The sequence below is a fragment of the Acomys russatus genome, chromosome 12 (assembly GCF_903995435.1).
Source record: "Acomys russatus chromosome 12, mAcoRus1.1, whole genome shotgun sequence".
In the NCBI taxonomy this organism is placed as follows: Eukaryota; Metazoa; Chordata; class Mammalia; order Rodentia; family Muridae; genus Acomys; species Acomys russatus.
In genome coordinates this window covers 61,262,874-61,334,311 of record NC_067148.1, presented here as the reverse complement: position 1 = coordinate 61,334,311, position 71,438 = coordinate 61,262,874, and the positions used below count along the sequence as shown (strand labels likewise).

Sequence of the window (71,438 nt, the reverse complement as noted above, 5' to 3'; positions counted from 1 at the left end):
TTCTGAGAAGTGTATTTGGACCCCCAACTTGGTTAGCAAGTCTCTTCCTAACAGGGGATAGGGGCATTCAGGAACTACTAGGAAGGAGTGGGTCATGGTACCTGTGCCAAGGTCAACAGTCCGTTTATTAGTCCATCCGTGTAGCTTGCCCCCAGTTGCTCCTTGGACCCAGGAAGTTTTTGATGACATCGGTCCAGCCAGCTGGGTCAGGACTGAGTGTTGGGCACCGGTGTCTACCAAGAAGGTAGTACGTTGCCCCCCCCCCCCCCCGACTGTAAGAGTTAGCCTGGGCTGGGGGGGGGGGGGGGCTTCAGAGCCCTGACACCTTCAGTCACTATCTTCGCCTAGGGCCAAAACTGAAACCCTTTTCCGGTCTCTGGGTCTCTTAGGGCAGTCTCGGATCCAATGGCCTCTCTCCTTAGAATAAGCACATTGGTCCTTTTCTACCCTGGGCCGCCTCCGATCTCCCCCTCTCTATCCTGGCCCTTAGACCTAGAATTATCGGCCACCACTGCGGCCAAGATCCAAGTTAATTCTTTGCCTCTGTGTCTTTCTCGACGGTCTTCTCGTTTTTCTTGCTCCTTTGCCATTCTGGCTTCCCTTTCTTCCTGTGTTTCTCTTTTATTATACACCCTCTCTGCCTCCTTTACAAGGTCCTGGGTGCTGAGAGACTGAATGCCCACCAGTCTCTGTAATTTCCTTTTACTATCAGGAGCTGCCTGATCTATGAAGGACATGACTACTGTTGCCTTGTGTTCAGCTGCCACGGGGTCAAACGGGGTATACATTCGGAACCCCTCCAATAACCTCTCCAAAAAGGCTGCAGGGCTCTCATCCTTTCCCTGAATTATGGTTCTTACCTTGGCCAAATTGGTTGGGTGTCTGCCCGCCGCTTTGAGGCCTGCCAGCAGTCTGGTGATAGACACAGAGGCTCTCCCTACCTGCTGGGGTTTCATAGTCCCAGTCTGGACGGGTGAGGGGGAACCCTGCGTCAATCTCATTGGGCAGGAGTGTGGGTGTGCCCCCAGGGCCAGGAACATTTTTTCTGGCTTCTAGGAGGACCCGCTGTCGTTCATCGGTCATCAGGAGCACTTGCAGCAGCTGCTGACAATCATCCCAGGTGGGTTGGTGTGTCAATAGAATAGATTCTATCAGAGATGTCAGTGCCTGAGGGTCTTGGGAGAAAGGGGGGTTATGGTTTTTCCAATTATAAAGGTCTGAGGCTGAAAAAGGCCAGTAAGTGATTTCTCCGTTGGTTGTACGGAGAGGAAAGAGGGAAGATTGCCATTGGTCTTCAGTGGGGCCCCGGCGGAGGCGGAGGCGGGGAGGAGAAGGAGCGGGTGCTGGGGTAAAAGGAGGAGGGTCGGGGGAAGGAGGGGCTGTGGGTGAGACAGTGGAGGGGGTAGATACGGAGGAGGTAGAGGGTAGAGACGAAGTTGGTGGGGTTAGAGGTTGGGGGTACGGAGGGGGTCCAGGAGGAGAAGGTCCTGGGTTGGATCCCGGGGGAAGGACTGGCTTAGGGAGTTGCCGAGAAACTGAATCGCGGAGAGTTGAAGTCTGGTCCTGGTTTCGAGTGGCTGATGATGTCACCGGCAGGATGGTGGAGTCAGGTTTCAGCTGAGGCTTGAGTGTCAGGAATGGGCGGATCCAAGGGGGAGGGTCTGAAACCAAGCTTTCCCACATTAAGATATAGGGTACCTGGTCAGGGTGGCCATGCGACCCTGGATTAAAGATAATGGACTTTACCCTTGAGATAGTCAGGGAGTCAAAGGTCCCTTCGGGTGGCCAGCCTACATTGAAGGCGGGCCACTCCGAAGAGCAAAAAAGTCTGCCAGCGTCCCTTGCAGACACTTAAAGAGAGGTTGTGTGCGCAGGCACGTATATCTTTGAAATGGTCAAGAGTTAGGGTCAAGGGGGTGGTCACAGTCTGTCCCATGTCAGCGTTGGTCGCTTCAGTCAACACAAATACAAAGAGGGCGATAACACACATGAACCAAATTAACAGACAAGAAAACACAAGCCACGTGGCATACAGAAAATACAGATTCTGATGGCAGCGTGGATACACGCCCACCTACAGATTTTAGGAGACAGACTGTATTGTCAGATCCCCCCAGATCACCACTGGAGCATCCTCCAGGGTGAAACATCCACCTAGAGCGTCCTCTAGGGTGAGAGAGAGAAGGTGCCTGGACACGTCTGCCCTTTCTTCTCGTCTCGCTACTGACTTGCGCGCTACGGAGAGACAGAAATACAGACAAATACACAACAAAAGTAACTCACGTCTTTGTCGTTCGGCGGCGGCCCGGGCCAGTGGGGGGGAACCTCCAGTGGGTGAGTCGGGGGTTTCGGGGCGAGCCCAGCTTCCCGGCCCGTGCACCAAATGTTGGACCCTAGAGTCCAATTCAGGAAGGGGGTCGCCGCAAGAGACCACTCAAGTCACACAGGCTGGATATATAGGTAAAATTTATTACTGACACATCAGAAGTCCCAATTGTTGATATGTCAGGGTCCCTCAGCACTCGGGAAGTGAAGGACCCCAGTAGCTGTTACAGGCTAGTTTTTAAAGGCTAAAACCACAAAGCGGGGGGGGGGGGGGGGTGGTTGCTTATCAAGTTAGACCATATGGACATTGGCGTTGGGAGACCTCTTGTGGGGACTTGGGTGTGAGTCCCTAGGGTGGTTACTAGAAACCGTATGAGACCTTTGATAGTGGGGAGCTCGCATGTAGCTATTCTGGGAACTAGGGTGGAACTCCTGAGGCTAGCAGTAACAAGAACTGGGAGAAGCCTCAGGTCTTACATTTTATAATTTTACAATTTTACAGTTTCTCACCTGGACTCACTTCGTAGACCAGGCTGCCCTTGCACTCACAGCGATCCACCTGCCTCTGCCTCGGGAGTGAATGCTGGGATTAAAGGTGTGCACCACCACCACCACGCCTGGCTTTCAGTTATTTCTTTGAGTCAAGATCAATCTCTCTCTCTCTCCCCACAGTGCTGAGTATAGATTCATACTGTTTTTTGTGGACTGGTTAAAGAGTCACTGCTGCATTACTAATAAATAGAATCAGTACTAATTACTAATAAACATTAGTAACTAGCCGGAAGTACCTAGACCAGGCTGCCTGACTCTGCTGTGATCAAATGAGGGAACTATGAGGATTGGTCTCCATTTGTCTGTATGTCTATTATCTATCTATCTATCTATCTATCATCTATGTATTTACTTGCTTACTTACTTATCTACTTACATACTACTTACGTTATTTTGGAGACAGAGTCTCTCTATGTATCCTGGCTGTCTTGGAGATCACTGTGTATACTTGACCTAGTTTGGAACTAGAACTTGTCTTTGTTAATGATTCATTAAATTAAAAAAAAATGATTCATTAAATTTTATGTGCATTGTTTTTGTTTGTTTGTTTTATTGTCTTTTTTTTCTTGTTTTGTTTTTGCACGTAAGCATGTCTGTGAGAGGGTGTCAGATTTCCCCGGAACTGGAGTTACAGGAAGTTGTGAGCTGCCATGTGGATGCAAGGAACTGGACCCACCTCTTTTGGAAGAGCTGCCAGTGCTCTTAACTAACTGCTGAGTAATCTCTCCAGACCTTCATTTCTTGGTCTTAAAAAAATAATCCATGTCATTATTTTTATCTAAAACACTTTTTTCTTTTTTCTTTTTAAAGATAGGAAAGTAATTGTAATAATTTAAACTATTTTATTAATTAGTGTAATTCAAAATTTCAATTATAAAAATATTTTAATATCTTATCATATGTATTTCTGTGATATTTATATTTTCTTTTTCTTTATATTATTTATTTATTTATTTTTGGTTTTTCGAGACAGGGTTCCTCTGTGTAGCCTTGGCCATCCTGGACTCACTTTGTAGACCAGGCTGGCCTCGAACTCACAGCGATCCTCCTGCCTCTGCCTCCCAAGTGCTGGGATTAAAGGCGTGTGCTACCACGCCCGGCGATATTTATATTTTCCTTCCCTCTTTTCACCCTACATGTTCTTTGTCTATATTTCACAGTTTCCTCTTTAGTATTTTTTTACAGGATGCCTGTTGTGTGATGATGGGCAGTGTCTAGCTCCCGTGCCTTCTCTTGGGCCCTTCTCCTCCTGTCTGTTTGTTTTGTCCAATTCTGGTTTCTGTCTTAGCACAAATTCCGTTATATTAAATAACATTACATTATATTACATTACATTAAACTATATTATTTTAGATTACATTATATAACATTCTATTATATTATTATATTACATTATATAACACATTATATTACATTACGTTACTTTATATGAATTATATCATATTATTATATTATTACATGACTTTATCTTACATTATTTTATATTGCATTGTATTGTATTATAATAAACTGTTTTATATTACATTACATTATATTCCCAAGAAGCCTATTTAATAATAAATTACATTAAATTAAATAATTAAGAGATTAACTAAATTGAATTAAAATAATAATTTAATATGATAATATAATATACTAACAATAATTAAATAGTTCAATATTTTACTTATTTAAAATACTTAATATTATATAAGATGGATATACATATATTAATTATTCAATATATTAAGTAGAAGATACATTATTTAATTTTAATTAGTTACATATTTTAAATTAATTAAAATAATTAAAAAGTTTTTTAAATGGAAGAGATCAAAGATGACATTATGGATGAGGGACCCTCCCACGTTTACACTGAGATGATTTCCGGTTGGGCATTTGCACCCTGAACGGCCTGGGGAGGGTGACCACGGCCCTCGGGGATGAGCCACGTCCCTTTCTGTAAATGCTGACCTTGGAGGATGCGCTGCCTCATCTCTCCTGTGGGGTGACATGTATGATTCTTCTGTTTTATTTTATTATTTTACTCTTGTTTTTATATTTTGCTTTTGTCGTTTTACAACGGTATATTTTTATTTTTTATTATATTTTATTTTTGTGATTTTATGGTTTCATTTTATTTGTTATTGCTATAAATTAAATTTATCCTTTTGGTTTGTTTTGTTTTGGTTTTTATTTATTTATTTATTTATTTTTTGGTTTGGTTTTTAAAGACAGGATTTATCTGTGTAGACCAGGCTGGCCTTGAACTCACAGAGATCCACCTGCCTCTGCCTCCCAAGTGCTGGGATTACAGGCGTGGGCCACCACGCCTGGCAAATTCATCCTTTTCTTTTTTCTTTTCTTTTTCTTTTTCTTTTTTTTTTTCATCCTTTTCTAAGAATAAACAAACAGACGTGACAGGAGAGTTCCCAAATGGGTAGCCATGCTGTTTCCCGTATAGAGGGTGCTGTCCCGTAGCAGCGGCTTCCAGCCTGGAGGTCGCTGTTTTCGGTCAGGGAGGCTGTTTCCGGTCCCACACAGACCTAGGTGGACACCAGGTACCGCAGTTGCGTGGGTTCCTAGACGTGAGAGCGGAAGTGAGTGCACGCAACCCTCCCGGTGGTGACGTCACACCGCCCGGCGGAGCGCGAGAGCCCCGCCCTCCTCCGCCTCTTGGGCGCCCGGACTGGAGGGGCGGGGCTAACGTCGGGCGTACGGTGGTGTCATCCAGCGAGCGCTACGGCGTCGGGATGATGTAGTATTGTTCTCATAAATTATCCTCTTCTGCGTGACAGCGCCTCAGCATTTAAACCAAAAAGAGCATTACGAAAAATGAAATGGGCCTGGCGGTGGTGGCGCACGCCTGTAATCCCAGCACTTGGGAGGCAGAGGCAGGAGGATCTCTGTGAGTTCCAGAACAGCCAGAGAGCTGTTAGACAGAGAAACCCTGTCTCGAAAAACCATGACAATTAGTTAATGAAAAGGAAACATGCCTCAGGGGTTAAGCGCACTGGCTGCTCTTCCAAAGGTCTTGGGTTCAATTCCCAGCAGCGACGTGGTGGCTCACAACCATCTGTAAAGAGACCTGGCGCTCTCTCCTGGCCTGCAGGTGGAGATGCAGGCAGAGCACTGCACACTTAATCCAGAAACCAATCTAAATCAGAAAGAGAAAAACAAAAATAAATGACCCAGCTGAGTGGGGGGGTCTGGTGTTGCTCCTGTGGTCGCATTTTTACGAGAGCGAGATGAAGCTGATGATCACAGAGCTCAGTGGAAATCTGGCGTGTGACATGGGTAGACCTCGAGGATCTAAACTAGAAATGGTTGCTTAGAGTTTAGATGTGTGATTCTTTTAATACTTATACGACCCCGCGTGCGTGCGCACACACACATCTTTAAATAACAAATAATAACAAAACAATCGATTCTGTCTTTGAGACTGCGCTCATTGGAGCTTTTCTTGTTTCATTCAATAAGTGTTTGTGTGTGTGTGTGTTTGTGTGTATGTGAGAGAGAGAGAGCGATCCATTCCTTCTTTTTTGTCCTTTCCTGGCTACAAGCAGTTTTGGCCCAGAGAATCAAGCTTTGTACCCACCCTCAGAAAAATAAAATAAAATAAAAAATTGAACCTCAGCTGAGTGATCAGTCACCAGCTCTATCTATGACCACCACCTCAGTCTACCCTGACCTGCTGAGGCTGGTTTTTGACCCCCTTCTTCCTTCTTTCCTTCCTACTTACCTCACTCCCAGCACCCCTTTCTTTCCTCTTCCAGAAATGGACTGCTTCCTGATGTCAGCTTAAGTCACTTCTAGGTCATAGTACAGGGGACTAGGAAGGACCCCAACCCATTTCACTTAAATAGTACCCTGATCGGCCGCTCTGCCTTTTGGTCTCTGTGGTCTCCTGTTTATGTTTGGGCCTGTATGTGAACCCACACATTTCTTTCCCCGGTAAATTGTATTCCAAAACAAGTGAGTGCTTGTAGTGATTTTTTCTTTTTATTTAAAGGGTACTTTCTAGATCAGGGGAGAGAGCCTACTCACAATTCCCCTCCCCCCGCACCCCCTCATATGAGTTGGATTTATGTCCCTGCCATCTAGAGGGATGGTAAACAGAGAGAACAGGGAAGACATGGGCAAGATCACTTTCGAAGAATTTCTTTTCTGTGTGGTTGGGCCTCAGAATTCAAATGAAAGAGAGCATGAAGACAAAGCAAATGGGGCTAGAGAGATGGATCGGTGGTGAAGAGCACTGTCTGCTCTTCCAAAGGACCTGGGTTCGATTCCCAAAACCAACATGGCAGCTCACACCTGTCTGTAACTCCACTACCAAGGGATCTGACACATTCATACTAAAACAAAAAACAAAAAAACAAAACAAAACAAAAAAAAGAATAAAATGAAATAAAGGCAAATAAAATGAAAGGAAACATCTCAGAGGTCTGGTGTTGCTCCTTAGTCTAATTTTTTTGTTTGGTTTGGTTTTGGTTTTGGTTTTGGTTTTAGGTTTTGGAGACAGGGTTTCTCTATGTAGCCTTGGCTGTCCCGCACTCACTGTGTAGACCAGGCTGGTCTCAAACTCACAATAGACCCTGAGGTCTATTTGAGTGGTTGTGGTCTTGGCATAGTGTACCTGGAGATCTATGCTGACACGCTGTCCTTTGGTTAAAGACCTTAAAAGGACGATGGCCTCTTAAGGCTCCTGCTTCTGTTCGTGATGCAATGCAGGACCCGACTCTGTGGCTCGGCCTGTTGGCTTTCCCGTGCTGCTGCGTGCGTGCTGTGCCCTTGGTTGGGCAACTTTTTTCGATAACCAGCTTCTTCCTCTTGGTTTGTTGTGTTTGCGAGTCAGGCGTTTCCCGATCTTGTGGTTATCATTGCCCCTCCTACCGGTTTGGAAAAGGAGCAGGGCCGTCTCATGGGCCAGGAGACGCTGGGACTTGAACCCGGGTCCTTTGGAATAGCAGTCAGAATGCCAAGCAGTCTCTCTAGCCCTTTCTCTTGTTGTTTTAAACAGATGTTATAACCCTGGAAGTCATTTTGTTAAAGCAGGTGGAGCCAAAAAACAAGCGAAAGACTTATAGACATAAATAAGAGCTAGAGAAAGAGAAGGAAAGGGTGGGACTAATGGGATACAGGTCCAAGTTTCAATCACATTACAAAAAGAATGCCTTGTGGGGGTGATAAAAAATAAACTTTAAAAAAAAAAAAAAAAAAGGAAAGGTTGGAGAGATGGCTCAGAAGTTAAGATCACTGGCTATTCTTACAAAGGTCCTGAGTTCAATTACCAGCAACCACATGTTGGTTCATTACACGCTATAATGAGATCTGGTGCCCTCTTCTGGCCTGCTAGCAGAATGCAGACAGAAAACTGTATAAAGTGTACATACAACTGGTCACTAGAGAAGGAATCCTAGGCTCCCTCTCCTCTTTCTTCTTTCAGTACTATGAGCTGCCTGAGCCACTAGCTTGGTGACCCAAGACATAAAGTGAAGGGGGATTTGGCATCCAGTTCCAGATTCTATCCTGGACCTTGCCAGAGCAAAGACAGATATTGACAGGGATGGGATGGAGGAAGCTGAGGGTGCTCACAGGATGGAAGGAAGCAGGTGTTTCACCAGGGTTTGCTTCTTTAGTACCCTAGGAATATAGGTGAGGGGGAGTTACGATGACAGCAGGAGGCCACAGAAGAAGGTCTGATAGAGAGCTAGGGATGAGACTGAGGGATTGAACTTTGTGGGAAAGATGAAGATCTGCCATTGGCCTACTTATTTCCCGAATCTGAGTGGTCTGTGCGTTCCCACAGAGTGCCTGATAGGATTGGGACCTGGGAGAAAGCAACGGGTGGGAGGAAGGAAGTTCACAGACTGTGTGATCCATTGGAGATGGAGAGAGAGGGGAAAAGAGGCTGCAGTGGGCATTGTGCTGCCGCCCTGGGGTTAGACTAGTGAACTTCTGTCTTCTGTCCCTGAACTGGGATCTATACATCCCAGAATTTGGTCCAGGTTAGTAAGAGCAATTCATGGAGAACTGGATCAAAAGGAGCAGAGAAAATTCCTAGTGAAGGTTTTCAGCTTTGGAAGAAATTAAAGAATTAATAGTGATAGATAAAGGTAGGAGATTCAACTATATTCCTTTTTTAGTGGATAGCCCCTTGTCTCAATTACCTTTTTATCTGAACACCAAAGAAATTATATATTATTTTAATATTCTGTAATATTAATAAGGTATGACCAGAGCAAAACATGACTTGTTAAAGAATTTTCCTGAGAGATAAAGTAGAAACATAGACCTTTAAGTGTGTTTTAAGGAGACTCTGAGAATGGCTTGTTTCTAAGGAATCGTCTTTTCTGATGTGCCCTCCACCTCAGGCCCTTTATCTGGAATCTTGTTTGATAACAGATGGTCTTAGTCACATCTTCTGTGATGAGAAGATGTACAATCTGAAATAAATGATGAAGTACAGCTTTATGGCAAAAATTAAAAAGAATTACAGGGATGAGAATTTTCCAGGTGATACTATTTAATCCAAAGACATTCTCTTGTGGAAATTAGGAAGGCCCACACCAATGCCTGTCTAGTGTTTAGTGGAATACAGGAAGTAGTCCAAGTACAGTCTTTTTGTTTATTTATTTATTTATCTATCTATCTATTTATTTATTTATTTATTTTTGAGACATGGATTCTCTGTGTAACAACCTTGGCTGTTTTGGAACTTGATATGTAGACCAGGATAACTTAAAACTCACAGAGGTCTGCCTGTCTCTGCATCCTGAGTGCTAGGATTGAAAGACCCCCGAAGGGAGACCCTCACTCAAGCCTCGGGATGGTGTGCACCCAAAGACACACAAAGGACCGTCTTGCTGTAAACACACGAGGTAGTTTATTGGCAGAGCTTCGGGTCGACACGTATCTCACGCAGGAGACAGAGGGGTCGACCCAGAAGCCCAGGAGCTTAGGGTTTATATGGACAAAGGTCGGGGGGAGCGGGAAGTTTTGGGGCGGCCACACACGATTGGTTGTTTCAAACATTTGAACATCAGCAAATTGCGTAGGCAGATCTGGGGTAAGGTCAGACTTAATCACACGGGAACAGTCCTTGGTCCCTGTTTTTCTCGGAACCCGAGGGTAGATGTTTATCTGAGCTAACAACACATCTGGTTAAACGCAAACCTGGAACATTGTGTGTGGGCCTCAAGGGGGGATTAAGCAAACACCATAAGATCAGATGAGGGGTCTTGGCTCATTACTCACTCGACCATGCCCGGTACCTGTTTCTCTCAGGAATTTGTCCTTGTGTACCCTCCCTATCTTTTATGGCCAGCCGGTCCCTGGAACGCTCAATAGGTCTTTGTCTCCTAGCTCTGCATTCTTTGTGACTTATCATCTGGGACCTTGAGCTAGCAAACCTGCCGACCTGCACTTATGAGTTAGAGAGCTGAGAGCTCTGCTGTTCTGGTTGCTTTAATGCTAATTAAAAATTTTTCCCTTTCAGGATCAAAGGCATGTACCACCACACCCAGCCAGTCAACAGCTCTGGGGAAGCATCACTCATATGTCATGATGAACCTGTTTATATTCACCATTTGGGTCAATAAGAAACGATGCCATTCTTGTCTTACCAGTGGTTCTGCCCAGTACTTCCATTCCAGCATCTATGACCCACTTATTCATCTGTCCCAATGTGGTCTTTCTATGTTTTTCTGTCTGTTGTCATTTAGAAATTGTGTTGAAATTAGAAACTTTATTAATCACTAAGTAAATTGCAAAAGCTAAAACATGTACATGAATGATGATAATTTATACTTCACAGTTATCAATATATTTTATAAATTAAAAAAATAGGAATAGCTAGCACATTGTGTTAGGATACTGTCCCCGGTCTGCCTAGCAAGCAATGATGTCATTACCTGCCTGCCACTAGGTATGCCCCTGGCCAGGGTTATATAAAAGGACAGACCCATCTGTGTCTCTATCTTACGTCTCCCCTCTCTTGCAGTCTATTCCTCTATCTCTCTTTCTCTCTGGGGTACCCCTCCCCTACGATAAACTTCTCCATGCCATATCTGTTGTGTGGCTTATAGTCCATATTTAAAACATTGAGGTAACATAACAGTTCTGAACTCTGATCTCTTCAGTTCTCTACTGTAATAGCAACTAAAGTTGAGTGCACAATTAGGAAATCTGTATACTCACTGTTTTCTAAAGTCTCACTGCTTTTCTGACATACACCAGGTCAAAGGAAATCATGGGTTAGAGAAAAGGGAATCTTTTTTCTGAGTCATTTTCTCATGTGCAGTTGCCTGGAGGGATTTTTCCCTCAGTTCTGAGATGCCTGCAACACAGTAAAGGTAAGAGGCTGCATAAAACAATGTGTTCCTCAGAATTGCTCCGAATCTCTCCAGCAAAGGCAAAACAACAAAGCTGCATGGAGAGGCTAAGCCCCTGTGAAAACCTTGACCTGGGTGAGACCCTCACTCTCAGGAAAGGAATGCTAACTGAAAAGTGTAGCTGATTAAAGGAGTAGAGGCCAGCAGGTGAGAAAGGCTGGAGACAAGGCTCCATGACCACCCACTGTATTTGTATCATGTAATTCCTAGGTACCCAGCCGGTTTTGGAAGCGTTGTGGCTTTGACATTCTCTGGTGGAAGATCTCAGTCTAAATTAGTGCTCAGAAGTACAGTTACTAACAATAAATGGCATTGAAATTAGGAAGCTTAACTTCAGTTGAAGTTAAGATGCCTAACTTCATCTACCTTTTCTCTGGAATATATGTGTGTGTTTGCACACACCAGCAGGTTGGGCTGGAACAGGAGGGGACTCGGGCTCACTGTTTCCTCTCCCTGGGGGCTAAGCAGGATGGTGAGTGTCAATGACCCAGCCTTCTCCCATGATGCCCGTAGGAAAAATACACCGAGTCAGGAGTCATGTCAGAGGAAGATCTAAATTTTATTATGGTGGGTTTTTCTTATATAGAGCATAGGGAGTGGGCAAGGTATAAGGTGTCAGGAGATATGACATCTCCAGGGCATAAAGTGGCCTGATACCGTGGGACCAATTGATTTGTGTTATGTGGCTGTTGGTAGGCAGGGCTCGCACCAGGATTTGCCCAGATGAACCATGCTGAGTCATTTTTATGCAGAAGTATCCACCAGAAACTGTTGCTAAAACTCGAGCCAGGCTCGGTTTTGTCCTCAAGGCCTCAGAGGGAGTCCAACGTGTTTTAGTGGTTTATTTTCTATCTCTCTTCTGTTTCTTTTCTTTTCTTCTCTTTTCTCTTGTGTTTCTTATTTCCCTGTAGAATCACAAATAAGTTAACAGACTAAGAGTTTTATCATCAGCCTTCTAGGGCTAACAGCTAACAGGCCTAAGTTTACATTAGCTTGCTGGAGGTCTCTGCAAAGAGGCCTACCTACAAACCCCTCTGCCATTTCTAGCTAGAAGCCATTTTTACAACCTCGGCTATAGGAAAATTGTAGTTAGTTTAATTTTTCCTCCTTGGCCGCAGTGCAGCCAGTCTCTAAAGAAACCCTGACCCCTGCCTGGGCTCCCTTTCCTCTTTCTTCTTTCAATCCTGATCAGTTAGTTGCCTGAGACATCCACTCTAGCAACCCAAGAGACGAAGCGAACTGGAAGTGAATTCACATCCACCCCACAGACCCTAGACCTTACCAAAGCTACAGCCCGGCATTAACACTGAGACTCAGGGAATTATAACACCAAGAAAGCAAAACAGAAAAAGGCAGGAAGACTCATTTGCATTGTTTGTGTCATTTACAGTCAATGCAGATTACTAGTGACTTAAAGGAAACTTCTATAAATTAATTGTAAATTACATATGTAGTATCACTGACAAATTCTACTTTAAGAAATAACCTTTTTTAGAAACTTGGTCAAATCATGAATGGGCTTTAGCAGCCACACCTGAAAGAGATCAAGCACTCACTATTCCTTGTTGTACGTGCCAATGATACTGCCCCCTTCGAGTTTTCGTCCAAGTCATAGATTAAGAGGGGGGTGTGAAGACCACAAGGGCAAGAAGCAGAGCAAGGAATGCTGCAAAACAGCAGAAATAAACTCCTCGGGACAGGCATTCCTCCAGGCTCTGCAGATCAGAGACACACCCTTTGTTGCTGTGCTAGCCAGTGGGGTGGGGCTGCAGGGGCCTCCACCGAGAGACAATTCTCCTCTCCTCCCCCTCCCCCCCTGCACAGGGCATCTCTGTGTAAAGTCCTTGGCTGTAGACCAGGCAGACCTCAAAATCACAGAGAGCCCACCTCACCCCCCCCCAAAAAAAAAAACCCTAATCACCCACCTGCCTCTGCCTCCCTGAGTGCTGGGATTATAGGCATGCACAGCTGTAAGGGACAATTCTTTATTGCAATATCGTCCTCTCAAACTTTAATTGAATCGCCCACCCCAACCCCACTTTGTAGATCAGGTTAGCCTTTCTGTTCTGCTTGACTCTGCCAATACTGCTGTGAATTTCCCTACGTTGGAAAACTTTTATCTTACCTGTGAGATCACTCGGCTCACGATAAAAACCAACAAGCAAACAAAGAACAACCAAAAAAAAAAATCCAAAAATAAACAAACAAAAAAACTCACAAAAATAAAAAAAAATGAAACAAAACAAAAAAACAACAACAACAGAAAAGTGTTTTCTCTGTACGTAAGCAATCCTAATTTGTTATACCATTCCTTCTGCGTACTTTGCGTTAAACTTTGTGTTCCTAAGGAAAGTACACAGTACTGTCTTCAAAGATTAGCCAAATGTCTGTTTGTGTGCCTGATTTTTAAAAATTTCAAAAAGCAGGGCCTATGGGCCGGGTGTGGGGGCACACGTCTTAAATCCCACCACTCCGGAGGTAGAGGCAGGCAGATCACTGTGAGTTCAAGGCCAGCCAGCCTCTTCTTTTTCTTTTTTCTCTTTTCTTTTTTTTTTTAAAGATTCATTTATTTATCATGTATACAGTATTCTGTCTGCATGTACGCCTGCATGACAGGAGAGAGCACCAGATCTCATTATAGATGGTTGTGAGCCACCATGTGGTTGCTGGGAATTGAACTCAGGACCTCTGGAGGAACAGCCAGTGCCCTTAACCTTTGAGCCATCTCTCCAGCCCACAGCCTCTTCTTCTAGATCGGCCTCCTCTTCAGAAGTCAATTCATCATCATTGTTGTTTACCTCAGAATGAAAGATTTTTAGAGAGGGATAAAGTCTTTTGGGGGGATCAGGTTTCTTGGTAAGTGGATCATTTTTATTAGGCTTTGGGGGGATTTTAGGGTCCTGGTTATTTTTGAAATCAATTAAGTCCACCTTTTCCCCATCACAGGGGATTACTATGGACACAGAGTCCCTATCCTCAGGCAAGGGGGTCCCTCCTTCTTTTTTAGAGGTTTAGGGGCTTACAGGATGGGAGTTGAGGGACTTTTTCTAAGTTCTTCTTTAAGAAAATTTTCACCTTCATCTAATACATTTTAAATATCTTCATGAAAGTATCTAACACACAAGAGATCATTAATCAGATTCCAATAAGAGAAGGCAGCGACAGGAACCTTTTCAGGGCTAAAGGTCCGATAGTAATCATTTAAGGCATCACCCACTCTCCTCCATCTTTTTTCATCTATGGTCCCTTCTTATGGGAGCCAAGGACAAACGTCTTTAAGGAAGAGGAAAAAATGAGATAAATCTTTTTTCTTAACCCTAGTTCCTTGTGCCTTGAATCTTTAAGTCCACCTATGACTTTTCATGTACACTAATTTCCTGTCCCATACTATCACCATCTGCTTACCTTTTGTACCTTCTCTCACGGAGCAGGCTACTTCCACGGAGATCTCTGTGTGGATCTTCTCTCACGGAGTGAGTTCTCTCTGCGGAGACCTAAAGGGATGGCACTCCTCACAGGTTCCCACCCACTCATCCACCCTGTGCCTCGAGCCCCAACATCTGGACACCAATCTGCCCGTGAGGTTTTCAAAAGGAGACCTTAGGAGCGGGTAAAAAAGGACAGGAGACACAAAGAAATGAGGGCAAGACAGGATTTCTGATCAAGCCCCATTTATTGAAAAATTTTACAGGGTTTATATAGGCAATCTCGGCGGCAAGGGCACTTGGGGTAGGCAGGGTTGCTATGAGAACGTAATGGAAGATGTCCTGCTATCCATCCTTGGTAGCAAAAATTCCAAGATAAGGGAGTGAGATAAGCAAGCGGCCTCCCAGGATGGGGCAGAGTGGCCTGGGCTGACCCAGCCTGCCACGTGCCAGGCAGAGGTGTAGAAAATGGAGTTTACAGACAAAGTGGAATTACCCAATGTTTTAAGCCAAGAACCACTAAGGGCAACTCCCCACAGTTCTTGCCTCCCCTACACCTGTCTACATCCTCAGTAAGCTGCGATCCACTCTGGTGTAAGCCTCCCGGGAGGACAATGCCTCCCAGAGCACTTGAAACAAAAGATAGGGGAGTCTGAAAAGCCTGGAAAACAAGGCCAAGCTCAGGGCCATTTGACCCCTGCCCTAGTTCCAAGAAACTAGCAAAACAAAACACCACCTGCAGCTTTAGGAAAACATCCCATGCAGAAATGGCCTGCTCTCTGCCCCCCCCCCCCCCCCCCAGTTAACCCGGCCCCAGTCAATCATCCTGCTCACATACCCAGCCCAACCAATCAGTTTAAAGGTAAGGTCCTCCCCCTGGCTTGTGGTTTTAGCCTTTATAAGCAGTCTGTAACAGTTACTCGGGGTCCTTTGCCTCCCGAGTGCGGAGAGACCCTGACACATTAACAATTGGGACTTCTGGTGTGTCAGTAATAAATTTTACCTATACCTCTCAGCTGGTGTGACTTGAGTGGTTTCTCGCAGCGACCCCCTTACCGAATTGGACTCCAGGGTCCAGCATTTTGGGCCAGGGTCCAACACTCTTAGTAGAAATAAATATACAGGACTATTGTTTGGCACAGACCTCAGGCTGCTTCCCCCTGAGTGCTCCACTGCTCCCTCCACCAACCCTTCTCCAGCATTCTTGCCCAATGTGTCGGGTCACTATCCTCTGCAGTCAACCTCTACTTCAAGTTTTGGAGACTCCTATGAGGAGGGAGGACAAGATAGGATTTTCTCCTTAGGATAATAGATAACAGTGTCACCAACCCCCACAATGAGCATGGTAAGAATGTGTGAAGACAAGAGGAAGAAACTAGATAAGGGTATCCTTTCCATGGAACCTACTTGTTTTAGGCTGTGCTCCAGGCAGCCGTGATTTGGATGTTCCCAAGCCTTGTGTCTGTCCCTGGAAGGCAGCAGCACAAGCTGCATAAGGCTTCGGAAATATACTTCTTGAGGCCCTTCCAGATCTGCTGTTTCTGTGGGACTTTGGGCACACCCTGCCACTGCCCTTCGAGCTGCTCCTGACGTTCTGTTTGCCATGAGGTTGACCCCTTGTCCAGTAAGGCGCCAGTGCCTGTGCTTCCTCCTTGGGCATCCTCACTGCAAATCTGGTTCCTGGGAGGATGGCCTTGTATGTGTGTCCATAGCTTCAGAGACCTCAGTGCTCACGTCTTGTGTGTTTTCAAATCTTGGGGATTGTGAGTGTATTTGCACTGAGGATGTTGGTCCTGTTGCTGTTGCTGATGAAGACCTGGAATTGATGCTGTTCCGAGTCTCTCCAATTGTCCCTTTTCTGATGTGAAGCATATGTCCATGCTGCAATGGTATGTTTTCTGTGAGGCCCATCTTCACAAAAGAAAAGATAGAAGGCACACTGTGCCTCCTCCTCCATCTTTTCTTTTCATCTTTAGGCAGCTCAGGGGAACTGGGCAAAGTAAAGGGAGGAAGGGTAGAGACACTGGTTCCCTCCTTACAGGCAGAGGAGGGTTGGAAGCTTTTACAGGGTCCATTATAGAAACCTGCCCTCCCTCATGGTGAAAGTGGTGTCATGAGGTAAACTTGTTTTAGAATTAAATATGTTGCCATGGCACTAGTATACTTTTGTTTCCTCAGAGCATCTTTGAGCTCTTGCATTTTGTATCCACTCAAAAACATATGAAAAGCAAAGTTGGACTCTGGTTCTCTAGGGATTTCTTCAGAGAAATTAATGCGTTTTCATCATGGTGCAGCCACAGGTGTGCCATGACTTCCTCGGTGGAGGGCCTCTTTGTTGGGTCCAGTGTCAGTAAGCAGTTGAGTAGGTCTTGAAGCTCTGGGGAGAGCGGATGCGGGATCCTGCGGTCTCAGGAAAGGATCTGCTGCCTTATCTTAGAGTGATCTGTCTCTCGGAATGGGAGGTGTCCGCTTACTGTGAAGTAGAGTACCACTCCAAGTCTCCACACATCAGGTGGAAGCCCTTCATATTCCTTGTGACTGAACACGTCAGGAGCACAATACTGTGTTCCCCAGAAGCCCCTGACGTTTCCCCTGGAGGCCAGTTTTTTACACAAGCCAGAATCACTTAGTTTCACATGCCCATCCCAATCCAAAAGGATGTTCTCAGGCTTGATGTCTCGGTGGGCAGTGTTGTAACTGTGAATATATTTGATGGCCAAAGTCAGTTCCTGAAATAGAGTATGCGGCTCCTCCTCTTCCAGATGCCCATGCTTCCTGAGATGCCTCATCAGGGGCCCCCAGGCTGTGTACTCTATCACCAGGTAAGTTTTCTGGCTGGTCTCAATGACCTGCAGCAGCTGGATGATGTGAGCCTGGTGTAGTGATTGTAGCAGGTCAGTCTCAGAGCTGATCAGGGAGTATGTATGGTGCCCCTTTGCTTAATGGCCACCAGGGTCTTGGTCACAAGGTGGAGACCCACTTTGACTTGTCTAAAGGACCCTTCACCTACAGTGCCCAGCACGTAGTAATCCTTTGCCAGGATGTGCCCTTTGAAGGGGCTTGTCTTGAGCTCCCTTGGCATCATCATGTTGCACCCAGTTCAATTCCAAAAAGAGAACCAGAAAACACACGAAACTGCTGTAAAATTCAAGAGAATTCTTTAATTCAGCTCCGAGCTGGGTCACACCTGATGGATGGCTCAGTTGCTGAGTAATGCTATCTCTGGTGGGCAGGAAGGAATGTGGCCATAAAACTGGGTCTCTTATCAACTCTATCTCTGGTGGGACCCTTCGGGTCAGTCACTAGGCATCACTATCTCTAGTGGGGGCTGCTCTTTGCAGCTGGCCAGATTATCTCCTGTAGGCCTATTTCTTAACCTTTGCCACAGATACCCTGAAACTCAATTTTAGTTCTTCTGGTATTTCATATCACACTTGGCTTCTGATGGTAGAAGTCACCAGTACCAACAGCAAGGAAAGATGGCAGAGAAAAGAAATTAGAATCACTTCTAGGAATGCTGAGAGCTATAGGTTCTCTGACTAAAAATCATAGATGCCACCAAGGAAAAGTCAAGATATGCTTCAAAGACACAGGAAGACAAGCATCCTTCAAAGACAGACACAGTAGATGGAAAGGGTCAGAGCAGAAAGGAAAGAGAGAATTGGAAAGACCAAAAGTCAGGAAACCCAGGATCTGCATTTCAAAGGACAAAACACTGACACACTTGGCTAACAAGTCCATCATGAAGGTAAGACACTGAGTTAAAGGGCTCAATTGAGCGTCAAGATAGGTTTACCCAGGAATTCATGGGATGCAACGTGCCCCAGTGGATAAAAAGAGTGTATACATGGTGTCAAGGCAAAAATCACACAATGCCTATGCAAAAGAATCAAAACTTGTCATATTCTGGAAATGTGTAGACTTTGAGGTAGGTGTGTTAGATGGAGTAACCTAGCACACTGGAGATAAATACCACAAGCTATTTCCCACAGACAGGATCCGGGTGGCTTGGGGCTGCACTGAAGAGCTATGAAGGCCTGGAAGATAACAGGTGGTATGGGATAGACAGAACCAGAGTGGAGCCAGTCACATAATCAAAGTGCATTTGTATAGAAGTCAGTGAAATGCCTTTGTACAGCTAATATACTCTAAGGTCAAATTTAAAAGAAGAAATAAGCCACAATTTGAAAGTGACAAAGTGAAATAAGAAGTCAGGAAAGAAAAATCATTGTTGGCCAGGTAGTGGTGGCACATGCCCTTAATCTCAGGCACTTGTGAGGCCGAGGCAGAGGAAACTCCCAAGTTTTAGGCCAGCCTGGACAGAGCAAGTTCTAGGGTGACCAGGGTACACAGAGAAATCCAGTCTTGAAAGAGCAAGAAAATCAAAAGAAAGAAAGAAGGATGGACATTAAGTTCTGAAGAGAAATGAAAGAAACAAGAAGGCACATCTGAAAACTAAGCCCCCAAAATAAATAAAGTCACATAACTGGAAAACCCATCCTCTGAACTTGTGTAAGCAAACAGCAGGAAAAATCTCACTATGTCCAAGTGTAGCAGATGGCCAGTGTTGAAATCCAAAGTCACCAATTTCCAAATCCAATCCAACCACCAACCTCCAAGTCCAACCCAGCAACAACTTCCACGTCTAAGCAACAACCAGCCTCTGAGTCCAACCCACCACCAACTTCTGAGTCTAACCAACAATTAACTTCCAAGTCCAACCCACCACCAACCACAGAAGGACACACACCAGCTCCAGGCAGTGCATTATAAGCACAGCTGTCTGTCATTCTTCACAATGGCTCCCTGTGAGATCAGAGCATTAGGCGAGCACTCAGGGCTAGCAAGACCTACAGCGGCTTTTCTCACTTTCCAGTCCATAGGGTGTTCTCTCTGTGTTACTTTTAATTTCACTGAGAACAATGCCCTTACAGGACACACATTAATGGAGGAGGAGTTTCCTTTAGGCTCATGCTATGAGGGCCTTGCTGGGAGTGTTGGGGTTCCTCCTCTTGGCATTTCAGTCTCATGCAGAAAGGAATTTAGGAACAGACTTGAAAATATCTCCTGCATTATTTTATTTGAGAGTGAGGGAGAGACAGAAAAACAGTTGCCAACAAGAAGGATTGAAGAGGATGGGAGAAAGCCATGCCTTTTGCTATGGAGCCCAGCAAGCAAGCCATGTGGAAGAATTTGGTGTAAAGCCTCAGAAAACGAGAGAAATCTGGGGACGTACAGGAATAGAGGGAGACACCTCAGAGCTGTTTCTTTCCTCAGGGAAATAGAGGAAGAAGGGGAAATGACTCTTCTCAGAGATAGGATTAAAAAGCTGAGCAGGTTCTGTGTTGCCTGGGGTCAATATAAGTACTAAGCCATACAGATCACAACATTTTATAGTGAAATTCTCCATATTTTAGATGAATTTTTGTTATAAATATTATGCCTACTTTCAATGTGTGTGTTCTTATCTATTATCTAATTTTTCTGCATAATTTTTGAGGGCTAATGTCCTGTGGTGTGAACATGACACATTGTTATAGTTTGGAAGGAAACTATTAATTAAACCATGGTGCTGCTTTTGCACACAGTTCTCATACCTGTAGAGTGAGTTTGTGGCTTACAAAGTCTTTAATTCAAAAGCATAAAGACTAGCTTTTCTTAGGCACACAGTGATAGGACTGGACGTTTTGCCTAGATTAAGTGCTGGCCACATGGCACCAAAGTCATTCTGTTCCTCTGGATCCACAAGGAGAGAATTGCTTTCTTGTTTTATGACCAGGCTATCTCCCCACTGCTCTCACCTCTGGTGACTTAATTCCCCAAAGTGAACAAATAATAGAGACAGGTGTTAGAAGCTGGGCATAGTGGTGCACACCTTTATTTGTTTGGTTTGTTTTGTTTTTTGGAGACATGGTTTCTCTGTGCAGCCTTGCCTGTCCTGAACTCATTTTGTAGACCAGGCTGTCCTTGAACTCAGAGATTGGCTTGCCTCTGCTTTCCTGAGTGCTTGGACTAGTGCACACCTTTAAGCCCAGCACTCAGTAGGCAGAGGCAGGTGGACCTCTAGGAGTCCAAGGCCAGCCAGGGCTACATAGTAGTCTCAAAAACAAAACGAAAATTGAAACATGGAAGTACTTGAGTGGCTCTTACAATTATCTGTGTCTTAAGTTTGTTTTCCACACCTTGAGGAAGCACTGTGTCTCAGATCCTCCTGAGCTCACTGGGAGCTTGATTAGTGCTCTATGGCAACACTGGCAGCCAGAGAATTTCCCCATGAGACTTTAGGCTGGCTAGTCTCATGGTTTCATGACCAGACTTGGAATGGGTGACTAATAAAGGAAAAATGATAATGAAGTAAATATTACTTCTAGGCACCCACAAGCAGTAGACACACATATGCAAGGCCATACTCTACTAGCTGTGAAGGCTCATCACTCCTAAGATGCTAGCAGTTCTTCAGCAAAAGTAATCTGGGGGAAATACAAAAAAGAAAAAGAAGAAAGAGGAAGAGGAACTGTTGTAAGATAGAGCTTTTCTTTATAGCCCTGGCTATCCTGAAACTCAAGACTCTGCCTGTCGTCGCTTTCCAGTGCCAGGTTTAACGGCATGCGCCACCTCACTCCGCCACCTCTTATATGTATATACATTGTTTCTGTTCTTCTCTGTTGGAGGGCAGTCAGAGTTTTGAACAACTCTTGCTAGTTTTCACCCATCTTTAGAACACTGTTCTCCACTCCCATCATTTTTCTTTATATAATTTTTAAAAAAGATTTATTTAACTATCATTTATACACTATTCCACGTGCATTTAGGCCTGCAAGCCAGAAGAGGGAACCAGATCTCATTATAGATTGTTATGAACCACCATGTGGTTGCTGAGAATTGAACTCGGGACCTTTGGAAGAAGAGCCAATGCTCTTAACCTCTGAGCCAGCTCTCCAACCTCTCAAAGTTTCATAAAGGAACATATGTAAGAGGCTATTATAAACTTGGGCACCTTAACCAGTGGTTACACCACTGAAGGAAATGTCTTTACCTCTCAGAATCATTAGCTGCCTGTATACCCTCAGGGCATGTTGTGGGAAATTATCTCTTCATGGTAGGTGTTGATACACTCAGCCTTGTGCATGTCATTGTAGTTACCATGAGTTTAGCAGTGCCAACCACATTCTGCCTGGAAGATAATACTGTACAACATTCAACCTGTCCTCTGCTCTATTGCTTTAATTTCAAGTTTTATTTATTTATTTTATGTGTATGAGCGCTCTATATGTATGTACACTTGCAGGCCAGAACAGGGCATCAGATTCCATTATTGATGGTTGTGAGCCACCATGTGGTTGCTGGGAATTGAACATAGGACCTCTGGAAGAGGTATCAGTGCTCTTCAACACTGAGCCATCTCTCCAGCCTCTCTCATCTATTTCTTTTTGTTGTTGTTGTTGTTTTGTTTTTTCAAGACATGGTTTCTCTGTGTAGTCTTGGCTGCCCTGCACTCACTTTGTAGACCAGGCTGGTCTTGAACTCACAGCAATTCACCTGTCTCTGTCTCCCTAGTGCTGGGATTAAAGGCGTGCGCTACCACCGCCCGGCTTCTCATCTATTTCTTAAAAGTGTTTTCAGCTGTCACCAGTAATGGTTCCTTCGTGTTGAAATTTCTCCAGAGTTAATTTTGGGATTCACCATCTTCATAGTGATAATTCACCCATAATTTTAATCTGAAATATTTTCCAATATTTTCCTTCTCATGTATACAAAAATCTGTATGTCCTATAGTAAATATACCGGCATTTGAGAAGGAAACAATGTAGTAAAGTATAAGATTTGGAGCCAGGCAGTGGTTGCACACATCTTTAATCCCAGCACTTCAGAGGCAGAGGCAGGTGGATCTTGTGAGTTCGAGACCAGCCTGGTATACAGAGTGAGTTCCAGGACAGCCAAGGGTACACAGAGAATCTTTGTTTCAAAAAACTAAAAATAAGTAAATAAGATTTTTCAGTGCATTAAAATTCCAACTTTAACCTTAACCCTTACTAGCTAGCAGGCTGGTTGACTTCTTCAATAGCTGTGGTTTAGTCACGCATAAAATGGGAATATATCAAAGGACATATTTTAGATTAAAAGTGATGGATCTTTTACTGTTTTGGTTATAATTCTTAGATTTTGGGCTGGTGGATTGTAGGATGGTTATTCTGTCCTAACCCTGACCCTAACCATAACCCTGCCTTCCACTAACCCTGACCCTAACCCCTGACCCTGACCCTAAACCCTAACCCACTTCTGAGGGCAAATGTTTCTTAAAGACTATTACTGCCTCCTGTAAAACCCCAACTCCAGATATTGTAGCCTCCCTTTCCCTAATCACCAGGTCAAGGGCTACCTCCCCAGGACTGACTAGCAACTTGATTTTACCCACATGCCCACAGTCAAGCATGCCTGGTATCTCCTGGTCCTGGTGGATGCTTTCTCAGGGTGGGTGGAGGCATTTCCCACCACTAACAAAGGGGCCCAGATAGTCTCTGACTTCCTCCTTCAAGAGATCATCCCATGCTTTGGAGTCCTCGCTTCCCTCCTGTCAGACAATGGTCCCCAATTCACCTCTCAGGTTTCCCAGACCTTATCTAAAGCCCTAAATGTTCCTTGGTATTTTCATATCCCATACTATACCTGTTCTATCAGGAAAGATAGAACAAACTAACCATCCTTTAAAAACCAGTATTTTTTAAATAATTTATTATTATGTATACAGTGCTATGCTTGTATGTACACCTGCTGTCCACAAGAGGGAATTAGATCTCATTACAGATGGTTGTGAGCCACCATGTGGTTCCTGGGAATTGAACTCAGGACCTCTGGAAGAGCAGACTGTGCTCTTAACCACTGAGCCATCTCTCCAGCCCTAAAAAAGATTCTTATCAAACTGTCACAGAGAGTTCAACCCTAACTGGGCAAAACTCCAACCTGAGCCCTTTCAGAGACCTCTTTTTATTTCACCCTTGGACGCCGAGTTCTAACTCCTGGTCTTTCACCTAAATCCTTGGCCCTCCCTGATCATGGGACTTCATTGACCGCCATCTACCATGACCACACACTAACACCTGTCCATCTCCTATCAATGTTGGAGGCCAGGTCCTCCTCTACCCTCTGGACCAGTGCCTCCTCACCCCAGCGTCTTTCCCCTACATAGCAGAGCCTTTTGAAAGAAATTCTTTTGACTCCCACAGCTGGAGAGCTTTGTGGGAAACTGCAGCTGGGCTGGTACTAGCCTTTATTTGTTTTTGTCTGCAGTTGAAACATTGTGCTCCACTGCTTGCGTTCATTTTCCTTTTTCTGAGTATCATTATTTGGCCCTTGGTTTGCCTCCTCTTGGGGAGTTTCCACAGTGCTGTTCAATTGCTGGTTCCTCCCCTATGTAAGCAGCTCTGTTACTTCCAATAAACGGCATTCTCTTAGCACGAATGAGCCACTGTTGTGTCATCTTTTCAATCCGCAGACCCTGGCCGTAACCTAGACTAGTAGCACAGGCACTACAAGTGGAAGTTCCACTGAGATATGGGAAGTAGGGAAAGTCTGACGGATCGCCCGGGCAAGCTGGCCAGCGCCTCTTGGAGGTAAGACACGGGTGTATTGGGATGGGTGCTGCTAGCTCTTCCACCGTCCTGGTGGGGCAACTGGTGAAACTGCTTAAAGCACAAGGCACCAGGACTAAGTATAAGATAGCAAGAGATTTTATCCGAACTGTGGAACAGAGTTTCCCATGGTTTTTAGTCGCTGGGGGCCTTAATCTTTCTGACTGGGACCAGGTAAAGTCAGATTTGCAAAAGGCCTTACATAAGGAAGGCCCAGAGACAATCCCTATAGCTACTTTTTCTCTCTGGAGGTTAGTGAGAGACGCTTTACTTAGCGAAGATAGGAAAGTGAAAGAAAACCTTGGGAAGGCAGCGATACCAGAGGATTCGCAGAGAAGTAATTGCTCCCTGCAGACATACCATCTCAATAGCTACTGGACTAATGAAGAAACAGCTGTTGTTGTTCGAGTCCCTGGGATTGTGCCTTTACCTTGAAACGAGACTTTGGTATCACCGCAGCTATTGTCCTTGCCAATCTCAATCAGTAACTGTTGTCAACACTGTGGATAAGTTGTCAAGCGAAGCTTCCAATGCTTTGGCTACTCAGAATCATTTGATTTCTATGATACAGTATGGCATTTTGAATTTGAATCAGCAAACTGCATTGTTGCAAGAGCAGGTTGACATGCTGTGAGACACGCACATGGTTACTTGCTCCCCTGTGTACCCCCATACTCGTGTCACCCCTGTTCCAGCCCCTCATGCTTCCTGTCACCTTTGCACATTCAATATTTGGCCGGACCTTGGAATGTAAATTTTACAAATTATACAGGGCAATTGGCTACCCAAATTATTAATATTAACGGGATTCAGATCCTCCCTATTATGGGAGGCACATTTTTACAAAGATTGCAGATGTTTGGCAACCTGATGAAGGAGTAGGATGGAACTTTGGCCATTGGTACTATGGCTTGTGGCATGGGGAGGTTTCTCCCTTATGCTTCTATGTTGACTCCACCTAGACGCTGCTCAACAATTGAGGCTAAAGCAAGCAGTCTTGTCCCTAGCTATGGACAATCCCACTTCTCAAATCTGGATAAATGAGTCTTCAATGACGGGTAAGATCTGGGGGATGTATAATCAACCTAAGACAGGAAGTTCATGGTATACGTGGGCTCTCCTATGACAGGTAAGACATACATTGACATCCCGGAAGACCTAAGACAGGAGCTCATTTTATATACAGAAGGGGGTCTTGTGAGAAACTGCAGCTGTGCTGGTACTAACCTTTACTTGTTTTTGTCTTTAGTTGAAACATTACTTGTTTTTGTCTGCAGTTGAAACATTGTGCTCCACTGGTTGCCTTCATTTTCATCTTCTTTTTTTTTTTTTTTTTTTGAGTCTCATTATTTGGCCCTTGGTTTGCCTCCTCTTGGGGACTTTTCCACAGTGCTGTTCGATTACTGGTTCCTCCCCTATATAAGTAGCTCAGTTACTTCCAATAAACAGCATTTTCTTAGCATAAATGACCCACTGTTGTGCCGTCTTTTCAATCCGCAGACCCTCCCATGGGTGCTACAAAGCTTCTCTCACTGGATCCACCCATCTCACCGCAAGCCTTTTATCCCCACTCTTGAAGATTATACCCCTTCCTACGTACTAACTCCAACAGGACTCTGCTCCTTTAAGCTCCAGAGGATGCCAAGATCAACCACCATGTTTCTTATTCCAGAAGAGAGAAGCTCCACTCTGACAGGCATATTCAAATGTACTGGATTGGATATGTATTTTCCCTGCTCCCCCTCTTGCCTATTTCTGTCCAGTATAGCCCTTATATTTGGAGACTCAAGATTCAAGAAACCCTCATTCATAACAAACAATCTCTCCAAATAGATTTGGGGAATAGCTCTATGGAAGGCTGCCAAAAAGCCAATTGAAATCACAATCACTGCTAGGTGTGGTGGCACATGTCTTTAATCCCAGCACTCAGGAGGCAGAGGTAGGTGGATCACTGTGAGCTTTTATGTCAACCAGTCAGGAATAGTAAAAGGCAAGATTCAACAGCTTCAAGCAAACCTCCAAAAGAGGAGGGAACAACTCGAAACCTATAACCCCGGGCCCTTGATAATCTCATATGGAAATGGATTCTGCCCTTCCTGACCCCTCTCCTGCTCATTTTGGCCGGCGGGGATGGGGGGGGGGGAACTCTTACTATTTGCACCTTGCTTTATTAACTTCCTCTCAACATTCTTCTAACACCAAATCCAAAAGATCTTTAACCAAACCATTAATCAGTTACTTTTGCAGGATTATCAACCCCTGGCCACAGAACCAGGTGCTAACAATTATTCTATATGCCCTGAAGGTGAGGGTCAGCTACACTGTGAGAGAGACAATGTCCCTAACCAGCAGGAAACAGCATGATGAGTATGAACTTTGTCCATATCCCCTCTCCTCACCGTCACCCCTTCTCAGTTCCTCTTTTTTTGTTGTTGTTGTGGAGGAAATGTCTTGAGTGGATGTAACAACTGTCAATAAAGCGCTGTTTAGCCAATCAGCTGGGCAGAAGGACAAGAAAACAGGACTTCCTGGAGAGGGGGCGGAGCCAAAATTTGACAGTTGATGGTTGAGGAAGCGTCTGAATATCAGAATGGCAAGTGCTTGGGATATATGTAATGAGGTTTATAGTAGTTTATGTTAGTTTAAGAGTATATTAGAGAGCCGGGCGTGGTGGCGCACGCCTTTAATCCCAGCACTCGGGAGGCAGAGGCAGGCGGATCTCTGTGAGTTCGAGGCCAGCCTGGTCTACAAAGTGAGTCCAGGACAGTCAAGGCTACACAGAGAAACCCTGTCTCGAAAAACCAAAAAAAAGCCGGGTGTGGTGGTGCACACCTTTAATCCCAGCACTCGGGAGGCAGAGGCAGGCGGATCGCTGTAAGTTCGAGGCCAGCCTGGTCTACAAAGTGAGTCCAGGATGGCCAAGGCTACACAGAGAAACCCTGTCTCGAAAAACCAAAAAAAAAAAAAAAAAGTATATTAGAATCAGTTTAGATTCTACTCGGCGTACCGCTGGCAGCCTTAAAGTATGTTTCAGACTCTGTGTCAGTTATTGGCTTCGTAGGCCAAACAGATACAATTTATTGCAACACTGCTCAGCTTTCATGAGTCTGTCCTCCTCACATGTTCCTGGGCAAATCTCCCACCTGGCACTATCCCACAATCCTTTCCTATAAGTCATTAATTATTAATTGGCAGGTGATGCATCTATACAATACACAAGATATTCTCTCTACTCATAGGCTTTACAACATTGTTTACATTTATAGAATTTCTCTCTACTATGAATACTTTCATGATGATCAAGACTACAAAAATGTGTAAAGGCTTCACCATACTAAATATACTCATAGGATTTCTCTCAAGTATGGATTCTTTCATGTCTTCGAAGATGACTTTGACGTGCAAAGGCTTTGCCACATTGGTTACATTCAAAGGGTTTCTCTCCAGTATGTGTTCTTGTATGTACTTGGAGACTATCTTGCCGTGCAAAGGCTTTATTACATTGATTACATTGATAAGGTTTCTCTCCAGTATGTATTCTATTATGTATTTGGAGATGACTGTGACGTGTATAGGCTTTACCACATTGGTTACATTCGTAGGGCTTCTCTCCAGTATGTATTTTTTTATGAATTCGGAGGGAAGTATGATATACAAAGGCTTTACCACACTGAATACATTCATAGGGTTTCTCTCCAGTATGTATTTTTTTATGCAACCGGAGATGACTGTAACATATAAAGGTTTTACTACATTGATTACATTTGTAGGGTTTCTCTCCAGTGTGTGTCCTTTTATGTATTTGTAGACTATTGTAATATGAATAGGCTTTATCACATTGATTACATTTGTAGGGTTTCTCTCCAGTATGTGTTCTTTTATGTATTTGGCGATGACTGTGATACGCAAAGGCTCTACCACACTGGTCACATTCATAGGGCTTCTCTCCAGTATGTGATCTTTTATGAATTTGGAGATAACCCTGATATACAAAGGCTTTACCACATTGATTACATTCATAGGGCTTCTCTCCAGTATGTGTTTTTTTATGTATTCGGAGATGATTGTAACGTGCAAAGGCTTCATCACATTGCTTACATTTGTAGGGTTTCTCTCTAGTATGAATTCTTTCATTCCTTTGAGGATGACTGTGATATGCAAAGGCTTTACCACATTGAGTATCTTCAGAGTGTTTCTCTCCAGTATGACTTCTTTCATGCCTGCAAAGATAATTGGCACATGTGAAAGCTTTACCACATTCATTAACTGATGAATCTCTTTAGCTGTATGGATTAATTTTACAATTTACTTTAATGATAAAGAGGAACCACATCTTAAGGTTTTATCACTTTGTTTATATTCTTGGTGTTCCCCTTCATTATTTGAAGATACCTGTGATGGTAAAAGCATTTCTTACATTTACAGCTTCTTTTTTCTATTAGAAATTTTGCACATATTTGAAAACAACAGGAAGAACTCAAACCTTTATCACACTAGTTTCATTCATAAACTTGCCTACAGTGTGAGTCATACTGTATTTCCAAAGTGAACTAGGACAAATAGAAGAATTTCCACATTCATAGTACTCAGGGATTTTCTGAAGTGTGAAATTGTGAATGTCCCAGTGAACTTGAAAAACCAATTAATTGTAAACTTGTATCACATTCAGAAAGTCTACTCCAAGTGTGGCTACTATATATCTTTGTGGAGAAATGTATTTAGTGGATGTAACAACTGTCAATAAAGCACTGTTTACCCAATACGCTGGGCAAAAGGACAGGAAGTGAAAGGCGGACTTCATGAAGAAGGGGAGGAGCCAAGTATTGACAGTTGACAAAGAAGGAGGGAAGAAAGTTCAGAGTCAATGGCAGGAGAAGGAGGAAGAAGCTTCCGAGGACCAGATTGGCAAGTGCTTGGGATAAATGTCTGTTAATGAGGTTTAGAGTAGTTTATGTTAGTTTAAGAGTAGATTAGAATCAGCTTAGATTCTGCCTGGCATAGTGCTGGCAGCCTTAAAGTATCTTTCAGGCTCTAAGTCAGTTTTTGGCTTCCTAGGCCAAACCAATACAATTTATTGTAACATATCTTCTAATTCTTCTGGGAAAGAGAGAGCTACATTGCTTCTTTCAATATCCCTATGCTCACATGGCTTGTATCCATTGTGACATATGATATACTTATTACAAATTAACAAATGAAAAAGTTTCATATTGTATTTATACAGTTTGACTTTTTGTTCATCATAGACATGTGATATAGGTATTAAAGCTTCTCCACATTACTGACTCTCGTAATCTGCTCTTCACTCTAAATTTAGCAATGTCCCTACAAGTATATGAGTAACACCAGCTTTGCTATGGACTATTTGAATATTATAAAATTTTGGATATATTTTTATCACCTATTCAATGCGTGTATCTTTTAAAATATCTAAGTGGTATGAGACTAAATAGACTGTCAGTTCTTTAGCTCTATGGGGCTATGATTCAAATGGTTTTATCTATAAAGGTTTCTTTGTCATCTTTCTTAAGAGAATGTCCTAAGAATACAAATCAGATACCTGGCATTGAGGTACATGGTTTTGTGAGAATGTAATAATCATCAATACACTTAAAGCAGTGCTTTTTTACACTGTTGCTTTTCTTTCTTTCTTTCTTTCTTTCTTTTTCTTTCTTTCTTTTTCTTTCTTTCTTTCCAGTCCTGGTTATCCTGGCTTCGCTTTGTAGACCGGGCTGGCCTACAACTCACAGAGATCCACCTGCCTCTGCCTACGCCGTGCTTGTATTAAAGACATGCACCATCACGCATCACTGTTGCTTTCCATTAAATTTTCCAGGACACATTAAAGTTTCTTTAGAGGCATAGTCATATCAGCTTGCACATGAAAATTACCTTCTATGTCTTCTAGAACTTTGAAAATGTTCTTCAATATTATGGTCTTCCCAATTGTAGCCTAAAATATAGTACCAGAAAACGTATGATTTATTATTGGAAAATAGGCAAAACTTAAGTTACTATCTTCAGCGAACCTTAAAACTGATTCATTCACCATTCTTCCTCATTTTCAGCTGACATTACAGAAGAGTACCAGTAACAAGAACCAGGGCCCTCTTATTTTAAAATGTGAAAGAAACGTCACAGTCTTACCTATAGCAGTGAGGTTCCTGTAGGTCTCCACCATCACATCTTTGTAGAGACTCTTCTGGGAAAGATCCAGCAAAGCCCACTCTTCCTGAGTGAAGTTCACATGCACATCATCATAGGTCACTGCATCCTAAAGTGTGCCATACACATGAACAACAGAAATTATGATACTGACAACACTGTAAATGTATGCTTCACTGACAACATATTCATATAATTCTGGTGTTTCCCCCCACTTACTTCCTGACAATAGTTCTAATGTTATTACCAAGTCATTTTTGAAGAAAACCGAATAATGAGGTTCACCTCTGTTATTTCTTCTCCCTTTAAATAGAATATATAGCTTTTCAAGACAAATGCTAAGCAACAGACATAAAGAGAGAAAGAGATAAGTAAACAGATCAACAGTACTGAGCACACACCAGAGAAATTGTAAGAGCAATTACTAATTTTTAAAAAATGATGCGCAATCTAGGTTTCTTGGCTCATGCCCCTAGTCTCAGTACTCAGGAGACAGAAGCAGATGTATCTCACTGAGTTAGATGCCAGCCTGGCCTATGAAATGAGTTCCAGGACAGCCAGAGGTATATGTTAAGACAATAACTCACCAGGCATGGTGGCACACATCTTTAACCCCAGCACTTGGGAGGCAGAGGCAGGTGGATCTCTGTGAGTTTGAGGCCAGCCTGGTTTACAAAGCGAGTCCAGGGCAGGCAGGTTACATGGAGAAACCCTGTCTCAAAAAAAAGATTATATTTTAAGATAAATAATAAAATAATCGATTCTTTCTTTGTAACAGAAAATTGCAACTTGCCAGTAAGAGAAATTGGCTTGCTTATACTTTGTTAAGCTATAACAAGTTGTTTAGACTTGAATGTATGTGGGTTCTTGCGAATAATTTGTTTTTCACCTGTAATATATAAAATGTTTAATCATGTAAGGATACTGGGGAATATGCTGTTTTTTTAAACTTATATTCATTATAATTTTTATACTGCTTTACATCGTCACCAACCTCACACGCCCTCCTTGGATCATTAAACACACTGCTAGAGCTGCCCTCTGACAATCTTCTGATTACTGTGAGGACACATGAGGTACATATTCATGCATACAGCAAAAATACTCATATTCATTAAAAAAAACAATTCAAAGTAAACACAACAGGGACAAAGAATGTTACACACCTACCAGGAGAATTGTTCCTAGAAACTGACACCCAGGTTTCATTCTTGTTTTTCTTAATCTCCTTTCCCTCTTATTTAGGCTAGTTGGGTTATAAGGAAGGTACGTTTGTTTAATAAGTTCATAATAAAGTATAATTGTTAAGAAATTTGAGCCTACAGGTATCTCAACATCTTGTGATCTCAAACTCTGCTAAACATAATGGCTAGATCAGTGCTAAACTAAAACAACAGAAGATGAATCCATGACCTTGAATTTTACATCTTTCTTGTTTCCAGGACCAGCACAATAAGGCGATCCTGACAAGTTTGGCTTCTAAGTTGGGATGGACTCTGCCATGCTTGGACCACAGTTGTAGCAGGTTTTGTAGGAAGTTACTTCCAGGACTAGGAATCACTTTGCCTATTCCTTCCATTAACTGAAGGCTTAGCAGGAGGGAGTATTACCCTTAGGGCACAACTTAGGCTTCCAATTCAGAGCAAGGACCTTCTCTTTAATGATGATAATCATGAAAATTCCTGCCTGTCTCAGCATTTGACTGCCACCTGAAACTACCTAATGCTATTTCTCTCTACAAACCAGACTTTGCAATTATTTCTGCCACACTTGTTGCTTTTTTTTCACTGTCATCCTGAATGAGTAGATAGTAATTACTATCCAACAGGTACCACCCACGAACACTATAGTTAAGAAATCAGCCCATTATTTTTAAATTCTGCCTAAATTTCTCAGGGCATGAGCAGACTAAAAATGATTTGGGGTGAAGATATTACACAGATGACCTCTAGCTAAATCTTATTCATGAAGTCTATTTTCTGCTGAAATCTACGTCCTCTGCTTTCTTTCTTTTTCTTTTTCTTTTTCTTTTTTTTTTTTCCTTGTTTTTTTTTTTAGTTTTTCACGCAGGGTCTCTCTGTATTAGCCTCGGCTGTCCTGGACTCGCTTTGTAGACCAGGCTGGTCTCAAACTCACAGCGATCCACCTGCTTCTGCCTCCTGAGTGTTGGGATTAAAGGTGTGTGCCACCAAGCCCGGCTGTCTTCTGCTTTCTTTGTCTGCATTACTCTCCATACTTTGATCTTTCAGGCCCTACAAAAACAGTAGTTTAAGCTCTGTGTACAGCTTTCTATGCCTTTTGCTATCTCAAATGCTGACATTTTCCACATTCCTCCAAAAGAAAACATTCTCAGGTCTGTACAGCAGCAAAATCACTTTTTCTGTACAATTTTTAATCTGCTGCTATGATTAAATCCTGAAACCAAAAGCATCTTAGCTAATGAGTGTTTTGGATGGTCCTGTCAGATCACAGTCCATCATTTTTGGGAGAATAGGATAGAAACTCATGCTAGAAATGAAGTAAAAAAACATGAACAAACATTGTTTCCTAGCTTACTGTCTTGCTTGGTCACTGTCTCATGCTCACCTAGCTCTCTTATCCAGCCCAGGCCCACTTACTTAGAGACTGTGCCACTCTCAGTGGAAGAGGCTTCCCACACCAATTATCAACCAACGCAGTCTCTCACAGACATAGCAGCCAGCCATTCTGATGGCTGTAGGCTCCGAAATGTTGACAACTGACGTTGATTAGAACACAGAGACAATACTATATGAGGAAGTTTTTAAAACCCAAAACCAACCTGTTAACCATATCAGTCACTTAAAAAGCAAATACCCAAACATTGATGATTGCAAAACACAGATGTGCCAAGAAATACGGACAGGCAAGCCTTCAGGATCAGGAATGGAAAACTAAAATTGTTTCTCCACAGGAAGTTCCCAAACTAACATAAACTCAAGGAACTCATAGTAAATTTTCAGAAGTGAAGGTCTATCACTTTCCAGAGTAAACAACAATATACAAATATAACAGTCTTTTAAACAAGAACTACAGGATTATAGTCAAAATCAAAATCAAAGAAATCATTCACCAGCACTCACCCTTGCATGCATGTTCTCCCCTTTGCCAATAATAGAAAATGGATTGGGGTGGTGAGAATTCCCTAAACAATACAAGTGTTTCAACATTGGAGAAAATTTTGACTACTAAAAGTATTTCATTCTCTTATGATAAAGAAAAGGATGTCTGCTAGGATCACTTAGAAAGCATTTTGTTTTCTATGATTAATGATTCACTGTAAGTCAGCACCAGTGTGAAGAGATGCAAACTTTTAAAAACTAAATGCAAGAAAGCAGATTTTTAAAGTAACACTGTCCTTGTATTATTCACCTAAACAGCTTGCTTTGCACTAATTGGCTTATAACTCATAAAACTTTTAAAACCAAGTCTATCCCCATTTTTAATGCATATGTTTGAGTGTGTGTGTGTGTGTGTGTGTGTGTGTGTGTGTGTGTGTGAGAGAGAGAGAGAGAGAGAGAGAGAGAGAGGGAGAGAGAGGGAGAGAGGGGGAGAGAGAGGGAGAGAGAGGGAGAAAGAGGGAGAGAGAGTGTCTTCCATGTGTGCCAGCTTGGGTTGGGTGTTTTAGACCAGACTGGCCTCAAATTCACAGAGACTGTCCTGCCTCCGCTTCCCGAGTGCTGGGATTTTAGGTGTGTGCGTGTCCATCTCCAAAAACCTAAATAAAGATATAAGTAAATAAATGACCCCTGGACACCTGGTGACTCAGTACCAGGCACGGTACCTCTAGACCTTCCCAACTCTGTTACCTGAGACCTAATGCTCAGGGTTTCCCCTAGTGATGCAGTTTCCTCCTCAATTGTCCACACATCCTGTAGATGCTACAGAGCATCCCACCTGCCCTTCCTTTTCTGTTTCATCTCTGTGTCCCAGCCCTGACTTGGGCAGACACACCCTGCTCAACCAAGCATATGCCACGCCTGCCAGGAGACCAGGTAGGCCTACGACAGACTACCACACTACCTGTTACCCCAGACCCAATTTTCACAGTTGCCCACAGCACTGGTGTAGAAAGATGAATTATTCTTTCTATATTAATCAATATAGCATTAATACCTGCAGGCCAGATGAGGGCATCAGACCCCAGTAGAGATGATTGTGAGCCACCATGTGGTTGCTGGGAACAAGATGCAGAACCTTTGAAGAGCAGAGAGTATTCTTAACTGCTGAGCCATCTGTGCAGCCCCAATACAGTAAATGATTAAGACAGTAGTTTTTTGTTGTTGTTACTGCTGCTTTGCTTTGTTTTTTGTTTTTCAAGACAGGGTTTGTCTGTATAGCCTTGGCTAGCCTGGACTCACTTTGTAGACCAGACTGACCTGGAACTCACAGTGATCCTCCTGTTGCTGCCTCCCTGAGTGCTGGGATTACAGGCATGCACCACAGTGACTAGCTGATTACACATATCTTTACAGGACAGTACATTAATTGGAAATTTGATATTAACTGGCTCAAGTTGACCTACCCACATTGTATACCAACCAATCTGGTCTTAACCTTTAGTCTGTGATCGACTATTGCCCACCATGGTTCACCTTACAGTGTGCACAGCAAACTGTTCCTCATGATCTGGTCTGAAAGCAGAAGCCACACTCCACATGTAAATCCTTTCCAGGTACTGCTTTCCTTTTGATTAAACTTCTGTTACTCAAATGGATAATTTTAAAACTCTGTTGTGGTTCAGCCCTCTAAGTAAAGAATTTAGGAAGCTTAATCAAGAGGAAAACAAGAAGCTGGGTGTGGCAGTGCACCTTTGATCCCAGTCCTTGGGAGGCAGAGGCGATCAAAGAGAGATCCTGATTTGAAAAACCGAAAAATTAAAAGTAAAAATAAAAAGCCGGGCGTGGTGGCGCACACCTTTAATCCCAGCACTCGGGAGGCAGAGGCAGGCGGATCGCTGTGAGTTCGAGGCCAGCCTGGTCTACAAAGTGAGTCCAGGATGGCCAAAGCTACACAGAGAAACCCTGTCTCGAAAAACAAAACAAAACAAAACAAAAAGTGGTGAAGGCCTGTAGTCCCAGCACTTAGAGGCAGGAGGTAGATGGCTGTGAGTTCAAGGCCAGTCTGGTCTACAAAGTCCAGGACAGCCAAGGCTACACAGAGAAACCCTGTCTCAAATCCAAAAAATAAAGGAACACAAGGGCATTGCCCTGCGGAGAAACAGACTGGGCTCTAGATAACCTGAGTCAGCTTGTCTCAAGAAACATTTTTCTAAAAGACTGAAGCTGTCCTAGAATTAATATGCCTCCCCAAGGAGAAATCACTCTGCACACAATTAAAATTAATTTAAAAAATATATGTAGTGACAGCATGCATTCAGCTCTGGCTAATGCTCAAAGAGGAGGCAGCCAAACAGATTTTTCATTCCACATATGCTATCACCCTTAAGTCTCTTTTAGGTTCAAGGACCAGGTTATGCTTTGAACAATTTAATTAAGGACTGGAGGGCTGGAGAGATGGCTCAGCAGTTAAGAGCACTGATTGCTCTTCCAAAGGACCCAGGTTCAACCCCAGCACCCACATGGGCAGTCCACAACTGTCTGTAACTCCAAGATCTGACACCCTCACACAGACATACATGCAGACACAACACCAATGCACATAAAATAAAAAATAAATAAAAATTAAAGAAAAAAAAAGGAGACTGGAGGCTTGCAAGTCTAGCCACTTAGACAAATGGGAGATTTACACAGCAAAGATATTGCCAGTGTCCTAAAACAGCAGGTCATTTTTCAGTGCCAGTGTCCTAAGTGGAAGGTCCCAGAGGATGAAAAGATAGAAAAAGTAGAATATAGAAAGTCTAAATGCTGGGCAAGAGGCTGGACAGATGGCTCAGAGGTTAAGAGCACTGTCTGCTCTTCTAAAGGTCCTGAGTTCAATCCCCAGCAACCACCTGATGCCTCACAACCATCCACAATAAAATATGGTGCCCTCTTCTGGCCTGCAGGTGTTACATGCAGGCAGAACACTGTATCCATAATAAATAATTAAATCCTTAAAAAAAATAAAAAGCTGGGCACAGGAGGTCTTACTCAAGCTATGTCTTATTTATGATAAGAAGTCTTCTTAAGAATAGCAATTTGAGGGCTGAAGAGATGGCTCAGAGGTTAAGAGCACTGACTGCTAGTCCAAAGGTCCTGAGTTCAATTTCCAGCAATCACATGGTGGCTCACAACCATCTGTAATGTGGATCTAATGCCCTTTTCTGGCATACAGGCATACATGCAGGTAGCATTATATACATTTAAACAAATAAATCCATGCCTCAAATAACTAAAAACAACCCCCCCTCCAAAAAAAGAGAATAGCATCTTATATACTACTTAGAGGGAGAAAATGGAAAGAAATGGGAGACTTGTATGAAGTCAGCAGAGACTATCATGCAAACTCAGATGGACTCTAATAAAACAAGGCTGCACAAGGGTATCTTAACATTACTAACCAAGCCAAGAGTGGCCTTTGGACTCACAGTCCCATGTGGTACAAAGAGGTGGGTTCTCAGGATCTGAAGGAACCCCTCCCCAAAGGCCCTGGACCCAGATCACGACCAGCTCCCCCAAGCATATTCCTGGCTTTAGAGAAGGAGCTCGGTTTATTCTCAATACATCAGGGCTTCAAGGAAAACTCCCAAGGAATAGGCCGCAGGCTGTTACTGGCTCTACCAAGCCCTGTTATTGTGTTTGAGAAAGAGCTGTTCCTTCTCCATATATGAAGGCCTCATGGAAAGCCTTGCTTGATCAGGCCAGACCTCAATACAAGTGTTTTTTCCCTTTCAGAGTTGTCACCTGGTGTAGTCTTACCCACGTGAAAGAGCTATGCTTTTCTCAAGAAGAAAACTGGACCTTTATGGCATACCAGGCCTTAATGTTGGTTGTGATCCTGTAAAGACCCATTGAGCAGCTTGTTAGAGGCCTATTCTTTGATATGAGGATGGGCCTAGTGACTGACTGTAAATGAGAATTGCCTCCTTTGTTATGGTTTGGAGCCAAATTTCTGGACAATCCTGGTGAACAAACATCCTAATCTCAAACAGGTCTGGTTAGCATCCTACTTATCTGTGGGGTATTTTAGAGGCAGTCTTCCCTCAGCTAAATTCAATGTAGTGTCACTTAATATTTCCTAAGTATTGGTAAATCCTTTACATCATCCATTCTAATCTTCTACATCACAGCTTTGTAGGCTCAGTTTTCTTACCATTTATACTTTATTAATAACTTATTAAATGAGAGAATCTCCATTATAACCCAAATAGCCTAAATAAAAGAAAAAAGAGATTAAGAAAAACAAGAATGAAACCTGGATATCAGTTCCAAGGAACGATTCTCCTGGCATAGCAGGATTTCAGCAGACTAGCAATTCCACCAAAGTTGTTGCTGGAACCTGGAGCAACCAGAACAGGAGCCTCAGCTGGAGCCCAAAGCCTTGAAACCTTCCCTGGAGCAGCTGTCTTTAGGAGCATCTCAAAGTGCAGGGATGAGCAGCCAAACACCAAGTCTCCACAAAGAGCTCCAAGCCCCCTTTTTTTTATATCCTCTCAGTCTGTTCAAGGATGTTTTTCAGCTGGCATCAATCAAGCTCCCAATAAAGTAGTTCAACTTCTAAGTGGAAAAACACCCTGCTCTCTCACATCTAAGTGGTAAACATCCTGCTCGCCTCCCCAGCCCACACGTGGGATCAAAACAAAAACAGGTTTATCTCACCTACACAGCTTAATACTGAGTACCAGCCAACACTTGAGCCACCTTTTACAACCTCAAAAAAATAAATAAATAAAATAACCGCAATGGATCTTACACCTAAATGTTAAGGGCAGAACTTGGAGAAGACATTAGAGAAACTAGGGCTCTCCAAGTTTGGCATCCTGCAATGGATGCTTCTTCACACAAAGCTCCTGCTGCAAATGCTTTGCGCAAATGCAGCCCCATAGTGAAGTTATTCAGAGCGCACCACCAGGTCCAGGCAGTGACTAGGACTCAAAGGGACCTCAGGGGTGGTCACATCTGGCTGCCGTTTACCACCCAGCCCCAGGGAAGACCCACCACACCAGCTCCCGCGACTAAGCCACCTGCTATTCCCCATTGTGAGCAGTGACCCTGCCCTCACCATGTCGCCACTTGTGAGCTTGCCTGAACTCCCCTCACAGCACGCAGCAGTGCTCAGAACAGATCACTCGGAACCACTCAAACCTGCTCTGCTACAGCATGGCACCCGGAAGAACCCGCCTTCTCGTCCGTAGAGGCCCTGATTGGCCAGTGAGTCTTGAGTGACATGCGCACCTCCTTTAGCGTTAGAGTCCCCTTCAGGGACTGGCTTCCAATCCAGGGACAAACCTTTTCCAGATCGGCTGAGATTTGCATTCGAGCCTACCCAGCTGTCCTCCCACTCAGCCCCGGGGAGGACCCACCACTCCAGCACCTCCTACACCCCCCTCCCCGCCCCCGCACTGCTCAGCCGTCTGCCCTTCCTATTTGTGGGCAGTGCCACATCACTACGTCAGAGCTTGCCTGAACTCCCAGTACTTCCCCTTCTTTCTCCTGTAATCAAGGTGAATAGTTTGCACAGCCCACTACTCAACTTGCAGTAGAGTTAGCAATCTGTCCCACAAGTGGAAGGGTGCCCAGAATATTAACAATTAAAGAGAGATTTTTGTTTTGTGGCTTCATGCTGGGTTCAGGTAAACTGTGGCTACTTTTCACCTGGTAGGTAAAAGACAACCTTGGGAGAAAAAAGCAAGAAATAGATGGCAAACACTAGGGAGTACTGTTGCTAGCCAGCACATCCTCCTCAGTTAAAACACACACACACACACACGTATTAGTAAAGGTTCTCTAGATGAATAGACCTAATAGAATGAATTTCTCTATGTACGGAGAAAGTGGATTTATTAGCATGGCTCACAGGCTGTGATCCAACTAGTCGAACAATGGCTCTTAACCAATGGAAAGCTGAATCTAGTAGTGGGTCAGTCCATGTTGCTGGATGTCTCAGCTGGTCTTCAGTATATACCAGAATTCTGGTGTGTTTGTGTTTTGGGGTTTGTTGTTCTGTTTTGTTTTTTCTCGAGACAAGGTTTCTCTGTGTAATAGCTCTGGCTTTCCTGCATCCCTAATGCTGGGATTAAAGGCATGCACCACCATTCCCAGCCCAGAATTCTAAAGAAGCAAGTTCTAATGCCAGTAAAATAAATAAATAGATAGATAGATAAAAACTTGCTAGCCAGAGGTAGGGCAAGCAGACACAGAGAAGGAGTTGCCATCTTCAGTGCCCTTTATACATGTAGACTGACCAGAAGCTGTGGCCTAGATTAAAAGTGGGTCATATCACCTCCAAAGATCCAGATTGAAGAAGGTTTATCCTGCTTCAAAAGCTATAATTAAGACACCACACACACATCCTCAAAAGCCTGGTCTACAAAGCAAGTCCAGGACAGCCAAAGCTACACAGAGAAACCCTGTCTTGAAAAAAGAAAGAAAGAAAGATGCCACACAATACCCATCTCTTTCGGTTTTAGTTAATTCCAGCTGTAGTCAATTTGACTACCAAGAATAGCCATCACAACAACCAAGACAGAAGAGCTGAGAAAGATTATTTTTTCCTGTGGCAGGCAAGGAGAACATGGGAGTTATTTCCAAAGCAATGCTTTTCTTCAACATAGAAAGCACTGGGATATTATTTAGGTAGTCTGGATATGATCACATACAGCTTTTCCTACTCCTAAGCATGCTAAGTTAAATGCACTTCTGAACATGATCACAATGTAAAAGCAGAAATATTTAAGGGCATTCTTAGTTCAAAGTCATGCAGAAACATATGTAAATCATAAAAATAACGGACAGAAACGCCTCTGGAATGTTCATCCTGTACCACAAAGTCTTATCTGAAACTCAAGTAAATGACATTGTGAAAGCAGATTTCTCAGGAGCCAATGCTACCTGTTAATCATTATGTGTGGTCTAACAGAAAGATGTTATCAATGCCACAATTCTTGCATGTATAAAGGAGAGAGAACACAAATTCAGGAAACATCAAGGAAAATTTACCTATCAGAGCCATGGACACTGTTCTTAAAGGAACTGATTTGATTAGCTATTCGAACCTCACAGGCTATGTTGAGTGCAATGGAAATTAAAAAAAAATATTTTGATATACTGATATACTGATGACTAATTAAATTTACATTATACTGGCCTAAGTAAGTTAGGTTCAGCTTCACGTGTGGGTCACCTGGGGCAAAATTTCCTCATATTGTAGTTGAACTTTAATTCTATTCATAAAAGATTTTGTTTTGTTTTTTGAGACACGGTTTCTCTGTATAGCCTTGGCTGTCCTGGACTAACTTTGTACACCAGGCTGGCCTCGAACTCACAGCGATCCAGCTGCCTCTGCCCCCCAAGTGCTGGGACTAAAGGTGTGTGCCACCACACCCGGCTTCATAAAAGATTTTAAAGTTTGGATTCAATACCTACTTTTGCTGCAACCATGTAATAAGAGCCAAAAATAATAATTTTAGTTCAGTCTGAATTTTGTGAAGGGACTCTTGCTCCACCTCCAATTATACTGTATTTTAGCATTCAAGAAAACATTTTTATTTGTATTAAATGATTTGACTCACTCAGGAAGTCTGATGAAAAGCTAAGGTATCTGTGATTCTTTATCTTACAGATGACCTCAACTCACTCATCAAACCCCATGTCATGATTACAGAAACTGGGAGCCAGGAGTAATAGTTCACATTGTTTCTCCAGACGTTCTAGCTCTGTCATGGGGACTCTGAAGTCCAAATGTACAATATCATGAGACAACTACTACATGCAACTCTTCACAACCATCCACCTGCCTCTGTTTCCCCAGTGCTGGGATTAAAGATATGCACCACCACTCCTGGCTAATTTATACCACTTCTTATAGTCAAAAGAAGAAAAAAAGTAAACAACCAGGCCACGCAGGGGCTCAGGCCTGTAATCCCTGCATGTGGGAGAAGGAGTTTGAGGGAAATGGGGGGGGGGGGGTCAGAGTTCAAGGTCATCGTTGCCTACAGATGAGTTCAGGGAGACTCTAGCTCAAAAAAAAAAAAAAAAAAAATCACAAACAAAACCACATTTGTTGTCTGATAGCACATGCATCTAATCTCAGCATTATAGAGACAGAGGGTGGCTAATCTCCATGAGTTTCAGGCCAGTGGTCTTCATAGGGAGTTCCATGACAGCCTGCCTAATGAAACTCTGTCTCAAAAACAACAAAACACAAACACACCCAAATTTGTGTAAAGTAAGGTCGATAGGTCATTGTGACTGGTGGTGTGCCCAGTCTGCCATCTAGTGTTTCATTTTAAGTGGTACCAAATTTTAAAGCATCTTAATCTCAAAATATCTGTTTAATAGGATTAAGAACTGCGTCATCAAATGAGCAGCATAAGGCCAAATCTCTGACACGGATGAAAGGCACATCAGAGAAAAGTGAAGGTTCTTCCAGAAGTTAGTGGCACTTTCTCTGGGGAGAGCTGCAATATCAATGGTAAATATACAGTATTTCAACTTTTGCTGTTAAACAGACATGAACAGAAAGAGAATAGTACAAATGTCATATAAAATGTTGTCACTATGTTATATATACTTAATATAGCTGCTGTTCTATTGCCGTATTAAAAAGATATTTCAAATGTTAATTAGTGAAGTTTTAATATAACAGATATGCATAAAGTAGATAAATATCTTTTTGTGGGAAATTAAGATAATGTGCCATATTTTACAGATTTAATTTCATTAAAATTTGCAGTTGTTTCAATTTATCTTGTTTTGATAAAGTTTAAGGTATTTGTATTTGGAATATTTATAACTATTGTAAACTAATTTAAAAAGAGGTCTTTATCTAAAAAAAATTTAAATGCACATTATGTATCATGATAGGTTTTGTAAAAATTATGAGAATACTCTAGCACATCTGAAATCCCAGCACACAGAACATGGAGACAGGAGGGCTGAGAACTTTGGACATAAAATGTGTCCCCGACATACTTTAAGCCTGCTTTTAGACACAATTGCTGTAGATAAGAAAATCCAATGAAATTTGGACTCTAGAGTTCTGTGATCAATATTGTACATTGGCTTGGCATATGATGCTACCATTGCTGTGATTACTGAGGCAGGGTCTTGCTATGTGGCCCACAATGTCCTGGAACGCTCAACTCTAATGCCCCAGTGTCTAAGCACTACTATGCCCGGCTTGATGTACATATTTAGCTGTCTGGAAGAATGTAAATAAAATAGGACTAAATGGAGCTTGTTTGGTTTTTGAACTCATAGTTTATGCATTCTTATGTTCCAGCCATTTTAACATGTGTCTAAACTCATAAAGAGAAATTGACAGAAAAAGTGCTTTGCAACACCATATGTTTTCAATTGCTATGCAAAAGAGTAGCCTCAAGGAAAGAATAAAAGCAGGTTGATTTTCCCTTCTTAGGAACTCTGGACCATGAACCCACCACTCTTGGTGTTTTCTGTGTATCTGCTGTGGTTGAAATGTTGTCACAGTGCACCTGCTTGGAAGGACACAGCTGCTACAGACGGAAACCTGAAGAGTACGTTTGGCTTATCTGCCCTGTTTATGAGTTTGCCTGTCCTGTTGATGTTTATAGGGGCTTGCAGTAGCAGTTGAAAGATAAGTGTATTTATTCATTACATTTCATAGTAAAAATTTCTCCAGGACTTAAAACCAAGTACTCATGATGTCAAACATCTGGGTAAAAATAGAAAACGACAGTAAGTCTCCACAAGAGAGCCTTCACATGAACAGGTGTTTGTTATTATGCAGATGAAACTTGCCAACTTTTGCCCACATTTTCTTTTGTATTATCCAAATGTTTGGTGTCATCTTGACACATTTTCAATGAACAGCAAAACACTTTCCTGGCATCTAAAAACTTAAAACAATCTGTGTCATTATTTTTTAAAATTTATTTCTTTATTATGTATACAGTGCACATTATATCACATTATAGATGGTTGCGAGCCACCATGTGGTTGCTGGGAATTGAACTCAGGACCTCTAGAAGAGCAGTCAGTGCTCTTAACCACTGAGCCATCTCTCCAGCCCCTGTGCCATTATTTTTTAAACTGGTCAAGGGGTAGGTTGTCATGCCAGTAAATCTGGTTGTTCTGTGCCCTTAATCTGTGACCCTTGTTTGGTGATATAGATTTGAGGCATTTGACATTTAGCAAATAAATTAGCTAAGATGAAGTTGATTTTGAGCCTGTAATTAAATTCAGAGGCAAGAATAACATCCTCAAAATGCCACACTGGCTAAAGAGAAGACAGAATGGCAGGGAATTTATACCCACCAAGGGCCAGTTAATGGTATAAAAGAGACTTCTATTAGGTTACTAGTGAACCGTGTGCTATATAACATACATTTTTAGTCTGTTGGCTTCTAAAAAGGTAAATTCTTCACTGTGTTTAAATTCCTCTGCTGGGTGTTTCATATAAACTATCAAGAAAAACTCATATTTTTGTTCTAATACAAACATACTTGACTTTCTGGTGATAGCAAAAAATGGATAAAGAAAAACAGGGCCTTGGGGAAAATGACAAGACTGAGATCAAACAAGATTTGTTCAGACTGGTGGTAGTGGCGCATGCCTTTAATTCCAGTACTCGGGAGGCAGAGGCAGGTGGATTGCTGTGAGTTCGAGGCCAGCCTGGTCTACAAAGTTAGTCCAGGGCAGCCAAGGCTACACAGAGAGACCCTGTCTCAAAAAAAATTTTTTTTGTTCAGGAGCTCCCATGTGAGAAACAGAAGGCAGTGGCAGAGTGGCAGCTGCCATTTAATTTGTCATGTGTGCTTTAGAGCTCCAGGCTGTATACAAACAATTAGGCTTCTATTTAGGGGGCACCAAAAACTGGTGAAGTTATGGTGTTTTACCTTTTTTTTGTTGTTTTGTTTTTTTGAGACAGGGTTTCTTTGTGTAGCCTTGGCTGTCCTGGACTCACTCTGTAGACCAGGCTGGCTCCGAACTCATAGCAATCCACCTGCCTCTGCCTCCTGAGGGCTGGGACTAAAGGCATGTGCCACCACGCCCGGCTTGAAGTTATGGTTTTCTAATCTGATCAAATTAAAAGAAACTCCAGCCAGGCGTGGTGACACAGGCCTTTAATCCCAGCACTTGGGAGGCAGAGGCAGGCAGATGACTGAGTTCAAGGCCAGCCTGGTCTACAAAGTGAATCCAGGCTAACACAGAGAAACCCTGTCTCGAAAAAAAAAGAAAGAAACTCCAAACATGTCTTTTTGGTCTTGCAGAGGCAGAGGTGGGAGAGGCAGATGTAGGAGAGGTGAAGACGGCTTTGATTGGCATTAAGCAGATGAAAATCATGATGGAAAGTAGAGAGGAGGAGTATGCCAAACTGATGAAAACCTTGAAGAAATGCAATGAAGAAAAGCAGGTACCATCACTGAAAACCACATGTTTTTAAGAACATTTGGGTTATAAAAATTGCAACAATAAATATGTGCAATTAATGAGAGACTTTTCCCTATGTCACATTTTCTGAGGAACAGTTTAGAGTTGAGAACATGAAGGAAGCTTTACACTTCCATATCTAGCCATCTTCCACAGGACCGTGAATACGAGGGTTTGAGGATTCATGCCTGGTTAAGAAGGCTGCTTTTCCAGAGTGCTTCATTTTTAGTCTCACCTGAGTTAAGATACCGAGTCAAACATGTTTGAAGTTTTGGCTAGATCAGTGGTTTCTTAATCCCCATTACCAAAATTAAATAAAAAAAAATAGATACCACTCCTAAATACCCTTAGAGTTCTTACGTGCCAACGTCCTCACCTTTGGGAGAATCTATGATAGGATGCAAAACCCAATGTTTGTTTTATCTCTTAAGGTTCAATTTATCTCTTGGGTTAGGAAAATAGTGGTCAGTTTAAGTTTTCCTCATCAGCAGCAGTGTAACCAGTCCCAAGTCACTAAGAAGGAATTGAGCTCCCTCCCCTATTTCTTTTTCCTAACTGCCTGGTTACAATTTTTTTTGTTTTTGTTTTCTGGTTTTGTTTTTTTGTTTGTTTGTTTTTTGTTTTTTGAGCAAGGTTTCTCTGTGTAGCCTTGGCTGTCTTGGACTCACATTGTAGACCAGGCTGGCCTTGAACTCACAGAGATCTGGCTGTCTTTGCATCCCAAGTGCTGCAACTAAAGGAGTGTGCCACCATGTCTGGCCTTTTCTTTTTCTTTTTAAGAGTTAGTTTAGTTGCAGGTCATCAAGATGGCTCAGCGGGTAAAAGCACTTGCCACCAAAGCCTGATGACCTGAGTTCAATCTTTGGAACCAACCTGGTGGAGAGAGAGAGTGGATTTTCACAAGCTCTCCTCTGACCTACACATGCACACCATGGCAACCTGTGCCACACACAGAAACAAGCACACACACACACATGCACACACACACACATACATGCAAACACACACACACATATAAACACACACACATGTAAATAAATAGAGAAATGTAAAAAATGTTAGTTTAGTTGCAACTAGGTAAAAATTCTTTAGTCCACCTGAGTCCTCTGAGAAGAGACCTCATTATTATAATTAGAAGACAAGTAAGCAGAGAACTAGGGTAACCCCAGCAAGTAGAACGAGGGGACCTCTTCCTAAGGGTCCTTACACAGTTGGCAGGTAGAATGTCTGAAAGCACTCTAACAAACCAGAGTTTATAAATAGCATGCTGGCCTAGCACATTTTATTATATTTATTTTTTGCATTGTCAGTGTTTGTAACAGGGGCCTCTACTACTGAGCTACATCCCAGTCCCATGTTATTTTTCTATTTTCAGTTTTTGAGGTGCTGGCCTCTACCACTGAGCCACAATTGCCACTACTGAATGCCACTCAGCCCAAGCAATCTGGCATTACCATGGCTCATCGTCGCACCCCTTCCCCATTAATCAATACTAAAAACAAATATTTTTAAAGGATTTATTTATTAGCCATGCAGTATTATGTCAGCATGTATGCCTGCAGGCCAGAAAAGGACAACAGATCTCATTATAGATGGTTATAAGCCACCACGTGGTTGCTGGGAATTAAACTCAGGACTTTCTGAGAAGTAGCCAGTGCTAATAACCTCTGAGCCATCTCTCCATACCCCAAAACATATATTTTTGCTTGGTTGGTTTGGGGACTTTGAGACAGAGTCTAACGTAGCCCAGGCTCCTGATTCCCCTGCAACCACCTCTCAAGTGCTGGGATTACAGCATGCACAGCACTAAGAACATCTTAGTTTCCAGTCAAATAAAAAACCTCAGAGCTCTTAAACAACCCCACTGCATCCCCAGTGGTAACTCTGTGGGATATTTCTGTGAAATGAACCTGTCCATGCATAGAATATTTAAGGGAATCAGAAGGGACTGGAAAGACATTCCCTACTTCATCCATAGGAATGCCAGTTTCCAAATCTTGGAAGCATGTAATTTGGACTCTACTGGAGACAGGAGTAAGCCTAGAGTCATGAGTTATAACAATGTGCTTAGCTTCCTTATCTCACCACCAAAGCCTTGTGGGACATATTTCATTGTTGTTCTGAACTGCAAACAATAAGACAAGTATTATACTAATTTGCCCAACAATATACAGTGACTTTAGCTCATAAGTAGGAATACTAGGATTTTGGGTTAAGGGAACAATGCGAAAAATATTCAAAACTGGAACTCATTGAAAAAGTCCAGGATGCCTTCCATTATGAAATAACCATTTTAAAGAAAAATATTTATCTTATTTGAGAGAAGACACAAGAGGAATTTGATACCCTGGAATTGCCACCAGACGTGGATGGTAGAAACCAAACTCTTGTCCACTGCAAGAGCAGCACTCTTAGTTACTGAAATAACCATTCTTAAGAAGATTCAAGGTTCCCACACTGTTCTGAACAGCTCAAGAGGGCATAAAAAACACTATCATCCACAAACCCTGCCTGTGTCATGATGTGCATGTGAGAGCTAATAAGGGATACAAGAAAAAAAACAGGCCTTTTTTGCTATAGAGCTGTGGGGGCCTCCAGGGCAGAACTGGGACAGGTGTCATTGCAGTTGCCTCCTCATCAACAATAACAAGCCCTAGCCAAGTGCCACAAGGGGGCATGCTTGGAATACAGACAAGAAGAAAAAAACCAATCATTGTAACTCATTGGTTATATACAAGAATTGCGCTCTCTTGTAGTGTCTAAACACATAAAATGATTTAAAGAAGCTTAAATTAGAGAATTAAAATACCATTTTTCAAAGACTTCAAGCCCACCTTCTATATCCATCATGGACTAACCATGCAGATAGAGAAGTCAAAGGTAATCACCATAGCTCCCAAATAGAGGTGATGATGTCTTTGCTAATTTGCTCATCCACATTTACTGCAATGTCCATCATACAGCAAGTATTCAATGAATATTGGTGAACTAATGGACAGATAATGACATTTTCATAATATTCAATAAAGGGTCATTCAGAAATCTCTTTATCAAACTGAAAATAGAGGGTGAAGATAAAAAAAAATACTGAAACCATGAAGAGGGTCTCAAACTTAATTTCTGTTGAAACCAGGTCTTATGCATCAAAGGATGGCCTTGAACTCACTAGGTAGCTGAGGATACCTTTGAACTTCTGGTCCTCCCTCTTTCACCTTCTGAGAGCTGGGATTACAGGTGTGTGCCACTGTGCCTGCTTAGGTGGTACCAGGGCTTTGTGAATGCAAGGCAAACACTCTATCAACTGAGTTCAGCAATGCAACTAAGGTATACATAGACTCAGGAAATGGAAATGAGACCTCTGCTTGTACATTGTAACCAGGAGGCCCTGAAACTCATGAATGAAGTGCAAGAACATCTGGAGGAAGAAGAAAAGTTATGTCAGGCATCTTCTGTGGATTCCTGGGATGAATGCAGGCCATGTCTGGAAAGTAACTGCATGAGATTTTATACAGCTTGCCAACCTGGTTGGTCCTCTTTGAAAAATATGGTAAGAGGAAAAAGAGAGCTCACTATTTGAGGGTTCTTAAGGCATTCGGGCCATCTTGATTTTTAAATTATATTAATTTTTAAAATAGAGAGTAACACCATCTATGTATCACCAGTTGTGTGTGCAGGACTTACATTTTAGAATAACCATCAGTGTTTATTCCCTTGTTAATTACACTCTGTAACTCTTGTAGAAATGCCTTGACTTTGCATTATACTCACTGTTTGTGGGCAGGTTCCCAAAAGACTGTTAAGCCCTTTGACAACAAGGGCCATAGCTTATGTGTCTTCTTTTGAGGAAGAATCCAATAAATATCTGCCTTATTGCTTTTTTTGTTTGTTTGTTTTTGTTTTTCGAGGCAGGGTTTCTCTGTGAGACTGTGGCTGTCCTGGAGTTCACTCTGTAGACCAGGCTGCCTTCAAACTCACAGAGATCCACCTGCCTCTGCCTCCCAAGCTAGGGATAACGGCGTGTGATATCACTGCATCGCTGTCTAATTGCACTTTCAATCATAGTACTGCAGTCTTTTATTTAAATCTTCTTTAATAGTTTATCCTAAAAACCATGTATTTGAAAATACCTCCCCCACCTCTCCCTCCCACCCTTTTTCAATTCTACATGTACCCCAGGCTGTCCTCAAATTCAGTATGTAGCCAAAGATGACCTGTCTTCCTGATTCCACTCCCTAAGTTCTGGTCACAGATGTGTGCCCTACACTTAAGCTCATTGCTCCCTCCCTCTTTTGGTTTATGGTGCAAACTCTCCCCTGGAGATGTGTCCTAGGTTGGCCCTGAGTCCATGACCCTTCCACCTGAGTCTCCCAAGTGCTAGTATTACAGACGTTCAGTACCATATCATCTATTTCAGTGATCTTTTCCTCTTCTGTGTTTTCAAGTAAATGTGCATGCCTGCACGTTTCCTTTTGCTCTATCCATGTGTTCTGTAGGACTGGCATGTTTTCTTTTTAATGTCCTTTTGCTATCTTCTAGGCAGAGGGTTACACAGAGGGTGGTGGCTCACATAGGATGAGCTGTGCCCCAGTAACATCTCTGGCCTGGATTTTCTTCCCCCCTTCAAAAAGTAAGCTGTATATGAAATGGAATGGAATTTTATTCTTCATATTAATATATGCAGTAATTACACTATACTCTGGCTTGGCAGTGCCACATTCAGTTACAAAAGAACAGCCACTAGAATAAGGAATATGTCACGTTAATTTGATGACACTGTTGATGGCATCTGCTCTACTTTTACATCTATGGACATTCTCTGATGTGCTATAACATAATGACATGACTGCTGGAAATAGAAGATATGGGGGACATTCTCATTTGGGCCAGAGATGTAACCTTATGAACATTTCTTGGGGCTTGTTTTTGTTGTTTTCTGAGACTGGGTATTGCTATGTTGCCAAGTTCTTTCTCAATTCCTTGGCTAGAGTAATGCCCCCTCTCCCTAAGTCCCTAGAGGAGCTAGAGCATGTGCCACCTTGTCCAGCTTTGAAGTTTTAGTTCCTCCCCCTCCTCCTCCTCCTCCTCCTCCTCCTCCTCCTCCTCCTCCTCCTCCCTCCTCCTTCTTTTGAGTTTTGAGACAGGATTTTTGTATAATAGCCTTGGATGTCCTGGAACTCTCTTTGTGACCAGGCTGGCCTTGGACTCAAGGAGATCTGCCTGCCTCTGTTTCTCAGAGTGCTGGGATTAAAAGCATGTGCCACCACAACCAGGTTTTGAAGTTTTATTTGTATAGATGGAATAAGTAAACACAAACTGGCAGAGGGAAGGCAGGAATCCATCCAGATTTCTTTCTGAAAAAGGCATAGGTCCTACACAGATTCCTGGATAATTGTCTGAACAGCAGGAGGCTGATGCTCCAGAAGTAACATTCCATAGCTGAGAGCACTCAAGACATTCTAGCACTGTGCTATAAAGATTTAGATACTGCATAGTGCGCTGCTGGATAATCGCCTTCCACTGAATGGTACTCAGAACTCTGTGACTAGGATTTCATTCCTTTGACTATAACAAACTGGGCATTATCACTGTCAATTTACAATTGTCACTAAGCAACCTAATATATAACTACCTATTCCTAAGCTATATCTAACATCTATGGCTTAGTGTAGATATGGTCATCTTTTTCTTTTCATGAATTAATTTTTTCTTTTTTTCCTTTTTTTATTTTATTAATTTATTGAGATTACAACTTAATTGTTATGCCATCACTTATATCCTCCCGTTCCTCCCTCCCTCCTGCTTTCACCCTATTCCCCTGCCCTAGGTCTATGACTGAGGGGGACCTCCTCCCCCACTATATGGTCATAGGCTATCAAGTCTCACCTTGGTAGCCTGCTTATTCTTTTTTTGAGTGCCGTCAGGCCTTCCCACCAAGAGAAGGTGGACCCAGTCATGAATTAATTTAGAGATAACAAGAAACAGAGTATAAAGACAGTAATATTCTACTACGTAATCAAAAACAACAACAATAATAACTAGGAGGTGAAAGATAGTAGCATTCTTTATAGTTCTAAGGCAAATTTTACAGTAGTCTGTAGTCAGTGACCTGTCAGCTGCTGCCAGATCATCAGGTTATAGCTTGTCTACTATATTTTGACCTTTTTAGCTCACTGTGAGGAAATCTAAACCAGGAGAACTTCAGGACCCATGTCCACAGTTAAAGTTAAGACCATCTATAAGAATGGTAATATACCACCTCAAAGTCACCTTTTCCTAGTTCATACAGAACTTAATTTAGAATGACTACCATAAGCTAACTTAATTTTTTTCATAAAGAAGTAGAACAGGAAGAAAAACATCTTTGTAAAAGTAACTTTCATTTGCCGAATGTCATCTTGGAGGCTTACAGCCTCCACCTGCTAACCCAGTCCTAGTTCTGGAAGCTTCTAGCCTACATACAGTCTAATCTAGGCCTAGAATGTTTTGCGATCTGAGTCTTACTGCTGAATAAGCTCACCCTTTCTCTCTGCCTGAACTCTGGCAGGCTGGTTCAACTTAGCTGTTCCGACTCAAACTCCTTTCCAAGCTGACTCAATCTGGCTCTGAGTTTCTCATTGAATTGCTCTGCTTGTCCTCTAATTAACTCTAGTCATCTGTTCTAATCTCTGGATTTTTCTCATTCTCTGGTTCATTCTGTCTTCACCTGTGTCTAGCTTATTTTCTCTTCAGCCTGTTTCTGTAAAACTCTCCTGGTAAAACTACCTCCTCTTTCTCATTCTCTGTGCTGCTCCCTTAAGTAGGGTCCATTTCCTCTGCATCCTGTAAGAGTCGGCCATATCCTATTCTGTCAAATCTTTCTCCTATTTGTCACTTTGTCTGCCACTCAGTTAGATATCACTTTGAAACATGGGTGCTTCCTTCTACAAACTAATTTTACCTTCATTGTTTGGAATTAAAGGTGTGTGCTAAGGGTGTGTCTGTATTTCAGCCTGGGTAGCCATGTCGCTGGATTAAAATTCTTCTACACATATTTATTTTAATTCCATGTCCCACTCTACTCCACAGATGGAGCAATTTCTCAGGAAAATGTACCGATTTCTGTTTCCTCACAGTGAAGATGTGAAGGACCCCCCTCCCATCAAACAGCTGACCGAGGACGATCTACTAGTGACACAAATGGAGAACCTGTTCAGCCAGCTGACTATGGATGTGAAATCTCTCTTCAACATGAGTTTATACGTTTTTAAACAGATGCAGCAAGAATTTGACCAGGCTTTCCAATTATACTTCATGACCAATGTAGACTTAATGGAGCCATACCACCCAGTTTTACCTAAAGAGCTAACCCAAAAGGAAGAATTTGGGCAAAAGTGGGACATTCCCAACTTCTTACACCTGTTTTATAATTTCAGTATATCTGTTTATGGGAGAGTCCGAGATATAATTACGAAGACACTGAATGTAGCTGAGGATTCGTGGGAACCACACAAAGGCCAGTTACTAAAGACCCCTCTCCCTCTCTCCTTTTCTTCTCCTCTTTTCTCTCTTGCTCCTTTTTTCCTTTTGCGGTTTTTTTTTTTTTTTTTTTGGTGGTATATGCTGGTGTATCTACATACTCATGTGCTCAGTCATGCATTTGGTGGACAATTCTGCTCTTCTGTTCCATCCAACCTCTATGATAACTGGATATCTAAGGTCCCTGTAAATGCAAACATTGAAAATAAAGGCTACAAATGGTGGTACATGCCTTTAACCCCAGCACTCAGGAGGCAAATGCAGGCAGATTTCTATGAGTTCCAGGCTAGCCTGCTCTACATAGTGAGTTCCAGGCCAGCTGTAGATACATAGTAAGACTATCTCAAAATAAAATTGATTAATTAGATAGAACACAGTTTTGGAATACAGCTCAGTAGAACACTTATCTAGTTAGCATGTATAAGACCCTGCTTAAATCATGCATGGTGGTGCACACCTTTACTCCCAGCACTCGGGAGGCAGATCTCTGTGAGTCTGAGACCAACCAGTCTACAAAGAGAGTTCCAGGACAGCCCATGCTATTACATAGAGAAAGCCTGTCTTGAAAAACAAAACAAAAGACCCTGCTTAGTTCAGTCCTTAAGAAACCAACAAACCAACCTACTTAAAACAACTACACACAAAAAGACCTATGTTACATTATTAACCTTTTCTGTCTCTAAGACCCCTCCTCTAGATGTCACACAGCAAGCCCAACAAAAGATAAATGGTCCTTTCCCAGGTAGGCGAAGGTGAACTATCGATCAATCAGTCAGGCAGAGGCCATAGGCCATTTAATGTGACTTATAGAAAATCAATTTTCTATACAGGTGGTTAGTAAGGAATAAGAAATCATCCCTAGAAAATCTGCTTAATGAGGAGAAATTTTGAATTTGGAGATAAGGTTTGTCTGTGCAGCCCTGGCTGTCCTGGAACTTACTCTGTAGACCATGCTGGCCTCTGACTCAGAGATCCACCTGCCTCTGCCCCCCTAGTGCTGGTATTAAAGAAGTATGCCATCACCTCCTGGCTGTGTGAGAAAACAAAAACAAAAAAACATTGAGCTCTGCTCCTTGTGGTGGAAAGAATTAACAATTACCTGGAGTTATCTGTGTATGTGCTGATGTTCCCAGAACCCATGAGCCCCATGTTACAGGATAAGAGGAAAGTGGGGCCCAGACAGAGCTGAGGTTGTGAATGTGCTGACCTCAAAGCATGGACCATATTCTGGATTATGTAGGATTCGATGTAATCACAAAGGTCCTTAAAAGTGGGAGGGACTATGAATGTAGTCCGTGGTAGAGTGTTTGCTGAGCACACACAAGTCCTGGATCTGATTGCAAAACGTACACACACAAAAACCAAAACCAGATGCTCTCAAAAGTGGAGCAAAGAGCCAGGAAAAAACAGGGATGGCATCATGGGAAAGAGGGTTGTGGTATGATGTCACTCATATTGTGCCCTGGTGTAGGTGGCATCTAGAAGCTAGACATAATTGCACACTAGGAGTTTCCTAAAAACTGTCACAGAATCAGCCCTGCTGACACCTTGGTAATGATCCAGTGTTAGTATCAAGTGTTAGACCCACAGCAAATTTCTGACATACAAAACGTCAGAATAATGAGTTTACACTGTTTCAAGCCACTCTGTGGTACTCTGCTATAGCAGGAAAAGGAATCTAATACACAGAGCTTGTCAAGTCCAGTGGTTAATGATGAGCTACTAGTGTTGTGGGTCAGAAAGCCATCATGGATGGGCTTAGTGATCACAATCATACTAAAATCTGAAATTATAAAAATAGCTGAAACTGGTAAGAGAACCCAAAAGAAAAGAGGAAATCTTTAAAAAACATTCTAAACTATCTTGACACTTAATGCTATTTTAAATTTTATTAATTTTATATTTTTTGTAATTCTTCTGGAAGGGTCTCAAAAATTTTAACCCAGTGATTATTTATTTATTTATTTATTGGAAACAGTGTCTCATGTAGCCCAGGTGAGCTTGAATTTTTGATGTAGCTAAGGATGACCAACTTTTGATCTTCCTGACTTTACCTCCCAAGTACTGCGGTTATATGTAAGAGCAACCATACCCAGTTTACTAACCTACTATCCATGAAAGTATATGTATATATAATGCAAAAATGAATGGTACTGTTATAAGTACCACCTGGTTTAAAACATTTCTACTGTCTTTCAAATTCCTATATAGTTCCAACTATAGTTTTAAATAGTTTAGTTCTGGCTAACCTTAAACTTGATGTGTAGCCAAGGAATCTGGCCTTGAATTTTAAACAAAATTTTTTCTTAAATGATTTGCTATTTAGCAAGTAAAGGTAAACCTATGTTCTAAATATATATATATATTTGTTTTTTGTTTTGTTTTGTTTTGTTTTTTTGAGACAGGGTTTCTCTGTGTAGTCTTAGACTTGCTTTGTAGACCAGGTTACCTCGAACTCACAGTGATCCACCTGCCTTTGCCTCCCAAGTGCTGGGATTAAAGGTGTGTGCCACCACGCCTAGCTAAAAATATTTTTTTTTTTAATTGGAGAATTTCGTCCCTACATATAATGAATTTTAATCACATACACCCTATCCCCTCTCCTATAGTTCCTCTACCCTCCACATGGTGGCTCACAACCATCTATAATGAGATCTGGTGCCCTCTTCTGGTGTGCAGGTATACATGCAGGCAGAATACTGTATATGCAATAAATAAATAAATCTTTAAAAACAAAACAAAACAAAAAACTCATTGAGTCCATTTAGTGCATGAGTGTAGTACTAGAATATGGCTATCTTCTGAGGAAGAACATTCTTGAAGAAAACTTGCTCTCCTCATTCAGCAGCCATCAACTGCCACTAACTCCTCAGATAAGAGTAGTATTTTATGATCCCCTCTCCCATCCAGCCTGAGATTTTGGTTGGCTTGTTCTTGCATAGGTCGTATGCATGCAGTCCGAGCCACAATGAGTTCATGTGTGCTATGGCGCTATCATGTCCCCAGCAAAGGCTCTCACAACCCTTCTGACCTCTTTTCTGAGATAATCTCTTGAGTTTTAGATAAAAAAAAAAAACCTTCCCATTTAGAGGCAAGCACTCTATAGTCTCTTAGTCTTTGAATGTTGACCAGCTGTGCGTCTCTGTATTAATAGCCATCCACTGCAAAAAGAAGCTTCTCCAATGAAGGTTGAGATACACTAATTTATAAGCGTAAAGAAAAGAACTTAGAGGATGTTCTACTGGTCTTTCCCTGAAATATCTCCCTCGCCTCATAGCCCCTTGTAAACACAGATAGAGACAAAAGTAGTACCCACATATAGGAGTGCCATGTAGCATTCATTTCTCTGAGTCTGGGCTATTTGACTCAGGATAATTACTTCCAACTCTATCCATTTGCCTGCAAATTTAATGATTTAATTTTTCTTTATAGCCAAATAATGTCCCACTGTGTATATATTTTCATTATCCAATATCACTTGGTAGACATTTAGCTTTCTACTTCCTGGTTATTGTGACTAGAAAAGCAACAAACATAGATCAGCAAGTATCTCTATAGTAGGATGTAAAATCCTTTGGGGATATGTCCAGAGATGCCATAGCTGGATCACATAGTAGATATATTCCCAGCTTTTGAAGAATCTTCCACCTGATTTCCACAGTAGTTGTACCAGTTTGCACTTCTACCAACAGTGAGTGTTACCTTTTCAAAAATCAATGCCAACATCTGTCATCTATTTTTTAATCTTAGTATTTTGATTTTGGTAAGATAAAAATCTCAAAATGATTTTATTTTACTTACTTTATGTGTATGGGTATTGTGTCTACATGTATGTCTGTGCACCATGTGCATGTCATGGTGCTTATGAAGGCCAGAAGAGGGATCCTCAGGCACTAGAGTTACAAATGTTTGTGCTGGCAACTGAACCCTGATTCTCTGCAAGAACAGCAAGGACTCTTAACCCCTGAGCCATCTCTCCATCTCTCAAAGTAGAGTTTTAAATTTCACTGATGACCAAGGGTGTTGAACATTATTTTTAAATGCTTTTGCTGACCATTTTTTTCTTTTGAGAAATGATTATTTGTGTTCCAATTTTAAGATATTCATTAATTATGTTTATGAGTACATTGTCTTCATGTACACCAGAAGAGGGTATTGAATCACAATACAGATGGTTTTGAGTCACCACGTAAGTGCTGGAAAATGAACTCAGGACCTCTGGAAGAGTAGTTAGTGCTCTTGACCACTGAGCCATCTCTCCAGCCCCCGTGTTCCAATTTTTAATTGGGTTGTTGGTGTTCTTATTTACTTATTTTAGTTTTTATGTATTCTAGATACCAACTCTCTGTCAAACGTAGAGATGGTAAGGATTCTAGAGGCTGACTTTTCATTTGAATGCTGGTGCTGTACAAAATCTTTTTAGTTTCACGAAACCTCATTTGTCAATTGTGTGTCTTAATTCTTGTACTACTGAGGTCCTATTCAGAAAGATCATTCCTTTGTCTAAAAGTTAAAGCATATTAACTATTTTCTCCTCTTTTAGATTCAGGGCATCAGGTTTTATGAATGTCTTTAATCCATTAAAATAGAGGGTGCAGGATAAGGATATAATGTCATTCTTTTACATGGTATTCAGTTTGACTAGAACATTTGTTGGATATCCTGTATTTTCTCCAATATTTAATTTTTTGGGTTTTTTTTTTTTTTTTTTGGTCAAAAATCAAGTGCCTGTAGAAGTGTGGGATGATATCTGGGCCTGCTAATCTATTACATTGGTCAACATCTGTTTTTATTTTATTATTTATATTATTATTTATTTATTGGGTTTTGGGGGGTTGTTTGATTGAGACAGGGTCTCTTTATATAGCCTTGGCTGTCCTGGAACTCATGTTATAGACCATGCTGGCCTCAAACTCACAGAGATCTACCTCGTATGCCTCCCAAGTGCTGGATTTAAAGGCATGTGCCGCCACACCCTGCTTCTATTTCTTTTCTTAATGCCATACTACTTTTATTACTATGGATCTATTGTATAATTTGAAATCAGGAATGGTGATATTTCCAACAGTTTTTTTTATTTTAATTTTTTTATTAATTTATTCTTGTTACATCTCAATGTTTATCCCATCCCTTGTATCCTCCCATTCTTCCCTCCCTCCCCGTTTTCCCCTTATTCCCCTCCCCTATGACTGTTCCTGAGGGGGATTACCTTGCCCTGTGTATGCTCATAGGGTATCAAGTCTTTTCTTGGTAACCTGCTGTCCTTCCTCTGAGTGCCACCAGGTGTCCCCCTCCAGGGGACATGGTCAAATGTGAGGCACCAGAGTACATGAGAAAGTCATATCCCACTCTCCACTCAACTGTGGAGAATGTTCTGACCATTGGCTAGATCTGGGAAGGGGTTTAAAGTTTACCACCTGTATTGTCCTTGGCTGGTGCCTTAGTTTGAATTCCAACAGTTTTTAATAGAATATTTTTTGATGTCTTGAGTCCTTCATGTTTTCAGATGAATTTTGAAATTAATTTATCAACTACTGTGGACAGTTACATTAGAATTTTGGTGGGAAAGTTGTATTCTGTTTATAGATTGCTTTTTTAGCATGGCCGTGTTTATGATATTAGCCCTAGCAACATGTGAGTACAGAAGGCCTTCCCCTCTTCTGGCGTCTCCTTCAACTTCTTTCTTCAGTATCTTAAATTTTTCATTATAAAGCTTTCACTTCTTTGGTGAAATTTATCCCAAGACTGACTGATTTTAAGTTTATGGTGATTTCTTTCTTGGTATGTTTGTCACTGGTATACAGAATGAGATTTGATGCCATATTCTGGAGTTCAGGTGTACATGCAGACAGAGTACTATATACATAACAAATAAATAAGGAAAAAATTTAAAAAAAGAAACACTACTGATTTTTCTGTGTTAATTTTATATCCTACTTCTTTTATGACTATGATATTGCCAACACTTGGCCTTGAACTTTTGGTCCTTTTGCCTTTACCTCTCAAGTGCTTGAGTTACAGACGTGGATTACTATGCCTAGATTCTAAGATTTTTAATTTTTTAAAACAATTTATTATTTATACAATAGTCTGTGTGCATGTATGCCTACAGGCCAGAAGAGGGCACCAGATCTTCTTCATGGTTATTAGCCACCATGTGGTTGCTAGCAGTTGAACTCAGGACCTTTGGAAGGACAGCCAGTGCTCTGTGCTATCTCTCCAGTCCCCAGGTTTTTAAATTCTTAATCTGGCTTAATTTTGGTTATTTTTTAATAAAATAAAGTTGTTTATTTAATGTATGTTAAGTGTGTATACATGTATGGGTGCGTACCCTTGAAGGTTGTTTATCAGAAGTCACCTACTTGTTTTGTTTTTAGTCTTTTTTTTTTTTTAAATGTAGCCCTGACTGGCCTCTAATTCAGAGATCACCTGCCCCTGCCTCCTAAGTGCTGGAATTAATCTTCTCATTGGTCTGGAACTCAGCAAGAAAGCTAAGCTAGCCAGGCCAGTAAACCCAGTAACCCACCTGTCTCCACCTCCCAAGCACTGGTATTGAAGGCACACACACTGAAAGTACAGACTTGGCTTTTTAGGGGTCCTAGGAATCAAATGTTGATCCTCAAGCTTGAGTAATAAGCACTTTACTGATGTAACCATCTCCCCAGTCCTGTATGGTGAAATTCCAGGAATGTTTATGTGTGAATGTGGTATTCTCTACAGAGTTGGACCAGAGAAATAAGACTGCAGACAAGTTACCTGAGCAAAATGGAGGAACATGTGAGGAATTTTCCCAGAATTTATCTGGATGTTTCAAATTTCATAAAAGGTGCCAAAAATGTCATGATTACCTATCTGAAGGTAAGTAACTGTTTTATCATGTCTTTCTGGTGTGTGTATTGCTGTGTTCATGTGCATGGGTACATGTGCACACATAGGCCTATGCATGCAGAGATCAGAGGGAAACTTAGGTGTTATTTCTTAGGTGATATCTACTGTTTAGTTTTCTTTGAGACATGGTTTCTCACTAGCCTGGAACTCACCAAATAGTCTTAGTTGGCCAGCCTGAGCTACAGGTCATATCCTCCCTAGTGCAGGAACTCTAAGCACACCACCATGTCTGACTTTTATAAATTGGGTTTTGAAAGTTCGACTCAGGGCTTCATGCTTTCCTAGCAAGCACTGTAGCAACTAAGCCTCTCCCAGCCCTGCTTTTGTACCTTTTGTTTTGTTTTTGGTTGGTTTTTGTTTTTTTGTTTTTGTTTTTTTTTTTTCCTTTGTTTTTGAGACAGGGTTTCTCTGTGTAGCCTTGGCTGTCCTGGACTCACTTTGTAGATCAGGCTGACCTTGAGCTCACAGTGATCCACCTGCCTTTGCCTCCCGAGTGCTGGGATTAAAGGCGTATGCCACCACTATGCCCAGCCCACCTGACTATTGTAAGGATGTTCCTTATAAAGGTTTACAAACAATTACTCGTCCAATGTATGTAAACTAATTCTTCTATTTTTCTCAATTTCATCACTGTGGATTTTTTGTATGTATGATTAAAGGCTAAAGAATGTGTTATGATGGGTGGCAGTGGCACACACCTTTAATCCCAGCACTCGGGAGGTAGGTGGATCTCTGTGAGTTCAAGGACAACCTGGTCTACATAGTGAGTTCCAGGACAGCGAAGGCTACACAGAGAAACCCTGTCTCAAGCAACAACAACAAAATGTGTTATATATATATTTTATGAACATATACAGAAGGGAAAAAGAATGATCAAATTAGGTCAACTTCCTTATGTTCCAAAGAAAAGAAAAATCGACTAATGAAGGAAAATGCATGGAAGTGGAAGGTAATGTTTAGATAAGGACATAATTTTGTAAAGTGTAGTTCTTTCCAGTTAAATTAAGTTGAAAAAGTGGATCTTCCTCAGAAGTTCCAGAAAACTTGTGTGTGTGTGTGTGTGTGTGTGTGTGTGTGCACGTGCGCGCGCACACACACTCTAGCTCTGGCTAGAACTAACCTTCCCAAGGCTAGAAACCTTTTTTTTTTTTCATCCCTCCCCTCATTTCTCTGTCTTTCCCCTAACTCCCCTAACTCCCTCCCCAGCCCCAGACACAGACTGTAATTTTTTCTTATAAAACTGTTATAGTTTTGAAAACCATGAGTTAATACCAAGATGTTGCAAGGCAAAAATATTTTATTTATTTATATTTTTGGACATGCCAGACTTGCATGCTCCTCAGGAGTAGGAGAGTGAAGGAGGCTCAGACTATAAAAAGGAAAGTCTTTTTATGGCAAATGAGGAAGTGATTAAAAGAACAGAGTTCTGCAGTTATTTTTATGATCATGAGAAAGGTAAATGTTGTAGATATATGGTCAGACAGTCAGGAAACGTTTTATAGTCAGTCAATTCTTGGAACCATGGAAGCAATTTACAACGTGTAATTCACAAGATTATTGAAGAAGAACAAATCAAGAAAACCAAGCTGAGCTGGGCAGTGGTGGCGAAAGCCTTTAATCCCAGCACTCAGGAGGCAGAGACAGGCAGATCTCTGAGTTTGAGGCCAGCATGGTCTACAGAGTGAGTTGCATGACAGCCAAGGCTACATAGAGAAACCCTGTCTGGAAAAACAAAACAAAACAAAACAACAACAAACAATTTGACCTAATGGAGAGATGGCACAGTGGTTAAGAGCACTGGCTGCTCAGAGGTTCTGAGTTCAATTCCCAGCAACCACACGGTGGCTCATATCCATCTCTAATGCCCTATTCTGGCATGTAGGCGTACATGCAGATAGAGCATTCATAAAATAAATTCATAAAATAAATAATAAAAAAATGAGGCTGGAGAGATGGCTCAGCGATTAAGAGCACTGGCTGCTCTTCCAAATGACCCAGGTTTGGGCTGGAGAGATGGCTTAGTGGTTAAGAGCACTGACTGCTCTTCCAGAAAACCCAAGTTCATATCCCAGCACCCATATAGCAGTTCACACCTATCTGTAACTCCATGATCTGACACCCTTACACAGACGCACAAGCAGACAAAATGCCAATGCACATAAAATAAAATAAATAAATGTTAAAAAAAAATACATAAACATGCACTGCCCAAACGACCTGGGTTCAATTCCCAGAGCCCACATGGCAGCTCACAAATGTCTGTAACTTCAGTTCCAGGGATTGTGACATCCTTCATACAAATGCCCAGTCCCTGGTATTGATATTCCTCTTTTCCCTCCCCCTGAGCAGTAGTCAGGTAGCCCTGCCCTCTCACTGGCTATAGCACTCTGGAGGGTGGGCCCTGCACCTTGCCTGGGCAACACAGTGGAGCTGACCCTGATGATTAAGGCACAGGTGAGCCAGCCTCTAGGGTGTAAGAGTGGGAGAACTGTCTCAGGCCCTCACAGGCTGCAGCACTTGGGAGAGTGGGTGCCCACCCCTCCATGCCTTGACTGGGAAACACAGTGAAGTTGGCTCTGGAGGTGTGGGTGCAGGTGACCCAGCCTCAAGGGCATGAGAATAGGAGAGCTGACCCTGCCTCCTGCTGATGGCCGCATTGGGTGGCCTAGCCATAGCAGTGCTGGAGAGCCCACCTTTGTGGTGTGGATAACGGAGAACTGGTAGGATGACCAGCTCCAATACTACACAGGACTCTTGAATTGGCCACCCCAAAATCTATATCATCTTCTAACAGTTGGGATGTGTGAATGGGCTAGTCCAGCTGATCCAAAGCTGCAGAATCTCCATGACACAAGGCAACAACAGGATAACTTGGAGGAGTCCCCATAAGATCCAATATTTGATGGTTTCACAAAACCAGAGATCTTGAGCCAGATCAATGACTCACTGCAATGAACTTTTGAAAGTGAAAATGTGTAGACAGAGAGATATACATTGGGACACACATACTATAGCTTCCATGATAAGATGTTTTCTATGCTTTGTTGTTGTTGTTGTTGGTGGTGGTGGTGGTGATGTGTGTGTGTGTGTGTGTGTGTGTGTGTGTGTGTGTGTGTGCATGCGCACGTGTGTGCTTTATCTTGGGAGGTTGCAAGATCAAAGGGCGGATATGAGGGGATGGGGAGATGAGCAGGACTGGAGTTCACGATGTGAAACTCACCAAGAATCAACAAAAAAGTTTTTATGTATACCCTGTTCTGTCTGCATGTACTCCTGCAGGCCAGAGGAGGGCATCAGATCTCAGTATAGATGGTTGTGAGCCACCATGTGGTTGCTGGGAATTGAACTCAGGACCTTTGGAAGAGCAGGCAGCACTCTTACCCTCTGAGCCATCTCTCCAGCCTCAACAAAAAGCTTTTAAAAAGGAACTATTTAATAAGCCTTTGTTTTTCCATCTATAGATGGTCTGTGGCAGCCATTCCAAATAATGTATACATTGTGTCTTTTCTGTATAAAAAAAAATCCCCCTTTGATGAGATGGAGAAAATGTGTTGTAGAAGGGACAGATAAGGGTCTTATGCATTAGCCAGTGTTTTGGAAGGAAAGGCTAATGGTCAAGAAGGCCTTACATTATGCAGCAGGGGGAATAGTCCTGAGCCACACTCCTTAAAATATAGTTGATAAGCATGTGAGATTTTATTTTTTACTTTTTTAGATTTATTTATTTATTATTTAGAAAGTAATCTGCCCACATTTGTGCCTGCATGTACACCTGCCCACCAGAAGAGGGCACCAGATCTCACTATAGATGGTTGTGAACCACCATGTGGTTGCTGGGAATTGAGCTCAGGACCTTGTGGAAGAACAGACAGTGCTCTCAACCTCTGAGGCATCTCTCCAGCTCAGCATGTGAGATTTGAAAAAAGAAAATATTTTCGTTATCCACCCACTTATGTTTTATAAAACCATATAGTTAACAATTAATTAAACTAGGTCTCATTTGACAGTGATATTGGCAATATCACTTACTACAAACAACAAGCATTAACTAAGAACTCCAAATCTGCCAGGCGTGGTGGCGCATGCATTGCGGATCACTGTGATTTTGAGGCCAGCCTGTGTGGGAAGGAGTGTAAGCTTTGTCCCAGGTGAAAGCAATCTTGGCGGGTTTTGCCCCTTGGAAACACCACAGATACGTTGTGATAGACTGGGTGGAGCCATCCGGGTCTGAAATTCAGGAAGCGGACTGGGGACTCGGGCTGTTGTCGATGAGGGGAGGGATCCTGACCCAGACGGGCCATTGCACGCCAGAGAGAGACACAGGCAGAGAGGAGAGGAGAAGGCTGCAGTTTTTGGAGCACGGATCGCACGTTGATTGGGGAGACCAGCTTACAGGCCAGACCAGTGTGCAGGCCAGAGACACCTGGGGATCTGTCCCGTGGAACAGATACTGGAAGGTTTATTCTTGTTTCCCTTTAACCCTTTCCCCCTCTTGTATAGGATAGTTTGATTGTATAATAAAGTCTAATTGTTAAGAAACAGAGCCAACAAGCCTGGTCTACAAAGTGAGCCTAGGACAGCCAAGGCTACACAGAGAAACCCTGTCTTTAAAAACAACAACAACAAAGAACTCTAGATCTTAAGTCCACACAAGCACTTCCAAGTTTCCTGGACCTTTTCTTCATTGTTTCTTTACCTCTGTGCTAGACTGTCCTGATGTACCTGAGCTACACATAGAATTCCTTGAGGCCCTGAAATTAGTCAATGTATCCAATCAGCAGTATGACCAGATGGTCTGGATGGCCCAGTATCATCTGAAAGACACAACATATCTGATGGAGAAGATGCGAGAGCAATTTGGATGGGTGTCTCACCTGGCAAGCCACAACGCAGTGACTGAGGGCATCTTTAATTCAACAAAGGTAAGGAACACACAACAGGAATGGCATGTGCTACGTCTATTCTGCTAGTTACTTACTGATTACAACTGAACTTGAAAACAAGCTGGAAAGGAATACACATAACTCCATTGTAGCTGTGATCCAAGTCCACTTGACTTAATGTAGTTCACGGTGTAGAAAGCTGGGTATGCTGGCTCACATCTTTTACATTAGCTGCCTGTGATGCTAAGATAGGAAGATCTTTAATTCAAGGCCTGAATGAACTACATAGTGTGTTCTGTGCCAGCCTAAACAACTTAGTAAGTCCCTGTCTTAAAAAAAAAATTTAAAGGGCCACAAATGTAGCTTAGTGGTGCATTTACTTAGCCTTTCTGGGTCCTATACTCATGGTAGACAAGGTCATAAAATACAAAATGCATTTCAGTCTATAACGACTAATTCTTCTATAAGTATAGGTTTGTAGCTGATAGTGACAACCCTAAGCTGTTTAATGCAGAAAATTTGTAGGCAAAGTAGAGTTCAAAATTAGACACCATGAGCTAGAATAGTTAAGTGCATTTACTGTTCTTGAGAGGACCCATGTTTGATTTCCAGATTTACAATCTCTCTTAATTTCAGCTCCAGGGGACACACTCTTCTGGCCTCCTTAGGGACCAGGTATGCATGTAATGTACAGACATAAATTCAGGCAAAACATCCATATACACAAATACAGATTTTTAAATTATACTCTAAAACAACAGCTGAGAAATATTGGAAAAGGTCTTTAACCTTTCTCTTTTTAATTTTTATTAAAAAATTATTTATTTATTATGTAAACAACATTCTGCCTGCATGCCTGCAGGCCAGTAGAGGGCACCAGATCACATTATAGATGGTTGTGAGCCACCATGTGGTTGCTGGGAATTGAACTCAGGACCTTTGGAAGAGCAGCCTTTGCTCTTAACCTCTGAGCTATCTCTCCAGCCCAATTTTTAACCTTTCTAGCCCTCAGTTTTCCCACTAAAATGGGAATAATGGGAGCCACATTAAAATGTTTGCCTCTGTTCCTTAGTTTTTAAAAAGTTAAATTATGGCACTTATTTATTTTTGATACAATAAACTAAATCACTGTCTTAGTTAGGGTTTTATTACTGTGAAGAGATGCCATGGCCAAGACAACTCTTATAAAGGAGAACAGTGAATTGCCTGGCTTACGCAGTTCAGAGGGTTAGTCCATTATTGTCATGGTGAGAAGCATGGCAGCATGTAGGCAGACATGGTGCTGAAGAAGGAGCTGAGATTTCTACTTCTTGGTCTTCAGGCAGCATAAGGAGATGGAGTGTACCACACTGGGCTTACCCTGAGCATATATAACCTCAGAGCCTGCTTCCACAGTGACACACTTTCTCCAGCAGGGCTAAATCTCCTAATAGTGCCATTCCCTATAAGCATTCAAACATATGAGTCTATGGGGGCCGTATCTATTCCAACCACCACCAGCCAACTAATGTCAAGGCTAGAGAATTAAATTTTGGTGGCTCAGTGGATAAGGGCACTTGTTGTTTCTACAGAGGATCCATGTTTGATTTTTAGGAAACACAGGGTGGCCCACAACTGCCCATAACTCCATTTCCAGGAGACCAGACCTCCTCAGGCACCAGGCGTGCACATGCAGTTATACAGACATATTGTGAGTAAGACATACAACATAAAATAGATCCAAAAGGTTTTTAAATTAAATATCATCTAAGAACATGCTGTCATCTTAAGTTGTATCTATGCTGTGACCCCCACATTTGATCTCTTTGCTGCATAAAACAATGGCTGACTTCGTCCTGAGCCATGCATGCCTATGACCACACACAAATTGCCTTAATTATACAAAAGTGCTACATTGCTTCCTATGGTGTTAGCATTGGGTGGAGGGGTCCTAAGAAGACCTGGGTGCAAAACATACAGGCCATAGCAACTGAAGATGCAACGGTCTGTATATATGATGCTCTGTAGAGGAACAAAACTGAGTAAATATTACAAAGGAGGCTTATTATACTGACTTTCATGATGTGCCCTGAGTAGTTTAATAACGGTGATCTGCATAGTCAAGAGGCTAAGAACCAGTAGCTACTCAGCCTACTAGGCTAGAAGCCTCAGCAACACCCCCTCTAGTGATGAAGGTATGGAGGACTCGCGGAGAGTCATCATCCTCATTCCACGCTGGAAGCTAAAGAAGCCGGTCTTGACAGCAGCAGAGGATAGCAGTGGTGGCTGCGGCAACAATACAGACAATGCACTCACCAGGAAGGCCTGAAGACAGGCAGCAAAAAGCAACAGCTTTCCCCTCTGACCTTTTTAGATGAGGGCAACTGTTGGAAGGTGCCACCCACTTGATGGGATGGTCCTTCCTCTACAATTAATCTATCCAGAAAATACTACAACAGACTCATCCAGAGGCACGGCTCTTAGTTGATTCCAGCTCTGATCAAGTTGACATCAAGGTTAACCACCACAGTGCCCTAGTTGGGTTCCTGTTACCAAATCCTGTTCTAGCCACGGACTGTGTTTCAGAACTCTCTGGTGAACCTAGGTGCAGCTAGAGATGGTTTGCAGCAATGATCATATTCAGCACCTCCTCCGTCTCTGTTCCAGGGTGCTTCAGCCTGTTTTTAGGGAATCTGACATTTCGCTCTTTGTCAACCTACAAGTTGTAGCCCATGCATAGTTTGAAAACTAAGTTTAGCTACTCATAACAGTTTTTTTTTTTAAGTTGTTTGTGGGAAATGCCTGCAGTCTTCAGCACTTAAGAGTTAGACACAAGAGGATCAGGAATTTAAGGCTGGCCTCAGTTATGAAGATTTTGTCTCAAGAAATCAAAACAAGCTTAGTATGGTGGTGAACACCTGTAATCTCAGCAGTCTAGAAGCTGAGGCAGGAGGATTTCAGAGAGTTCAAGGCCAGTCTGGGATATATAACAGGTACCAAACTAGCTAGGGCTACATAACAAGACTGCCTCACCCCACCTCAATGTGTGAGGGTCTGGGCTTCATCCCTAGCAGGTCATGAGGCAGATGGGATAAAAAGAAAAGAGGGGAGGAAGGGAAGGAGGAAATGGAAGACTAAGCAATTTTTAAAGAAAATAGGTTGATTCACCTCACAATTCTGGAGACTGGAAAGTCCAAATTTATCTTCTGAAGTGAGCCATGTGTTGCTGTATGCATGCCAGGAAGGAAAAGCCACCAATATGGAAATAGAACTTGTGAGAGAGAGACTGAGGAGTGGTAAAAGGGGAGGTGCCAGACTTGCTTTGTAACAACTTGTAGCCCGTGCTTATTAGTAACTGATGCTTCTAGATGTGACTAGTACATCTCTCGGTAACATGACATTGATAATCAAATTCCAATATGAGTTGTGGAAGGGATAAATCACATCTAAGCCACAGCAGGTGATACTGCTACTTTCTCCAGTTTTCAGATGAAGCACTGAACACTGTGCTCACACAGAGCGAGCACTAGAAATACCCATGGTGAGAAGCAGTGTGGGTCTCTCCCAAGAATCAGTGGACTCAGCTGCTTTGATAAAAGAATGGCCTATATAAGCCATTCTTCTCAAGGCAGCTCTTATTTCATCATGTTAAAAAAAAGTACAAATCATAGACCTGCAAGTGTTAAAAAGAAGCCTTCTGAGGCCGGGCATGGTGGCGCATGCCTTTAATCCCAGCACTCAGGAGGCAGAGGCAGGCAGATCACTGTGAGTAAGGGCCAGCCTGGTCTACAAAGTGAGTCCAGGACAGCCAAGGCTAACACAGAGACCCTATCTCCAAAAAAAAAAAAAGCCTTCTGTATGAACTTCACAAATTATAACAAGTAAAGTTATGGCCCTTGCTTATTTATAGTTTTTTATAGATATTTACTATACAATTATGTACTGGGTTAGGCACAAATGTTTGTGGCATTTCTTATATGTTAGATTTACTAAAAGGCAAGTAAATCGATGGGCACAGGCTATTCCTTTATAAGCTGGAATTGCAGCCAGGTGTGGTGGCATGCACCTGTAAATCACAGAGCATGTTGGGAAATGGACACAGGAGGATTAGGAGTTCAGGGTAATCCTCAGCTATGTAGCAAGTCCAATGCCAGCCTGAACTATATGAGATACTATGTCAAACAGCAAAAATAGAATTATTAAATTTGCTATTTATGTTTTTGATAGAGGAATTTATTGGAAAGTGTTTTTTTTTTCCAAATAGTTCTCTTGATGTTATATCAAATTGTATTTAATGTTTAGTTCCATCAAAATGATTAAAAAATACATTATATGCACTTGGGAACTTATTAAGAGATTAACTGGACTAGGCAGGGTAGCATATGCCTTTAATCCCAGCACTCAGGAGGTAGAGGCAGGTGGATGGCTGTGAGGCAGCCTGGTCCAGGACAGCCAAGGATACACAAAGAAACCCTGTCTCAAAAAGTCAAAAAGAAAGTAAAGAGAGAGTAACTAAACCAGGTACTGTAGCACCTGCTTGAAGGTGTGGCACTCAGGGCTGAAGCATGACTGAAGTCACCCTGAATATATAATGAGACCTTTTAAAAAAAACAAATCCAAATCACAGAAAACAAAGAGAGAGAGAGAGAGAGAGAGAGAGAGCCCTCAAGAATACAATGTGCATGCCACTTGATTAGTTCTTACCAAATGACACATAAAACCACAAACTGTAAATTTCCTAGGAAAATTACAAAAATTTGCATTCCACATTAATGTCTGTAAAGCAAACAATAGTAAATAGTAAACATTCACCAGTTCAGGTTAGTTTTCTGGTTTCTCTTGGAGATGAGTAGTGCCTCGTGTGAGTGGATGTCAAAGGACAGCTTGTGGAATTGGATTCTGTCCACCCATCATGTGATACAGGGACCTAACTCAGACTATCAGGCTCGGCAGCAAGCACCCTTCTGTTGCAGGATCTTTGATCCCATTATGATCCCTGAGATTGTGAACTGTAAAAACCTGTCTTTTGTTTGGTGTAGTTGAGCCCTAACACACACCTTTAATCTAAGACCTTCCTGTACACAGGATTTAATAAAGTTAACCCTAGGTCAAGAGGCAGAGCAAGAATCCAGCTGACAGGGATTAAAGAGTAGGAGGGACTTTGAGTTGGCGGGTGTTTAAAGCAGTGTGCGGAAGTAGAAGGAGCTTGTTTGCCCTTTAGCTCTTGGGCTTTTAGCTTTTAACTCTTTGGCTCTTCAGCTCCTTGGCCTTTAGCTTTTGGGGATTTTTTGAGCTTTGAGCTGGCAAGCCTTTGGCCTTGGTTTGTTTTTTTTTTTTTTTTTTTTTTTTGTTTTTTTTTTTTTTGGCCTTTTCCTCTTGGGCTGTCAGCGGAGCTAGTGAGCCTTTTGGGCCTTTTCCATCAAGACATGAGCTGAGTAGAAAGGTCAGTTGGGTGCTTTCTCTGCCTCTCTGAGCTCACAGGTTTTCACTGCAACACCTGGCCCGGGTCTTTATTGGTAAAATGGAACAATACAACACACTTCCCCACTGATGCATTTTGTTGGCCTATGTTATTAATTTTGAATATGCACTAGGGTATGAAAAGCTTTTTATCTATAACCTTCTTCTTCAGGCAGCTCTGAACAGCCATGAAGGAAATTCTTCCAAACAGGATGGAATTACGGTAGACTCAACCCTTCTGCCTTCCCCTAACTTCACACTCCAGAACTTACCTGAAGAAAGTGCTGAGAACGCAAATGTCATTGACTATGTGGTAGCAAAAGTTCTGCGGCATTTTAAAGGACATTTTAAAACTTGGTAAGAGAATAGCTGATTAGGAAATCTTTGTTGACAGGGTAGGTGACTCACTAAAGAAATAATAGAAATATAAGAATTGAGGAGAAACTCTGAAATTTGTCACTGTTAAAAGGCTATAAATGTTCCTAGAAGGTGACACACATACACCTTTAATCCTAGCACTTCGTAAATAGAAGTTGGCAGACCTATGTGGGCTCAAGGCTGACTTGCTCTACATACCCCGTTCCAGGCTAGCCAGGGCCACATAATGAGACCCATAGGAATGTGATGACTTGGAAACTCTTATATTATCAGTGGGGATATAAGCTAGTTTTGCCTTTTAAAAACATTTCCATCATTTTTGAGACAGATCCTTGTTACATAATCCAGGCCAACTGACCTCCAGGTGTGATCCACCACATCCAAGCCTGGCTTTGCCTTTGGAAAGCTAGTTAATTATGTATCCAGAGTCACACAAGTTCTTTTTCACATTATTCTACTTCTGGAATCAATATAAGGAATCAATCTAAATTTGATTAAAAGTCCCTCCTTTGAGATTTATATTTGGAAAATTATTTAAGGCAGTAAAATATTGAGACTAATCAGTTTCTAAAAATAAGAGCATGAGCCTGGACAGCAACCACATGGTAGCTCACAACCATCTAAAATGAGATCTGGTGCCCTCTTCTGGCATGCAGGCATTCATGCAGGCAGAACACTATACATAATAAATATAAATCTTTAAAAATAAAATAAAAATGAAAGCATGGTTAAGAAAATATTGACCAAATCCACTCAATACACTTTATGAAACTTTTATAATTAGTTCAATTCACTCAATAAAATCCAAATATATGTTCTAGTGAGCGATATACCTGTATTTAGAACACCCAACAAATGTTTATGTGACTGAAAAATGCCAGGAAGTTATAATTTTTTCTGTTTGTTTCTTTAGTTTCTTTCTTGGATCTTTGACAAGCATGAGACCTGTGTGTATTTAGCTAGTCAGAACACTGACAAATGTGCCCACCATGCTTATAGGATATACAAAGGCAGAAAATCAGTTAGTAAGCAAGCTCAGGAGAAGGCTCATTTTCACTGTTAATTTAAAATTTAAAGATTATAAAAGTGAGAGTAAAACACACATTTCCTGTTGAGGATCTTGCCCCATATACCGGACCTTGGTACTGAAGATTGAACTTAGAAGTCCATACCTGCTAAGCAAGTGCTATATCCCTGAGTTGTCTTCCCAGCCCTAGAGACTTATAGATTAAAATTTTAGCTACCATGTGAGAACTTGTCCTTCAGATATTGTTATTAGAGTTGGTAATATATACAAGAATATTTAGCTGTCACTGAACATTAAACTAGTAATTCT

General features: G+C 42.2%; 3 protein-coding genes and 1 pseudogene across 4 annotated transcripts; 1 reads left to right on the top strand and 3 right to left on the bottom strand.

Annotated features, from left to right (window-relative positions):
- Positions 1–1,936, bottom strand: part of LOC127196125 (uncharacterized) — a 4,491-nt pseudogene extending 2,555 nt beyond the window's left edge.
- Positions 1,937–16,674: 14,738 nt separating this feature from the next.
- LOC127196123 (sperm motility kinase X-like) lies at positions 16,675–17,762 on the bottom strand. The gene is made up of 2 exons (XM_051153696.1): positions 17,685–17,762; positions 16,675–17,547 (listed from the first exon to the last, which is right to left on the bottom strand). The coding sequence occupies exons 1-2, from the start codon at positions 17,760–17,762 to the stop codon at positions 17,083–17,085; spliced, it is 543 nt and encodes a 180-aa protein (XP_051009653.1). The 3' UTR covers positions 16,675–17,082.
- A 9,873-nt stretch (positions 17,763–27,635) lies between these two features.
- On the bottom strand, positions 27,636–38,905 carry LOC127196644 (zinc finger protein 120-like). Of its 2 annotated transcripts, none has more exons than XM_051154513.1 (4): positions 38,650–38,905; positions 30,451–30,577; positions 30,196–30,256; positions 27,636–28,523 (listed from the first exon to the last, which is right to left on the bottom strand). In XM_051154513.1, exons 1-4 carry the CDS (start codon positions 38,650–38,652, stop codon positions 27,662–27,664), a joined length of 1,053 nt encoding a protein of 350 aa, XP_051010470.1. In that variant the 5' UTR covers positions 38,653–38,905; the 3' UTR covers positions 27,636–27,661. The 2 variants fall into 2 exon arrangements, with proteins under 2 accessions (XP_051010470.1, XP_051010469.1); XM_051154512.1 differs by lacking the exon at positions 38,650–38,905 and adding an exon at positions 34,603–34,876.
- Positions 38,906–43,017: 4,112 nt separating this feature from the next.
- On the top strand, positions 43,018–70,085 carry Clul1 (clusterin like 1). The gene is made up of 7 exons (XM_051153695.1): positions 43,018–43,132; positions 44,846–44,982; positions 48,379–48,546; positions 52,065–52,491; positions 59,235–59,372; positions 64,110–64,324; positions 69,897–70,085. The coding sequence occupies exons 1-7, from the start codon at positions 43,018–43,020 to the stop codon at positions 70,083–70,085; spliced, it is 1,389 nt and encodes a 462-aa protein (XP_051009652.1).
- Positions 70,086–71,438: the final 1,353 nt, after the last annotated feature.

What these genes read in the sequence shown, in the direction of transcription:
- LOC127196123 (XM_051153696.1), bottom strand. Translation starts at nt 17,762, where the DNA reads ATGATGATGCCAAGGGAGCTCAAGACAAGCCCCTTCAAAGGGCACATC. An exon ending in ATTACTACGTGCTGGGCACT is followed by an intron (nt 17,548 to 17,684) that starts GTAGGTGAAGGG and finishes TCACTACACCAG; the next exon opens with GCTCACATCATCCAGCTGCT.
- LOC127196644 (XM_051154512.1), bottom strand. Translation starts at nt 34,656, where the DNA reads ATGGTGGCTCACAATCATCTCTACTGGGGTCTGATGCCCTCATCTGGC. An exon ending in CAGGAACCTCACTGCTATAG is followed by an intron (nt 30,257 to 30,450) that starts GTAAGACTGTGA and finishes ACTATATTTTAG; the next exon opens with GCTACAATTGGGAAGACCAT. An exon ending in AGTTCTAGAAGACATAGAAG is followed by an intron (nt 28,524 to 30,195) that starts GTAATTTTCATG and finishes TTATCTTTGCAG; the next exon opens with GCATGAAAGAAGTCATACTG.
- Clul1 (XM_051153695.1), top strand. Translation starts at nt 43,018, where the DNA reads ATGAACCCACCACTCTTGGTGTTTTCTGTGTATCTGCTGTGGTTGAAA. An exon ending in TCATGATTACCTATCTGAAG is followed by an intron (nt 59,373 to 64,109) that starts GTAAGTAACTGT and finishes CCTCTGTGCTAG; the next exon opens with ACTGTCCTGATGTACCTGAG. An exon ending in GCATCTTTAATTCAACAAAG is followed by an intron (nt 64,325 to 69,896) that starts GTAAGGAACACA and finishes CTTCTTCTTCAG; the next exon opens with GCAGCTCTGAACAGCCATGA.